Genomic DNA, 53,131 nt, shown 5'->3' with positions numbered 1-53,131 from the left:
GAAGCATGGACTGCAATGGGGAGAGACAGAAGGCAGGAAGGTCAGTGAGGAGGCTAACCTAATAGTCAAGGCAGGATATAAGCACTTGGATCAGCATGGGAGCAGTTTGGATAGAGAGGAGAGGGAAGATTTTAGCAATGTTGTGAAGATAGAACCGATAGGATTGGATGACAGGTTGAATGAGATGAGTTGAGGATAATATGGAGATTATGGGGATGAGACACAAAGAACAAGCAGTAAATGAGACTGAGAAGGAGTGACTGGAGAGGTCAGAGGAGAACTAGGTAAGCGTCTTGTTGGTGAGATACCATTTCCAGGAGAAAGGAGTGCTCATCAATATCAGAGGGCCATGAAGTCAAGGAGGAGTAGGACAAAGTGAATCCCATTAGATTTTGTTTTCAGGAGGTCATTAGTGACATCGGAGAAATCAGTCTCAGTGGAGCGAAGGGGGTGAAGACCTGACTGGTGGGTCAAAAAGAGAAATGGTGGGAGGAAGTGAAAGAAGTGGTCATTAACAACTGTTTCAAGGAGCCTGGACAGGAATGAGAGCAGTGAGATAAGGTGATAGCTAGTCAGTGCATTGGGATTGAGAGTTCTTTTAGTACGGAAACAGGGAAGCAGTGTAGCCTAATGGAAAGAACAAGGGACTGGGAGTCAGGGGACCTGAGTTTTCATCTCAACTCTGCTGCTTAGCTGCTGTGTGACATAGGACAATTCATTTAACTTCTCTGTGCCTCAGTTCTCTCACCTGCAAAATGGGGATCCAATACCTGTTCTCCCTTCTATGTAGATTGTGAGCCCCATGAAGGATCTGATGATCTTTTATCTATCCCACCGCTTGGGACAAAGTAAGCACTTAACAAATACCACAGTTCTTATTATTCTTATTACGGAAGTTTGGAACAAGCAATTCATGTCCTAAAAGTGAAGCTACTTACTCGGTCTTTTTCTTCATACATACCTTTGCTACCTAGCACTAGCAGACTTTGAGAGGTAGTAAAAAAAACAACACCACGTAACATTGCTGGAGGCTATTGCTCTACTACTCTCCCTTTTCACCTCCATTCTAGCTTTCTTGCAGGAAGTAGTTTCCTACCTGCTCTCAATCTCTCTCTTTTTTTTTATGGTATTTAAGGGATTACTATGCGTCAGGCACGGTACTAAGCGCTGGGGTGGATACAAGCAAATCGGGTTGGACATAGTTCCTGTTCCACGTGGGGCTCACAGTCTGTCCTCATTTTACAGGTGAGATAAGTGAGGCCCAGAGAAGCAAAGTGACTTGCCCGAGGTCACACAGCAGACAAATGGCAGTGCTGGGATTAGTACCCATGACCTTCTCACGTGGGCTCTACTCCCGCCTCCGCCACTTGTCTGCTGTGTGACCTCGGGCAAGCCATTTCACTTTTCTGTGCCTTAGTTACCTCATCTGTAAAATGGGGATTAAGAATGTAAGCCGCCCAGGGGACAACCTGATTAGCTTGTATCTACCCCAGTGCTTAGAACAGTGCTTGGCACATAGTAAGCATTTAACAAATATGATTATTATTATTATTCTAACTCTCAGGCCCGTGCTCTATCCACTATGCCAAGCTGCTTTTCTTGTCCATGCCTCTGACTCCATCTCTTTTCAGCTCTTAAATACGTGCACCCACTCTCCCTCCCTCACTGTTATCTTCAACCTTTCATTCTCTGGGTCCTTCCCATCTGCTTTCAAACGCATTCAAGTCCTTCCTACACTAACAAAAAGCCCTATCTGGATCCCACAGGTAATTCCGACTATTACCTCGACCTCTCTCCTCCCATTCCTGTTCAAACTCCTTGAATAGGTTGCCTACAACTGTGCCTTTATTTTCTCACCATCAAACCTCTTCTTGACCAAATATCATGAGAGTTCTGTCCCCTTGACTCCACTGAAAATGCATTATCCAGTGTCACCACTGACCTCATTCCAAATCCAACTGTCTTGGCTCTGTCTTAATCCACTTTGCCTTTGTTGATCATCCTCTCCTGCTTGGTTTCACTAACATCACGTGCATCCTGCCAGACACATCAGGTAATGAAATGATGTCATAATGACTATTTGCAATATCCCATCTTAGGCCACCTGAGCATAGAGCGTTTCTCCAGGGGTAACCTTATCTCTCTCTCCTCTCCCTCCCTCCTCCCCTCCCCACAACACATACACACGCACCTTCCCCTCGATCCAGAGCCTTTGTGTTCCCCTCCCAAGTCCCTGTGAACAGAGATGTCACACTGAGCTGCAGGAGTCAAATATACTGGACATAAGGGCATCGAAGAAGCAACTTGGCCCAGTGGCTAGAGCATGGATCTGGGAGTCAGAGGACCTGGGTTCAAATCCCAGCTCTGCCACTCATCTGTTGTGTGATCTTGGCCAAGTCACTCAACTTCCCTGTGCCTCCATTTCTTCATCTGTAAAATGGGGATTGAATCCTAATACCTCCTACTTCCCACTGAATACAGTAAGTGCTCAATAAATACGATTGAATGAATGAATGGACAGCAAACCTGTGAACAGAGACAGTCTCTGATCTGCTTATATTGCATCAACCCCAGTGCTTACTGCTTAACAAATACCGCTATTTTCTCTAGATTGTAAGCTTCTGATAGGCAGGGAACATGCCTACCAACTTCATGTTATAGTAGTAATAGTATTAAGGGCTTATTGTGTGCGGAGCACTATACTAAGCAGTGGGAAAGAGTAAACAAGTGGGAATCAGTCACTGAAGTGTTCTCCCAGGTGCTCCGTACAGTGCTCTGCACATAATAGATACCTAGCATTGATTTGATTTGATCTGGTGCCCCTATATCTGCACAAGGGAGAGACCAGCTGAAATCTAAACTGTTTCATATAAAACTAGAAAAATGACTATCCTACCAAGGCCACCCTAAGCTGAAACTCCAGAGTTGGTACCCCAAAACAGCTGAATTTGCATTTAACTTGGGACTAGCCTCCAGCACTGTGGGTCAAAGCCAAAGCAATCCAACCTGTTCTACGTACGTTGTGGCTTCACCTTTTTTCAGCCATCTCTAAAGGTCAACCTCTTCTCTTGTTCCAGTATTTTGTGTGGCGATCCCATTCCTTTTTTCTAAACCTTTTAATAAACTTTCTTGCTCTTGCCTCTGATTTCTTCTAAGGAATGCTTTATGTACACAGAGGTTTAGCGATAGAGCCTGGCTTGAAGAATCAGTGATTAAAAACTCTCTAACGTCTACTGTTATTTCAACTTTGCTTTTGTCCAATTCTGAGAAATGATTAATCTTTGTAAACTAGATGGATCGAATGAAAGGGAAAGCATTGTCTGGCCACTTTTCTAACTAAAAGTGATGAAGATACCGAAATCTGCTCTGGCAAATTTTCCAAGTGTTTTAAGGAAGTTTGGATAGCTGCCAACATTTATGTCATAAATATGCAGTACTCAAGCTGCTAAACTCAGAGCAGCTCTCCTTCAGGGACGAGAATAAACCGAACTGAAAGGTAAGCGTAACCAACAATTTCTGCAGCTTTCTTATCTGGGTTTTGACTAAGTCGATTTTAGGAACAGAAATTGCCGACTTTCAACTTCTGAAAAATGACTCGACAACTGCACTGTGGTAGAAGCTTTAATCTGGCCATTAATACTGTTTCAGTCAATCGTGTTTGAATGCTTACTGTGTGCAGAGCACTGTATTGAGCACTTAGGAGAGTACATTACAGTGGAGTTCGTAGACACATGCTCAGGCTTACTTGAGTGACTGGCAGGCGTTACTAATTATTGTTACAGTAGTGGTTTTATAAGGGTACAGTGTTTTTTCTCTGGTTAGATCAGATGTAGACTTAAAGCAAATTTTGTGAGGTGTTCTTTTTTTTATTAGCCACTTGGTAAAGCACTTCCACATTCTGCAAAGGAGGGCTCAAACAAACATTCCTTGTTCGCATAGTGATTCTCCTACAGTTTGATTTTCAACCAAACCAAGTACCCTTGGTTTGTAGGGAAAGGGACAAAAAGGAGAGGACCTACAGGATTTATTATTCATGTTTGCACATTTCATCCATTTGTAACTTTTTCCTACCTCTCCCTTTTGCTACCTTTCTTCTTTGCTTTGAAGGCAAGTAAGCAATTCCGCTGTAGCAGTTCCTACTCAGCCTCCACACAGCTTTCTTCTATCACCTTGAACTAAAAAAAAAAAATCCCCCCAAATCAAAAGCTGGGACCAAAAAAAAAATCATGAAAATGTCATAAATACCAGGATTTCTTTTAAGTATCATATTGTACTGCATGCAAACCCCTCAAGATACTGATTTGGGAACCTTTGGGGTTGGGTGCTTATAGTAGTGTGCTTATAGTAGTTGAAACCTTACTCTCCCTTGATCTTACTTACACTGTGAACACCCTGTGGGACTGGGTCCACCCAGATTCTTGATATCTGTCTCTGTGCTTAGTGCAATGCTTGGCCCATAGTAAGTGTTTTGACAAATAGCACAGTTATTGTTCTTCGTTCTTCCTTGCTTGGGTGACGCCCTGATGAGGACTCCACTGACACTCTAATTTCACGCCTTATTTTTTTCTCTAGCCCGTCTCTCCCTTGCTGTGCTCCGGCTCCCGTGGAGCTCTTGCCCCTCACTCCAGCTACTACTACTAATAATAACTCTGGTATTTTGTTAAATGCCTACTACGTAGTGAGCGCTGTACTAAATGCTGAGGGAGAGACAAGATAACCTGGTCAGGCACAGTCCCTGTCCAACATGGGGCTCACAGTCTAAATAGAATGAATAACAGGTATTGCATCCACATTTTACAGCTGAGGGAACTGAGGCACAGTGAAGTGACTTACCCAAGGTCACACAGAAGACAAGTGCTGGAGCTGGGATTAGAATCCATCTCTTCTGTCACCCAAGCCTGTACTCTATCGGCTAGGTTCTAGTCTGTGTGTCCCCAGAAGACTGTCAACAGCCTTCTCTGCTCATCCCTGGCTCTACAGCTTTGTCTTTTCCCCTACTGAGGCTCTCAAGCAGCCCAAAAGGTTTGCTTCTATAAAGGGGTACACACAACTGTTCTGGGCTCCTCTGAGAAAAATATTCCTCTTCTGCCTTTCTCTTGGAGAGATAGGGCATTACTCATAGCGTTGATCTATTCCTCATTTGTATAGAGCCCTCCCATCCTGCCAACTCCTTCCTTATTACTTTGTAAGGCCATTTCAGTTACCTTAATAACATTTCCAGGTCCACATGGGTTGGCACAGAAAATCAATATTCTCTCCATAGCAGGAGTGTGCCATGTGGCCCATATCTGGGATGGTCCCAGAGAACGATAGTAGGTGAGATTTGACAAAGGGAGACAAGCTTGAAGAATTCCTTTGGGGGGCAGGGGGTGGAAACACACAGAGGGAAGAAGATTGATCAATCAATAGTACTTATTGAGCACTTGTAATCTGGGGACTTGTTTTAATGGTTTTAAGTGCTTACCATGTCTTGGGCACTGTACTAAGAGCTGGGGTAGATCTAAGCAAATCGGGTTGAACTCGGTTCATGTCTCACCTGGGGTTCACTGTCTTGATCCCCATGTTTCAGATGAGGAAACTGAGGCACAGAGAAGTTAAGTGACTTACCCAAGGTCACACAGCAGACACTTAGCGGAGCCGGGTTTAGAACCCAGTTCCTCTAACTCTCGGGCATGCTCCATCCACTAGGCCATGCTGCTGCTTCTTGGGCTAACAAAGTGGCAAGCTATTTGGTACTCTCCAGTTAAATTCCCAAGACCCCAGTAGGGCCACCCCAAAACACTCCTACCCCGAGCCAGTCTTAATCTTCAGATTAAGAAACCCTGCTCTGGCCTACCACCTCCTGAACTCCTTCCTGTCACACATCCAGTGGGTTTCAGCTGGCAAACTGATCATCTTACTGCACTCTGAATCATATCCCTTTGTGCGGAGTTAATAATGACTAATGAAAGTCCATGACTCATGATGTATTGGGTTTCTGAATAAAGCAGTTATTATTTTTTTTTTAATCGGAAGGAATAGTGCTGAATGTTGGTAGAAAAGGAAGCATGTTGCACAGAGAATATTTTAAAACTCCCTCTGTGTCCTTTGGGCTGGGTACTGCACCTTCTAGACTACATATAGAGGGAAGCATTCAGTGAAATAGCTAAAGCTATGGCACTGGAGAAGAGCAGTCAGGGTTCTGTCCTGGATTATCCATCAGTCAGTGGTATTTTTGAGTGCTTATTGCAGGCAGAACACTGTATCAAGCACCTGGGAGAGTAAAATGCAAGAGAGTTGGGAGGCACCATCCCTGCCCTCAAGAAGCTTACAGCCTAGTGCATAACTCAGAGGCAGTATGTTGGGGAGCGTTCTTTTCATGTAGACAACTCAGCTGTACCTACCTCTGTGTGCTTAGGCCCTTCCTCCACTCTTCAAAGGAGCTCTATTCTGCCTAGTTGGATGAGGCATATCATCTTTCTGTCTTCCTGTGATCTCAACCTTGGTTAAATATAGACACTTTCAAGGTATGACCACACTCTGAAACAACAGTGATCGTGTGACTGCATGCACACACAAGCACACCTTGTAATTTAGTTTCCATCTCCTCCTCTAGACTGGAAGATTGTGGGTGGGGAATGTATCTAACAACTCTATTATATCCTTCCAAGTGCTTAATACAGTGATCTGCATACAGTAAGTGCACAATAAATGCCATTGATCGATGTAGCTTTCTGTCTTCCTGTGACCTCAGCTTTGGTCTAATATTGATGATTTCAAGATATGATCACTGTCTCTGAGACAATAATAGGTGAATGTGTGGGACTGTGTACCTACATACTCACCTGTAATGTAATTTCCATCTCTCCCTCTAGACCGTAAGGTCCTTGTGGCAGGAATCACATCTACCAACTCTTTTGCATTGTAATGTTGGTATTTGTTAAGCGCTTACTATGTGCAGAGCACTGTTCTAAGCGCTGGGGTAGATACAGGGTAATCAGGTTGTCCCACTTGAGGTTCACAGTTAATCCCCATTTTACAGATGACGTAACTGAGGCACAGAGAAGTTAAGTGACTTGCCCACGGTCACACAGCTGACAACTCTACCAAGTACTTAGTATGGTGCTCTGACCACAGTAGATGCTCAATAAATGTCACTGGCCAATTAATTGGCACATACATAATACATACACATTCACAGTTTGTGAAATTTAAGAAGAGTTGTCAGTGGCAACTCATCATTTCTGGCTGAAAATTTTCACTCAGTAATAGTGCTACTCATCGGTTAGAAAACAGCTCCTTGTTTGAAGGGTATTGCTAACTGGATCTAGCTTAACAAAAGGCACCATTTCAAAACACAGTTTATCAATCAGTGGTGTTTACTGAGCACTGAGAAGCAGCGCGGCTTAGTGGAAAGAGCACGGGCTTTGGAGTAAGAGGTCATGAGTTCGAATCCCAGCTCTGCCACTTGTCAGCTGTGTGACTGTGGGCAAGTCACTTAACTTCTCTTTGCCTCAGATTAGACTGTAAGCCCGTCAAACGGCAGGGACTGTCTCTATCTGTTGCCGACTTGTTCATCCCAAGCGCTTAGTACAGTGCTCTGCACATAGTAAGCGCTCAATAAATACTATTGAATGAATGAATGAATAAAATGGGGATTAAGACTGTGAACCCCACGTGGGACAACCTGATTCCCCTGTGTCTACCCCAGTGCTTAGAACAGTGCTCTGCACATAGCAAGCGCTTAACAAATACAAACATTATCACTTGGGAGAGTACAATACAACAGAGGTGGCGAACACATTCTCTGCCCACAATGAGTTTACAGTCTAGAGGGGTTGACAGACATCAATATAAATGACAACGGTTTCTATCATTGTTTCAGCTGATGGTACTCTCCCAAGTGCATAGTTCAGTGTTCACATAGCGCTCAATAAATACAACTGACTGATGTACGGAATTAGGAGATAGATGGAAATAAGAGGTCAAGATTGGGTGGATTCCGTCCAATTCGATTATTAAAAAGGTGGGCGCTTATTACCCAAACTTCCCTCATGACTGTTCTCGTTGCAGTGCCCTTTCCAACCTAAGTCCCTGTCCATTAAAAATGACTTACTCAAAGTTGAAGTCCACTAAAGAGCCATTTCGAGCTGGCTAGTCACATATAGACTATTCCCCCCCTCCTAGCAACAAGGGTTTTATATAAGTTCACCAGACAGCTGAAAATTACACTTTTGGGGGTTCTGTCCCAACCACCACTAAGGTGGGACCATTAAGAATTCCACTGTAGGCAAAGATGGGAGGCAGGATCCCTCAGTCACTGTAATCCTGTGAGCAGGAGCAACTGCCACTACCGTGCCCAATGCAGCTAAACTGCGCTTCCCGAGCCAGTGAATGAGTTATTGGAGTGGTTCTCTTTCTTCCTTTTCCACCTCTCCTCTTTCTTTCTTTTTTTAAATGGTATTTGTTAACCGCTTAGAACAACGCTGGGATAGATATAAATCAATCAGGTAGAGAAGCAGCGTGGCTCAGTGGAAAGAGCCCGGGCTTTGGAGTCAGAGGTCATGAGTTTGAATCCCAGCTCTGCCATTTGTCAGCTGTGTGACTGTGGGCAAGTCACTTAACTTCTCTGTGCCTCAGTTACCTCATCTGTAAAATGGGGATGAAGACTGTGAGCCCCACGTGGGACATCCTGATTCCCCTGTGAATACCCCAGCGCTTAGAACAGTGCTCGGCACATAGTAAGCGCTTAACAAATACCAACAAAAAAAACAAAAACACAGTCCCTGTCCCACAAGGGACGCAAGTTTAAGTTTCTCCTGGAAATGCCCGTCACTGTCCCAGGAAGGGCCAGTTTTGTGGTGACCAATTGCCTAGTGACTGAGGCTGTCTACTGCAAGATGCATGACCTTACCACTACCCACCTTTTCATCTGCTGCTGCTACCCTCTCCACCCAATCAATCGTACTTTTTGAGAGTCTGCTATCCCCTCTTTACAGAAAATTGGCTGTTTATCCCTACTCTTTATTTCCTGTTTTTTGACCAGTTTTCTATCCATTTGAGTCTGTTTTGTCATGGATAGAAAACTGGTCAAAAGACAGGAAGTAAAGAAGAACAGACTCAAATTGTCTAAAGCCTGTAGTGTGAAAGTTCATCAAAGATCTTTGAATTTTTTAAGTGACTAGGGGCAATTTGCAGAAAGTCAGAGGGAAAGGAATAAATGAATCACTGAGTGTGTGATGGATCTTTATTGAAAGATCTGACTCAATATAACTATTAAGCATGGAGCATGTACTCATTGTTTTATGATTCACTTGAGATATTTAAGACCTTTTCAGGTAGATAACATCTATCTTGCATGGTTTGTCACCTAATTTTCATATCACTATTGATCGGCAATCTATACCTATTTAATTTAACTATATATATATATCCCCTACTTTCCCATCCTTCTCTGCAGTATCCTCAGATGAGATCTCCTCCCTCCTCGCAAGTGCCACCCCCTCCACCTGCGCCTCGGACCCCATTCCCTCTCACCTTATTAAAACCATCGCCCCTGCCCTCCTCCCTTCCTTAACTTCTATTTTTAACCACTCAATCTCCAATGGCTCCTTCCCCTCTGCCTTCAAACATGCCCATGTCTCCCCCATCCTAAAAAAACCCGCTCTTGACCCCACTACCCCCTCCAGTTATCGCCCTATCTCCCTACTACCCTTCCTTTCCAAAATCCTAGAACGAGTCGTCTACAATCGATGCTTAGAATTCCTTAACTCCCATTCTCTCCTAGACCCCCTCCGATCTGGCTTCCGTCCCCTCCACTCTACCGAGACTGCTCTCTCTAAGGTCACCCGTGACCTCCTTCTTGCCAAATCCAATGGCTCCTACTCCATTCTAATCCTCCTTGACCTCTCTGCTGCCTTTGACACTGTCGACCATCCCCTCCTCCTCCATACCTTATCTCACCTTGGCTTCACGGACTCCGTCCTCTCCTGGTTCTCCTCTTACCTCTCTGGCCGGTCATTCTCGGTCTCCTTCACTGGCGCCTCCTCCCCCTCCCATCCTTTAACTGTTGGAGTTCCTCAAGGGTCAGTTCTTGGCCCTCTTCTGTTCTCCATTTACATTCACTCCCTCGGTGAACTCATTCGCTCTCACGGCTTTGACTACCATCTCTACGCAGATGACACGCAGATCTACATCTCCGCCCCTGTCCTCTCCCCCTCCCTTCGGGCTCGCATCTCCTCCTGCCTCCAGGATGTCTCCACCTGTATGTCGGCCCGCCACCTAAAACTCAACATGAGCAAGACTGAGCACCTCATCTTCCCTCCCAAACCCGGTCCTCTCCCAGACTTCTCTATCACCGTGGATGGCACGACCATCCTTCCCGTCTCTCGGGCCCGCAATCTCGGTGTCATCCTTGACTCATCTCTCTCGTTCACCCCACACATCCTATCCATTACCAAGACCTGCCGGTTTCACCTTTACAATATCGCCAAGATCCGCCCTTTCCTCTCTACCCAAATGGCTACCTTACTGCTACAGGCTCTCGTTATATCCCGGCTAGACTACTGTGTCAGCCTTCTCTCTGATCTCCCTTCCTCCTCTCTTGCCCCACTCTGGTCTATTCTTCACTCCGCTGCCCGGCTCATCTTCCTGCAGAAACGATCTGGGCATGTCACTCCCCTTCTTAAACAACTCCAGTGGTTGCCTATCAACCTCCGCTCCAAACAAAAACTCCTCACTCTAGGCTTCGAGGCTCTCCATCACCTTGCCCCTTCCTACCTCTCCTCCCTTCTCTCTTTTTACCGCCCACACCGCACGCTCTGCTCCTCCGCCGCCCACCTCCTCACCGTCCCTCGGTCTCGCCCATCCCGCCGTCGACCCTTGGGCCACGTCCTCCCGCGGTCCCGGAACACCCTCCCTCCTCACCTCCGCCAAACTGATTCTCTTCCCCTCTTCAAAACCCTACTTAAAACTCACCTCCTCCAAGAGGCCTTCCCAGACTGAGCTCCTCTTCTCCCTCTACTCCCTCTACCACCCCCCCTTCACCTCTCCGCAGCTAAACCCTCTTTTCCCCCCTTTCCCTCTGCTCCTCCCCCTCTCCCTTCCCCTCCCCTCAGCACTGTACTCGTCCGCTCAACTGTATATATTTTCATTACCCTATTTATTTTGTTAATGAAATGTACATCGCCTTGATTCTATTTAGTTGCCATTGTTTTTATGAGATGTTCTTCCTCTTGACTCTATTTATTGCCACTGTTCTTGTCTGTCCATCTTCCCCGATTAGACTGTAAGCCCGTCAAATGGCAGGGACTGTCTCTATCTGTTGCCAACTTGTTCATTCCAAGCGCTTAGTACAGTGCTCTGCACATAGTAAGCACTCAATAAATACTATTGAATGAATGAATGAATACACTGATTTCAGGAAAAATTGTCACCTGAGTTCCACTGCTTCATGGTAGAGATTCCAGAGAAGGGAGTCATCAGTGTGTGGTACTGCAGAACACACAGTGAGTACACAAATCAGGAAAATGCTCAGCGCAACAATATGTAGTATAGACTGGAGGCTAGGAGTCTAGTGGCTTTAGGTAATGCAGTAGTCTAGCTGTGGCTTTTAATAATAATAATAATAATGTTGGTATTTGTTAAGCGCTTACTATGTGCCGAGCACTGTTCTAAGCGCTGGGGTAGACACAGGGGAATCAGGTTGTCCCACGTGGGGCTCACAGTCTTAATCCCCATTTTACAGATGAGGGAACTGAGGCACCGAGAAGTGAAGTGACTTGCCCAAAGTCACACAGCTGCCAAGTGGCCGAGCCGGGATTCGAACCCATGACCTCTGACTCCAAAGCCCGTGCTCTTTCCACTGAGCCACGCTGCTTCTTGTGGGAGCAGTTTGGGTGGACAGGAAGGAGCAGACCTAGGAGATGAGGCCAAAAAAAAAAAAGGTAGGATTTGGCAGTAGATTGAGGGAGTCGAAGGATCAATCAGTCATTCAACTGCATTTATTGAGGGCTTATTAGGTGCAAAGCACTGTACTAAGCCCTTGGGAGAATGCAATGCAACAGAATTAGTAGACATGTTCCCTGCCCATAAGGAGCTTACAGCCTAGAGGGAGAGACAGACATTAATATAAGTGAATAATTCATAATATGTAATTAAAGATTATGAGCCTAAGTGTTGTGGGGTGAATATCAAATGTCCAAAAGTCACAGATCCTAGTTCAGAAATGAAGCAGAAGGGAGAGCGAGGTGGAGAAAAATGGGCTTAATCAGAGAAGGCCCCTTGGAGGAGATGTGCCCTTAGCAATGGTTTTGAAAGTGGAGAGAGGGGTGGTCCGTCGTTTATGGAGGGGGAGGGAGTTCCAGGCCAGCGGGAGGGTGTGGGAAAACGGTCAGCGGCGAGGCAGATGAGATCAGAGAGGATGGTGGCGTCATCGACTGAATGGGGAAAGTTAAGGGGAGGAGTAGGTTTCAGGAGAAAGGTGAATTCTGTTCTAGATAATGTTGTTGAAGGTGCCAGCGGGGCATCCAGGTGAAGATAGCCTGGAGGCACAAGGAGATGCAGGATTGCAGCTCAGATGAGAGATCAGACCTAGAGAGTGAGGTCTGGAAGCGGTCAGCACTGAGTGTGGTAGCTCAAGGCATCTAATAATTATGGTACTTGTTAAGTGCTTACTATGTGCCAAGCACCGTTCTAAGCACTGGGGTAGATACAAGCCATCTGAGTGGATGAGCTCCCGGAGAGAGAAAGCATAAAGCAAGAACAGTAAAGGACCTAGAACAGAGACTCATGGGATGCCTGTGGTAAGAGGGGGCAAGGTGATAGAGAGCTTTCAAGCTGTTGGTGAGGAATTTTTGTTTGAAGCGGAGGTGGATGGGCAACCGCTGGAGGTTCTTGAGGAGTTTGGAAACATGGCCTGAGCAGTTGTGTGGAAAAATGATCTGGGCAGCAGAGTAAAGTATGGACTGAAGCGGGGAGAGACAGGAGGCCGGGAGTTGAAGGTGAGAGAGGATAAGTGCTTGGATTAACATGGTAGCAGTTTGAATGGAGGGAAAGGGTGGATTTTAGTGACATTGTGAAAGTTTATCGAATGTATAAATTTGAATAAACAACTGTGGTTGATACTGATCACCTTTCTTCAAGCTTAGCTGGTGGGAGAGGAATACTGATTGCTCCTCAATGGAGGAGTATCATGAAAAGATTTTAAATTGTTATTCTGTCATTGGTTTTTTTTTGTTTTTGTTTTTTGGAAAGGGCCCAGAATACCCCAAGTTGCCAACATCCACTCCGGCAAGTTGAGAGTCAAGCAGAAAAATGGTTAAATCTTCCCAGTTAGCAGGTAAGATGCTCTGTCTTTATGCTAACTTCTCCGGATAAGGTCTGTGGTTTAAAGCTTCATCATCCCCATGTCCCTACATGCTGCTGTGTTCAAAAGAAATACTACGTGTGAGAATCTGGATTAACAAGAAATGCTTGTAGATGAGTAGATGGGGAGGATGGGAAGGACTAGGATGGTTTCAAACCGGTTCTTCTTTTTTGTCGTACTCTCTCAAGCACTTAGTCCAGTGCTCTGCGCTTGGTAAGTGCTCAGTAAGTGATTGATTGGGCCTCCAGGTATGGTTCTGCTTCAGGACTTTTAAAAAACTGTCTCTCTGGCTAGTCCTATAGAAATGCCACCAGAGGGCAATAGCTCCATGATTGATCAATCAATCAATGGTATTTAAAGAGTGCTTACTGTGTGCAGAGCACTGGACTAAAAGCTTGGGAAGGTACAGTGCGATAGAGTTGGTAGATGCTATCCCTGCCCACAAACTCAGGGTTTATAGCCTTTAGCTGCCCCTATAACAATGCAACCAGATGACGATAGCTCCATGACAGAGAAAGGGCCCGTTACCTCCATGACATTAGCACGGAGGGGGCTAGCTTCTCCCCGCCCACCCCTTCTGGGGTAGGGTAGGCAATCATTTAGCCTCTCCTCCCCTCAGATCCAGAAAGGGGCCAGGAAGGAGCCAAGATGTCAGTCCTGTTTCTTGCCCCATTGCTGGCAGAGTGTGGCCCCTCGCCCGGCCTGGGCACCTGAACTGTGCCTCTTGGCCCCACTGGATCTCGGGGCCAGGTCAGAGGCTCTTCCCATCCCCGGCCCTGAATTCCAGTCAGGATGAGCCTCTATCTATTGTGTCCCCAGCCTCCCTGAGGGAGGCTTTTGGGGTAAGGCGGGCTGGTGTTGGACCTCTGGAGCCACTGAGGTGGCTGGGGAAACCCCGAGGGGCCGATAAACCCACTTGCCCCCCTCAAGCCTGGAGCTGTCGTCCTATTCCTGCCGCTATGCCCACCATCCTGGGCGGGCACCAGAACCACCACTACTTGGTGACGGTGGCTGTGGTGATGACAGGGAGTCACTGTGTCTAATAATACAATACCATAATTGGTGTGAGAAGCAGCATGGTGTCGTGGATAGAGCATGGGCCTGGGAGTCAGAAGGTCATGGGTCCTAATCCCGGCTCCGCCATTTGTCTGCTAAGTGGCCTTGGACAAGTCACTTCACTTCTCTGCACCTCAGTTACCTCATCTGTAAAAAGGAGATTGAGACTGTGAGCCCTTTGTGGGACAGGGACTGTATCCAGCCCTATTTGCTTCTATATTCCCCAGTGCTTAGTACGGTGCCTGGCACATAGTAAGTGCTTAAACACCAAAATTATTATTAAATACCATTCATTCATTCAATCGTATTTATTGAGCGCTTACTATGTGCAGAGCACTGTACTAAGCGCTTGAATACAACCCTGTTGTACTGCACTGTCCTAAGTGTTTGGTACAGTGCTCTGCACACAGTAGGCAGTGCTCAATAAATACCACTGATTGATGGAATGGCAACAGATGGTCAACGTCCTTTTTCCTTCTACCATCCCTCTTTTCTTTCTCTCACTCCTTCCTTCTTTCTTGCTCAATCTACTACTAATAATGATAATAATAGTGGTATTTGTTAAGCACTTATTGTCAGCTAAGCCCTCTACTAGATATAAGGATAATCAGATTAGACCCAGTCCCTGTTCCTCATGGGACTGAGAGTCTAAATAGGAGGGGAGAACAAGTATTGAATCCTCATTTTACAGATGAGAAAACTGAGGCACAGACTTGCCTAAGACCACAAAGCAGGCAAGTGGCAGAATTGGGTTTAGAACCCAGTTTTCCTTTTCATTCATTCATTCAATAGTATTTATTGAGCGCTTACTATGTGCAGGGCACTGTACTAAGCGCTTGGAATTAACAAGTCGGCAGCAGATAGAGACAGTCCCTGCCGTTTGACGGGCTTACAGTCTAATCGGGGGAGACAGATAGACAAGAACGATGGCAATAAATAGAGTTGAGGGGAAGAACATCTCATAAAAACAATGGCAACTAAATAGAATCAAGGCGATGTACATTTCATTAACAAAATAAATAGGGTAATGAAAATATATACAGTTGAGCAGACGAGTACAGTGCTGAGGGGATGGGAAGGTAGAGGGGGAGGAGCAGAGAAATGGGGGGAAAAGAGGGTTAAGCTGCGGAGAGGTGAAGGGGGGGCGGTAGAGGGAGTAGAGGGAGAAGGGGAGCTCAGTCTGGGAAGGCCTCTTGGAGGAGGTGAGTTTTAAGTAGGGCTTTGAAGAGGGAAGAGAATTAGTTTGGCGGAGGTGAGAAGGGAGGGCATTCCAGGACTGCAGGCCACATTGCTTCTTAAAAATACCAAATTAAAAATACCATTAATATTATTATTGGTCCCCCTTTCCCTTTTCATAATAACAAATCAGAAAAAAAGTTGGCATTTCTAATTTATCTTCCAACTCATAAAATCTATACCTTCCTTCACCTCTGAGAGCATTCTAGTATTACATCTCCTCCCTTCCTTTTTCCTCATGGAACATATCCTTTCTTTATTCCTGTGCCCTCATTTGTCCTTTCACCTCTGTCATTAGCACATTTCCCTTGCCCTCCTGTCTGTCCAGTCCCTGAACATTTCTTGAGTCTGTTTCCTAGATTTAGAGACTTCCTTTGTGTTTTGTTTTTCTTTTCTTTTTTTTTTTCAGCATCTTCCACTGGTTCTCATCTTGAATTGTCTCCTGCCCCCATCATCTGTGACTCTTTATCTAAACACAATTTTCTGATTCTCCTTCTTCCTGACAGTTAACTGTCACCATTAGGTGACATCTTTTTTTCCAGGCCAGAGTATTGATGCTTTCTTTTAAGTCAACTTTGCCTATCTGGCTTACCTCCCCTCATATATAAGTGAACTCCTTTTTCTGTTTTTTTTTTTTAATGGTATTTAAGTGCTTACTATGTGCCAGACTACAGTCTCACTTGGAAACTGGAACCCTACACCTCTGCCATTTTACAGTGGCCATGTCTGAGGAGCCCAGGGAGGAGCAGCATGGTCTAGTGGAAAGGGTGTGGACCCGGATTCCAAACCTGGTTCTGCCACTTGCCTGTTGGGTGCCCATTACTTGCCAGTAAAACTTTGTCAATTCATTCAAAACAATAACTACATTGTTATGCTTCATGTGGCTAGGTAGGGTTTTCCTGTTAAAAATAATGGTTTAATCCAGAATAGGGAATAACAGGAAGCAACACTATTTTTTTTCCCCCTAAAACATAAACATCAGGATCTCTTGATTTGTAGCCTGAGCCTGGCTCTCATCCCAGTTTTCGTGAAGGGGGTGGTGTCAAGCTTCTTCAATAATCTTCGTCCCTGCCCCAGTATCACTAAGCAGCGTGGAGAGCCCGGGCTTGGGAGTTGGAGGACGTGGGTTCTAATCCCGGCTCCACCACTTGTCAGCTGTGTGTCGTTGGGGCAAGCCACTTAACTTCTCTGTGCCTCAGTTACCTCATTGTAAAATGGGGATTAAGACTGTGAGCCCCACGTGGGACAACCTGGTTACCTTCTATCTACCCCAGGGCTTAGAATGGTGTTTGACACATAATAAGTTCTTAACAAATACCATTATTATTATTACTATTAATATCCATTTGGGGGAAGAAGAAAAAAAGGCCAGTGAAAGTGCATGGGAAGTAATAATACCTTCAGGCAAGGATTCTTTCTCTTTCTCCCCCCACCCCTCTTTTCCCCTCAAAGGAAGATTAAATCCTCCATCTCTGTTAAATGGTAGGTGAAAAACCAATAGCAAATGGGAGCAGTCATAATAGGAGAGACCCAACACCTAGCCTAGAGAAGTTAAGCGGAGGGGAGAGCAACATAGCAGTGCTACTATTGATTCCCCAGAACCCACAGTCTCCCCATAGGCAACAGGAAATGGAAATGGGTGAAAGTGTAAGCAAAGAAAATTTTCATGATCTCCTCCACCGGACAAGAGATCAGGATTTTTCAATTCTCATCTATTTAGGGGAGGAAAACAAAAAAAAAGGACTTGGTGGTAGTGGGAGGAGGAGGAGGAACATTGCATGATCTTTAGAAGCAGCGTGGCTCAGTGGAAAGAGCACGGGCTTTGGAGTCAGGGCTCATGAGTTCGAATCCCAGCTCTGCCACTTGTCGGCTGTGTGACTGTGGGCAAGTCACTTAACTTCTCTGTGCCTCAGTTCCCTCATCTGTAAAATGGGGATTAAGACTGTGAGCCCCACGTGGGACAACCTGATTCCCCTATGTCTACCCCAGCGCTTAGAACAGTGCTCGGCACATAGTAAGCGCTTAACAAATACCAACATTATTATTATTATTATATAAGCAGAGACTTCATATTTTCGGTTCATGCTGTGTATGGTTCAGTTTTTGTTGAGCTGGTTTGGAAGACATTTGATCAGCTCTCTTTAAGAGAGTTCTTCTCAGAAGGGCCCCAGCTCTGTGGGGAGCAGTGGGGACCATCTCCTCCACAGAATTGGGACCGTGAAGGCTGAATTCCACCAGCTTTACCACTTCTGGCTTTGGCGATTGTCCATTACCACTCTCAGTAAGATGAAGAGCAGCTGGAAGTTAGCACGGTGACAAGGCTTTGGCCTGCAGCTGTCTCCCAACTGCACCACTGAGAGCCTTGCTTCTCGTTCATCCCAATTAATCTGGGAAAATTAATGGGAAAATCTGGCGCCTCTATTCTACAGCCTGGAGCCACGTGTCATATCCATGAAACCTAAACAAATACCAACCATTGCAGTTCTGTCTCTCCCATTAGAGTGTAAGCTCTTTGTGGGCATGGAATTTGTCACTTCTTTGTTTTGCACTTCCCAGGCATTTAGTTTAGCGCATGGCACCCAGTGGGTGCTCAGTAAATGCTTTTTCTACCATTACTCGGCAGCAAGAAGCAACCCAAACGTGGCACATGCTGAAAATGTGGAATACACCTAGTTCTCAGTGTGGCTTGGAAGTCAGAAGGACCTGGGTTCTAATCCCGGCTTTTCCATGTCTGCTATGTGACCTCGGGCAAGTCACTTTGCTTCTAGTTACCTCATCTGTAAAGAAGGGATAAGAGCGTGAGCCCATGTAGGACTGGGACTGTGTCCAACCTGATTAACTTGTATCTACCCCAGTGTTCAGAACAGTGCTTGGCACATCATAAGTGCTTAGGAAGTATCATTATTATTTTTCTTATGAGGGTTGTGTTCTTGCAAAACCCCATGTTAAGGAAAACTCACACTATAGTACTCAGCTGTACATCATGCACTTGCACAAAGCCATTTCTACTGACACTACACGACGCTGTATCTGGACAGATGCATTCTGTCGGAGGAACGTTCCCTAATTCTGCCATCAAGGTCTCGCCAAAGTGTGTAATGAAAACATACACGATAACGCAACTGTGTTTGTGTGTGTATTAGAGAAGCAGCGTGGCTCGGTGGAAAGAGCACGGGGCTTGGGAGTCAGCGGTCATGGGTTCAAATTACAGCTCTGCCACTTCTCAGCTGTGTGACTGTGGGCAGGTCACTTAACTTCTCTGTGCCTCAATTACCTCATCTGTAAAATGGGGATTAACTGTGAGCCTCATGTGGGACAACCTGATTACCCTGTATCTGCCCCAGCGCTTAGAACAGTGCTCCGCACATAGTAAGCACTTAACAAATACCAACATTATTATTATCTCTGTGGTGATTGCTCTAAACTTAGATAAGTAGAGTGGCCTAGTGGATGTAGCAGGGATCTGGGAATCAGAAGGACCTGGGTTCTAATCCCAACTCTGCCATTTGACTGCTGTGACCTTGGGCAAGTCACTTAACTTCTCTGTGCCTCCATTACCTCATCTGTAAAATGGGGATTAAGACTTTGTTTCCAACCTGTTTAGGTTGTATCTACCTCAGCGCTTAGAACAGCACCAGGCACATAGGAAGTGCTTAACAAATACCATGAAAAAACAAAACAAAACAAAAAACTTGTGGGAAATGCACCCACAAAACTGACTATCCTAGACTTCCAGACTTAAATTTTCTTCAGTGACAAACATTCTGAAAGGGTTTGTATTTGCCAACAAGTTGTAGTGGGAGAGTTACTCTGTGCTCTGATTCTGGGGCTGTGTACCATAGCAACCCATGACATGACTGAACAATCCTTCTGTGTCATGGATGGCCTGACACTGGTTGAGCTGCATTTGGTTACGTTGTCAGGCTTGGCAGCTTAGTTATCACATTGATGCTAAGCACAATATGTTCTCTCTGCCTTTGTCTCATATGTGATTGGAATCTTTTTGCTACTACAGTTCTTTGTGTTTAAAATTGGTTTTTAGTTTTAACAAGTTTTTCGTTGTAATTTCCATCTTGTGAAAGTTTTGACCTAGCTTTTGCCCCTGGTTGGCTATTGATGTTAATAATCTTAATACTTTCCCAAGTTAATCTGTCAAAGACTTGGAATATCTGCATGCCACTAACAATGAGGTCTGCATTGCCAAACACAGGCCTAGAATGTTCCCCACTGTGACCAAAAAAAAAAAAAAAATTCTCCTGTGTTTAGGACTCCAGAAGAATCCCAGGAAGCGCCATCCAAATCTCTCATGCTTTTCCACCATGGAACTTCGCTCAGGATTCATTATGAGAAAGACCAGCCCTAGATTGCAAATGACCATTGCAAGATCACAAACGATCATCAAACAATCATCGATAGCCATCCGTAGATCATTCGCAGTCAGTCCCAAGTCACAAATGCCCAGAGAAATGGATCCGTCTACGAAGTTTTTTTCTAGACAACTCTTCCCTGAAGACTTTGCAGGTATCGATCTCCAACTGAACTCTGTGATCTGTGGATAGTGTTAACTTATGTGCATGTGTGTGTTTGTGTAGGCAATTTTGGATCTTTTGATTTGAATTTAAATATTACACCACTTCACTGCAGTTTGGAGAATAGGCTGAGCTTAGTATACAGTCCGATCGTCAGCAATGGCAGGTGGTGCTGTTAGGTACTGAATTTCCATTTTAGAAATGAGGGAACTGAGGCGTAGAGCAGTTAAGTGACTTGTCCAAGGTCATACAGCAAGCAAGTGGTGGAGTTGGGATTAGCACCGAGGTTTAAGCTTTCTCCACTAGGCCATGCTGCTTCTCTGTTGGTTACAGTGTTCCACACTATCAGAGGAAACAGTTTTGCACATGTGCACAATGTTGAAATGGGTGACCTTGGGCAAATGGCTTTACTTCTCTGTGCCTCAGCTTCCCCACCTGTAAAATGGGGATTAAGCACCCGTTCTCCCTCTCCCTTAGAATATGGGCCCATACGCGACAGCGACTACGTCTGACCTGATTCACTTGTATCTTCCCCAGTGTTTTAGTACAGTGCTTTGCACCTAGTAAGCACTCAAAAGACACCACAATTATCATGCTTATTATTATTTATGCAAAAAACCAACCCTCACCTTACAAGAGAACTGAGTGCATTTGAAAAATGTCTCAAGTTGATACATCTGGGTGCAAAAACACTAAAACATACATTTTTAGCAAATCAATCTTTTATTGAATGCTATGTGCAGAGCACTGTACTAAGCACTTGGTAGAGTATAATACAACAGAATTGGCGACTCATTCCCTGCCCATAATGAGCAAATAATAATAACGACTTCTTATCTCAAATCAGCCAGAAGCTTATTAAGAAACAGGCTTTCAATCATAATAAGAATATTTGTGGTATTTAAGTACCTACTATGTACCCAGCACTGTAGTAGATGTAAGATAATCAGGGCCCACATGGGGCTCACAGTCTGAGGAGGGAGAACAGATATTCAGTCTCCATTACGCAGGTGAGGGATCTGAGACACAGAGAAATGAAGTGACTTGCCCAAGGTTACAAAGCCGGTAAATGGCAGAGTGGGGTTTAAAACCCAGGTCTTCTTACTCCCAGGCCTGGGCTCTTTCCACTAGACCATTCTGCCCCTCTCTTTCATGGAAATATTGACTTTCCTCAGCAAAAATGATCCCATTATCTTAGTTTGTACTTTTCAGGCAAGAAGGCAACTTGACCTAATCGAGTGGATTATGGGTACCCCACTGACCTAAACCAGTTGAAGCTCGGTGGCATAGGGTATCATCTTTAGTGGCAACCAGGCTAGTTGGGAACAAATTAATCTCTTCTACAAGATTCCGTGAAAGTTCTCACCACGGAGCAGATGAAATCATGGTGGAGATTCAGTAGAATTATTCATCTTCCAGTGACTGTCCTGGAGGCCACCAAACTGTTTTCACTTTATTCCCTCTACTGTGCCCCAAGGTTTCAAATGTTCCTATGTTGGGGATTTGTGGTTTGGAGATAAGTTGGTACACAAACTTTAAAAAAATTTGAAAAAATCAAATTCCGCCTTAGGGGGCTAACTGTTTCTATCTTTCGATGACAGTAACATACGTGGAGACCAAGCGCTTTTACATGACTACAGCCAACGGAAAACACGTCAGTTTTGTTAGACAAAATGAAGACTTAAAGATGCACGTCAAGCACGCACCGTTTTTCAACCAGAAAGGTAGACTTTTTTTCTTCTGTCCAGAAGGGGTATTCATTTATGATGGTTAGTTCCGGGGCTTATGTGTGCTAGGGTTTGCATTATCTCACCTATAATCAGGAGTTTAGCTTTAACTCTGCGCCACAACTTTCCTCCAGTTGAGAAAGAACAATGCAAAGCCTGGGACCCCAGCAGCTTTTTTTTTGTTTTTTGTTTTTTTCTTTTTAATGGTTTTCTGTGAGCCCGTTGTCGGGTTGGGATTGTCTCTATTTGTTGCTGAATTGTAGTTTCCAAGCACTTAGTATGGTGCTCTGCACACAGTACGTGCTCAATAAATACAATTGAATGAATGAAAGTGCTTACTATGTGCCAGGCACTGAACTAAGTACTAGTGTAGATAGGCAATAATTGGGTTAGACATAGTTCCTGTCCCACATAAGGATCACAGTCTTAATCCCTATTTTATAGATGACACAGCTGAGTTACAGAGAAATGAAGTGACTTGCCCAAGTTCACGCAGCAGACAAGTGGTTGGACCACGATTACAGCCCAGGTCCTCCAACTCCTAGACCACTAGGCCTGGCCCAGTTTCCATTACGCCATGTGCTGCTTCCCCTAGCATTTGCTCCAGGAAGGGAAAAGCGGAATTTCTGCTTCTCAAACACCCATTCCACCCCCTTCCCCACCTCACCCAGGGTCCGTGCTCTATCCCCTAGGCCATGCTGCTTCTCTTAAGCACTCTGTAAATATGACTAATTCTTTTGATAAATCATAAGCTAACATGGTTTTGTAGTTAAATTGAAAAACCTAGACTCCACCCTACGTCCTCTCTCCACGGCAGTTATGTACACATCTTTATACACTGCGGCTTCTCCTACCTGTAACTGATTTTTGTGCTTGTCTCCCCGGCTTTACTGCAAGCTCCTTGAGGGCAGGAATTGTGTGTACTCACTCCCTTGAACTCTCCCAAGAGCTTAGTATGGTGCTCTGCCCGGAATAAGTAATTGAGAAAATGCCACTGATTGGTTATGTCCACCTGCGAGCTCGCTGTGGGCAGGAATGCATCTGTTGTTATATTGTATTCTTCCAAACGCATGGTACAGTGCTTTGCAAGCCATTCATTCATTCAATAGTATTTATTGAGCGCTTACTATGTGCAGAGCACTGTACTAAGAGCTTGAAATGTACAAATCGGTAACAGATAGAGACAGTCCCTGCCCTTTGACGGGCTTACAGTCTAATCGGGGGAGACAGACAGATAAGAACAATGGCAATAAATACAGTCAAGGGGAAGAATATCTCATTAAAACAATAGCAAATAAATAGAATCAAGGTGATGTACATCTCATTAAAATAAATAGGGTAATGAAGATATATACAGTTGAGTGGACGAGTACAGTGCTGAGGGGATGGGACGGGAGAGGGGGAGGAGAAGAGGGTAAGGGGGGAGAAGAGGGTTTAGCTGTGGAGACGTGAAGGGGGGGAGTAGAGGGAGCAGAGGGAAAAGGGGAGCTCAGTCTGGGAAGGCCTCTTAGAGGAGGTGAGCTTTAAGTAGGGTTTTCAAGAGGGGAAGAGAATAAGCCCTCAATAAATATGATTGAATGAGTGAAAGCGAAAGCTCCCCCTGGTTCTCTTCAGTACTTTCCACAATCAACCAGCATCATGGAAATGAGGCCCCGGGCAATCTGGAGTTTGAAGAACTACCACCGCCATGGGTCAAAGTTTCCACTTGTTTTCGTAACTTACTTTTTGGTAGCTCCCTTCCGTTTAGGCTGTGACCCATTTCCTCCAGGCCCTGTATCGGAGTTAATTTGCGTGGGTGAAAGAGAACAATCAACCACTCCCAGAAGTTGGCATAGAACGTGCAGATAGTAGATGGAAAGAATGAAGACTTAGCAAGTCTCTCTCTGGAGCCAAATCATGCCTCCAGACGGGCTGAAAATGGGAGGCGAAAGACAGTGTGGAAGGAAAGGTGACCCCAAGGTTGCAAGCGAGCTCTGGAACAAGGTGAGGTGGTGGTGGTGTAGTCGCTCGTGAAGAGGAGGCGAAGGGAGGATGAGTTTAGGTTTTGAAATAGTGATTTAAAGATACTGGCAAGTGATTCCTTTGGAAACGTTCTCATGGCAGAGGAGGGGAGATGCGAGACTATAAAACGCACGAGAGGACGGGACTGTAAGCTCGGCGTTAAGGAGTTTCAGTAGAATTATCGATCATCCCATCAAACTGCCTTCACCTTTCCACCGAGCACTGTACCCGCAGGGAGTGCCAGAGGCAGGTGATGTGTACTTTGAGCACCGTAGAAGTGTGAGACAGAGACAGCAGAGGGTGGGAGTAGAACGGTCACTTGTCCAGTCTTAGAGTGCGAGTGACGCACTGGATGAGGATGAGGTTTCTGTAGGCAGTGAAGGGGGCTGGTTTGCAGCAAAGGTGGTGAGAAACGAGAACAATGTTGAGCAATTAGTGGAGTGGGAGGTGGTCATAGAAGGGGGCAGAGTTGAGGAGCAGGTGGCCACGTGGCTGGGAAGCCTGTTGGGGGGGTGTCACTGGGGGAGGGCTGGTCATGATGGGGAAGCAGCATAGCCTAGTGGATAGAGCACAGGCCTGGGCATCAGAAGGTCATGGGTTCTAATTCCGGCTCTGCTGCTTGTCTGCTGTGTGACCTTGGGTAAGTCACTTGACTTCCCTGGGCCCTCATCTGTAAAATGGGGATTGAGACCGTGAGCCCCACGTGGCCCAGGGACCGTGTCCAACCCGATTCTCTTGTATCCACCCAGCGTTTAGTACACCGCCTGGCACATAGTAAGTGCTTAATACCATAATTATTATTATTTTTAATGAGGGGAAAAAGCACAAGTTTTTCCTGTTCATTTGGGAGACCATTTTCTAATGGTTTGGAACTTTCACATCTTCAATTGCCATAAATATCTCTAACAGGCTGCTCTGTGTTCTTTCTCAGATGAGGTCCTCATAGAATTCTTCAAACCGCAAGCTTCATTCTCATCAGGTAAGATGTGGAAAAAGGAAGGGAGGAGGGCGAGAGGGATGACCAGCACTGATTGTGAAGTTTACTGATGGGTGCAAGTGTTGTTGAAATGGCCAGGATTAGAACCCAGATCCTCTAACTTCCAGGTCTGGGATCTTTCCACTAGGCCAAGCTGCTTATCGCTGCTCCTGCTGCTATTTTTACCGGGTAGCGCACCCCGGGGGAGCAGTGGAGAAACGGCATGGCCTAGTAGAAAGAGCACGGGCCTGGGAGTCAGAGGAGCTGGGTTTTAATTCCGGCTCTGCCGCTCGACTGCTGTGAGAGACCTTGGGCAAGCCATGTAACCTCTCTGAGCTTCAGTTCCCTCATCTGTAAAATTGGGATCAACACTATCCCGTCACTTAGCACAGTGCCCGGCACCTAGTAAGAGCCTAACAGATACCGTAACTCCCATTAATTATTATGCTGGAACTTGGAGACTCCTCTAAGCAGAGCCCCCAGGGAGAAGACCCTCGGTAGCAGCGTTGGCGATGGCAGCAGCAGTCCCTTCCAGAGAAGGCAGAGTGAAGCAGCGTGGCTCAGTGGAAAGAGCCTGGGCTTGGGAGTCAGAGGTCGTGGGTTCTAGTCCTGGCTCCACCGCTTGTCAGCTGTGTGACCTTGGGCAAGTCGCTTAACTTCTCTGTACCTCAGTTCCCTCATCTGGAAAATGGGGATGAAGACTGTGAGCCCCACATGGGACAACCTGATTACCTTGCATCTACCCCACCGCTTAGAACAATGCTTGGCACACAGTAAGCACTTAACAAATACCAATATTATTATTATTATTAAGGCACAGGGAGAAGGGTAGGGCTGAAGCCAAACAGTGCAGAGGTGGGGGGGGTTCACTGCTTCTCCCCTTCTTTTTCACTCCCACAGTTGCCTGGCTTGCAACAGAAGCCACTGAAGCTGCAGAGCAGATTTTCCCCGCTGTGCCCGTATTGTTGTTATTTTTTTAATGCTATCTGTTAGGCGCTTCCTATGTGCCAGGCACTGTACTGAGCACTGGTGTAGATAGAAGCTATTCAGATTGGACACAGTCTCTGCCCCACATGGGGCTCACAACCTCAATCCCCTTTTTACAGATGAGGTAACCGAGGCCCAGAGAAGTGAAGTGACTTTCCCGAGGTCACACGGCAGCCAAGTGGTGGAGCAGGAGTAGAACCCAGGTCCTTCTGTGCTCTATTCACTAGGCCACGCTGCTTCTCTATCCCTTGCCCCTAACTTGGACCACATTTGGCAATTACAGGTGGAATGGAGACTAGAACCCAGGTCTCCTGATGTCCAGAGAAGTCCCACTCTCCTACTGATAGACAGACATCCACAGAGTTATACACAGACACAGGTGCCCAGTAGTGTACAGAAAAAGTCACAAGACACATACACACACACGTACTCCAAACTGATGTACATGGAAATACAGGCGCGCACTGACCCTGACACATACATACAGGCATGAACACCCAAATAGGTACATGCAGACACACACAAATCATGGCTTAGTGGAAAGAGCATGGGCTTTGGAGTCAGAGGTCATGAGTTCGAATCCCAGCTCTGCCACTTGTCAGCTGTGTGACTTTGGGCAAGTCACTTAACTTCTCTGGGCCTCAGTTACCTCATCTGTAAAATGGGGATTATGACTGTGAGCCCCATGTGGGACAACCTGATTCCCCCGTGTCTCCCCCAGTGCTTAGAACAGTGCTCTGCACATAGTAAGCGCTTAACAAATACCAACATTATTATTATTACAAATCAAATACTCATTGCCACAATCTGGGGAACGGTGGAGGGGTGCTCAGCCCATGGCTACCAGGGGGGCTCTTGAACTAGGGAGGCAGGGCTCCTTCTGCAATTGCCAGGTCAGCGCGTGAGTGGGAACCTGTGGGAAGTGATCAATCCATAGTATTTGTCATTCATTCAATCTTATTTATTGAATGCTTCCTGTGTGCAGAGCACTGTACTAAGCGCTTGGGAAAGAACAATATAACAGAGCCATTCCCTGCCCACACGAGCTTACGGACTTGAGCACCTACTTTGTGTAGAGCACTGTTCTAAGTATTTGGGAGAGTGCAGTATATGCAGGACGCAATCCCTGCGGCCAAGTAGTCTGCACTCCAACAGGGGAGATGGACATATAACTTACAGATAGTAAATTACAGAAAAGAGGAAGAAGTGTGTAAGAGGATCAAGTGTGTAAATAGACATGTTCAAAAGTGCAGTGGGAGATTGTGTGCGAAAAGCTGAGATGGTAGTTGGGAGGATAAAAAAAATTCATCCAGGAAAGCTTCATGGAGGTGGGAAACCTTCAAAGAAAACCTCCTAGACACCTGAGGAAAACCACTGAAGCAGTGTGACCTTGTGGAAATAGCATGAACCGAGAAGTCGGGGGACCTGAACCTAATCCCAGCTCTGCTACTTCCCTGCTACGTGACCTTGGACAAGTCACTTCACTTCCCTGTGCCTCAGTTTCCTCATCTGTAAAATGGGGATTAAATACCCGTTCGCCTTCCCCGATTAGGCTGCGAGCCCCATGTGTGACAGGGAATGTCTGGCCTCACCATCTTGTATCTATCCCAGGCACAGTGGTTGGTATAGAGTAAGTGTTTAACAAATACCACAGTGAATAATAAATAGCATGGCCATTCTAGTTACTGAGGAAAAAGCCAAGTGGAAGAAGAGGTCGTATAATATTCTCTTTACTTCTCCACTTCCTTACTGAGTAGCCACCCCTCGTATGCCAGGTCAGCCGGAATTTTGGGGTGATGGACTGGAAGTCCTAAAACTCTTGGCAGCCTCACCTAATGTGGAATCTCTGATTACGTTCACAAGGGACGTGCAACTCGAGAAGGAGGTTGGGGTGTGGGGAGCGGGAGAGGCAGGTGACAGGAAAGGACAGGAGTTCCCTGGTAGCCCCCAATTCAACTCACTCCTAGACTCATCCCTTAGTAAAGGAAAAACAGATTTGGAGGAATGGAAAGAACACCGCCTTTTTCATTTAGAGGCATGGATAGCCTGCTTATGGTGGACTCAACTGAGTTCTGACTTGAAAGCTGTAACCTCTAATGGCTCCCAGATCTGCTTGGGAGGGGAGGCCATATGCTCTCCATAACATTTTACAATAACTTTTTCTTAAATGTGAGTTGTAACTTCTACTCTCTTCTCTTTAGTACAATAAAAACCTCTCTGTCTCTGTCTCAGGTGAGACCATAGTAGCCTTGAGCTGTAAATTCACCAGTAAACTCTTCCTGTTACATGCCAATGGCTCTGATGTCTCTCTTAAGGTAAGAGAAACCTGTGCATGCCTGAATTGTTATTTTTTTTTAGTGTAGGTGGTCAATTTACTCAATTGCTTGTGTGTCCACATGTCCCTTTATTGGTTTGTCTCTGGTGTCTGTGCCTGGATTTGTCTCAGTCACTGCTGTCGATCTTAGATTATAATCAAACAATGGTAACTAATGAGAACTTATTGTGTGCAGAGCACTGTACTAAGTGGTTGGGAGAGTACAATACAACAGAGTTGGTAGACACGTTCCCTGCCCACAACGAGCTTCCAGTCTAGAGGGTCCCAGACTATAAACTCCTAGCCGATAGGTGCCTTGGCTGGTTTCTGTGGAATAGAGAAGGGAAAATACCAGTCCCCCAGGTATCAACTAACACTTCCTAACTCTGTCTTTGATTCAGTCTAGTTATTGGATTTATGAAGTATTTTGGCATTGAATGTCAACACCAGCTTTATTAGCATGAACAAACACGTGTTCAGTGTGTAGGATTCAGGGCTCCTAAACCAAGTCCAGAGGACAAAAAAGGTCCAGTCTGGAAAAAATGCAAACTTAAGGTGACCGGATTTGAGAGATGAAACGGCTCAAGGTAGAACAATGTCGGGCCTCTGGGTGTGGCCAGAAGAAAGGGTGGGGGGCAAAGAGAGGGGGAGAAATAGAAAGGTGGAGAGGGGAAGAAAGTATGGGAAAAGGGGTGAGAGAGAGGAAAGGGTGAGGGGACCGAGGGAAAGAAAAGAGGTAGGAGGAGAAAGGAGATGAGGGGAGAGAGACAAAATAAGAGATGAAGAAGGGAAGAGAGAAAGGGATTGGGGAGAAGGATAAAACCAGGAAAGAGGAGATTTAACTTCTCTGCCAATGTCTTTTACCACGGCTCAGACCCTGGACCCACCAATTTGGTGTGACTAAATTGTGGTTTATCATCTATTACTACCTTGGAAAATAGGCTTAATTTGAAGTATTGCACTTGCTGTTTTAGTCTGCGTGGCTCAGTGGAAAGAGCACAGGCTTTGGAGTCAGAGTTCATGGGTTCAAATCCCGGCTTGGCCACTTGTCAGCTGTGTGACTTTGGGCAAGTCACTTAACTTCTCTGTGCCTCAGTTACCTCATCTGTAAAATGGGGATTAAGACTGTGAGCCCCACGTGGGACGACCTGATTCCCCTGTGTCTACCCCAGCGCTTAGAACAGTGCTCGGCACATAGTAAGCGCTTAACAAATACCAACATTATTATTAGTAGTAGTAGTAGTATTGCAATCAATCACTGAAATATGAATGTTCCCATCACATAAGGAGGAGAATGTTCCCATCATATAACATTTATATATCATAAATGTCAGTCCTCCTGCATCCTTAGGAGCATCACCTCAAATGCTGGTGTCTTTATTGCATCCTAGGACCTCATTGTTGGCAATGTTGTCCTGGCATTTGATGTTGGATGCGTCACTGGTGAAACTGTACAAGAATTTGTCCGATTTCTTTAGAAGGCCCGGGTCTCTCAGCCCCAGAGGAGGATAGACATCATCTCAGCCCTTTAGGCCCTCAATTCGGTATTCCATTGTCACCAAACTATGTCTGTCCATCTCCCGAAAGCCTTAATGTCTTTCTCTCTTCTATTTTCTACTACTCTGTCCTATCTGAGCATCATTGGCTGGCGGGGAATTGTTAGCTCTATATTGCCAATGAAAACCTTTGGCTGTATGTAGGACACCAGCTTAAGACTGGTGCATTATCTCCGTGTTCTTCAGGCTTTTCGTCACCTGAAGTTACCGTGACGACTCTGCAAAGTAATGCATTATCATCCGGGTGTCTTTTTGTATATGTGCCTCGAGAGCCGAACTACAACATACAGTTGTTTCCAGAAGGCTCTCTAAGTATTTAAGAACAATACGTATTTCAATGAAAGATAACTCTACACACCTCTACATTTGTGTTGTGTGGGGGTGCCTCTGTCTTTTCAGTGTGTGTATCCAAGATGGCTAAATTGAAGCCTTACCTTTCTGGTGTCTTGGTTTGTCTGTCTCCAGCCCCTTCTTTCATCTCCTTGGCCTCTCCTGCCTCTCTTCCCTGACCCTGACCCCATCTCTTCACATTTCCCCTGTGTCAGGGGGTGCAGGAGCAATTCAGTTAACTGAGGTATTATTTAATAACTAGGGCGAGGAAAACCTTCCTTCTTTATATCTATACTTGCTTACCTGGGGAGAAAAGGAAGTGAGGAAGTATCAAGGTGTTTTTGTTTGAAATTGCTTTCTATGGAGTTCTGCTGTAAGCTGGGAGATACGAATTGCTGTGAATGAACTCATGACTGTTTTTCTCTTTTGTTTTCAATAGCTCCAAAACCAGGAAAAGAACCGGGAAAAGCAGTTTTTCATTTTGCACCCAGAAGGCTCAGAGTATTTCTTATTTGAGTTTTTCTCTCAGCAAGGACATTTTCTCTGTGCAAAGGCTCGCTTCCTTGAGCTTTGCTCAGATATTGATCATTCTAATGAATTCATGTTCAAGCTCACTAACTCTGAATCCTCTAACTCCAAAGACATCAAGTTTGGCAGAGCAGGTGGCCAAACTGAAACCAAATGAGAACGGGGGGAGAGAGCTACACAGTGTGAAAAGCAAGGAAAGCATGTTTAGATTGCTGGGGAATTAGGTGCCCCAGTCTGACTCTTCTACTTCCTAGATTTGTCTTCCTTGATTTTAGAATTCAAGAGGTCCTGCTTCTCTGAGGCTCAGAGAAATTTGGGATGAAAAGCACCACACCCAAAATTTCTCTGATCCCTCAGAAGCAGGATTTTCTAGGGCAGGAAAGGAATAGAAGGCAAGTCTGGTCTCTGGTTTTCCTCTGGAGTTTTGCATTTTAGAGACTGGACTGGTTTTAAAGAGGCTTTATTTAAAGGCCTCCTAAATTCTAGGGGTTCCATTCTAAAGTTGCTGCCTGACTGAAACACCAGGCTCAGAGTTTTCCCTAGTTCAGTAACACTAAATGACAATGGGTGAAGCTGTTTTGGTTGGGGGTGGGGATGTCGGGAGGGCACGCGCCGGTATTCAAGGGGTAAGACTCGTACTGGGTGAGGGGAAGTGGAAGGGAATGGAGTTTGAAGAGGCACTAGAATTGCCAATTTGGGGAAAGGGGCAGACAGCAGAATAAAGATTTCCCAAAAAGACAGTCCGGAGCTGAGATCTCCTCCAGAATCATCCCACACCTTATGCTAACTCCTATTCATCACTGAATACTGAGCAGTTACTGTGTGACAGAGCACTGAAGTAAACACTTGGGGGACTACAGTACAACATAAACACATTCATTCATAAAGAGGTAAATTTATTTGAGCCATTCCCCTTTTTGGAAAGAGATGGAGTAAGGAGCTGTTGTATCATACTTGCTTAATACAGGGCTGTGCACACAGTAAGCTCTCATTTACCATTGAATAGAAGGGAAATAGCAGGGTGGGGTTCACAAAGAGGAGATTGTAAACTCCTTGTGGGCAGGGTTGCTGTTTTAATCCCTTCTAATCAGTGGTAATTATTGAGAGAAGATAGCAATAGGTGCTGACTAAGACTGCTACATAGACAATCCCTGCTTTTTGATGTGAGGGTGCACCACACCCTCAGCCAAATTTCTCAACCAAATTTTTTTCCCCACAACCAATTCCCCAGAGGTCACTTGTCATTGTCCAGGTATCTCAGCTGCTATGAAGGATTTTTCCATTGTTTATCCAGGGATAAATTTCTCATTTTATGAAGTGGGGATTAAATACCCTTTTCCCCTCCCCCTTAGATTGTGAGCTCCATGTGGGATAGGGATGGTATCCAGCCTGATTAACTTGTATTTATCCCTGTGCTTAGTACAGTGGTTGGTTCATAGTAACTATTTAACAACTCCCACTATTATTATTATTATTATTCTAACCCAGAGAACAGATGACTCGGGTGATCTGCTTCAAATTGCTTTTAAAACAGTTACATCTGTCTCCAACTCTGAACTAGTAGAGTTGCTTCAGAAAGTTAGATTTTATGAGCCTCTAAGCATCCCCCAAATGAATATTTTCAACAGAATGGTCATTTCCAATTGAATCAGAGCTTTGTATTTATATTGAAATCCCAACCAGGCCCTTTTACCCTCAAGACTTCACATAACTTTTACCATCACAAACAGACCAGCAGTTAGTGAACCGCCCATACAAATATGTACATCCATCAGTCATTGAGTGACGGGTCTCAGATTCCGGTACCTTAGAACTTTGAAATGACTGCCAACTCTCTAGCAACTGCCTACCATCATCTTTTGGAGTAGAGTAAATTTAAACCCAATTTCCCTTTCATCACAGTATAGTTGCCCTAAAAGGGGATAATCAAAGAAACATTTTTCCTGGGGGCAATATTCCAGATTTTACTAAACCAGTGTGGATGTTTTATTTGTTAAACAACAGTGAATGTTTAATGGACAAACATATTTTTTAACACTTATAAGCAGTAGCAAGAGTATAGGTGTAGGAAGATGTTTTTGGTCATATTCTGAGAATAGTTTTACTTAGTTATGTGGCCCCAAAATCAAAGTATAATATGTGAGGGGCTTTGTGAAAAATAGCAAATTTTGTAAACTTTGGAAATAATATTTGTTGCACACCATGAAATAGAATACGTATAATGCTAAATATATGAAAAAAATAAATCTATCATGAAAAGGCATGTCTGATTTCAGTATGAATAGCATGACTTTATGGTTAAATCGTTCTGGTTGATTATAATAATTCCAAAAATAGTCATCATCCATGATGGTGCAGGGAAAAGATCATTGCTGTGGGAATTAGATCTGGACGCCAGGGCCAGTTGTGCAAGGAAGGGGAGGGAGGGCTGCTGGGGCTGGGCAAGGATTCGCGGGGAGGTCTGCTGGGGCTGGGCAAGGATTGGGGGAGGCCTGTTGGGGCTGGGGGCAAGGAAGGGGAAGGAGGCCTGCTGGAGCTGGGCAAGAGGGGGAGGGAGGCCTGTTAGGGCTGCCCTGGTGGCGGTGAAGATCTCTGAAGAGCCACCTAGCGCGGTCCAGGAGGTCAACAGGTCCAGCAGGAATCCTGAAAAATAGCTACTGAGGCAGCTTTATGCTGTGCTCACTTGGGCCATCACTAGGTCCCGAACATGAAATTCCTTGGTGTGGGTTTGGCAATGTGCTGAACACTCGCCCACCCTCTCATTCTTTGCCCTCAGTGTCCAGGCGGGAACATGATTGGCAGGAAGGAGAAAGTGCAAGTGGTGTTGTGCAAATAATAAGTGCTAGAGTCGATTCCTCCGTGCAGGTTCTTTGGGCCCAAAGACTCGGGACTGAGGCTTCTGTAAAATAGGGATTAGATACCTGTTGGAGGCTCGGGAGTGAGAAGCAGTGTGGTCTAGTGGATAGAGCAGGGGCCTGGGAGTTAGAAGGATCTGGGTTCTATTTCTTACTCCTCCACTTGTCTGCTATGTGACTTCGAGTAAGTTAGTTCACTTCTCTGTGCCTACCTCATCTGTAAAATGGGCATTAAGACTGTGAGCCCCACATAGGATCCAGACCGTGTCTAGACTGATTATCTTGTATCTACCCCAGTGCTTAGTATAGTGTGTGGCACATAGTAAGCTCTTAACAAATGCCATAAAAAAAAGAGGCTCACCCATCATTCTTAACTGGAGACTCCACCACTGAGTGCCTTCTGAGAGTGAAGCACTGTCCTACGTGCTTGGGAGAGTACAACAGAAGTAGCAAGACATACAATTGCTTAAGAAAATCATTTTCTCTATCCATCACTAACATTTATTGAGCACCTCCCGTGCGCAATACATTGTACTAAACACCTAGGAGAGTACAATAGAAGTAAGACACAATCCCTGCCCTCAAGGACCTAACTGTAGCGGGGAAGAGAGACACAAAATTATTTACAGTTGGGAGGCAAAAGATAGTGAAAGATGGAGAAGCAAATATATTGGTGCTTAAATTGTGGCCTAGTGGAAAGTGCATAGGCTTGGGGGTCAGATGCCCTGGGTTCTAATCCCAGCTCTGCCACTTGCTTGCCGTGTGACCTTGGGTAGGTCACTTCACTTCCCTGTGCCTGTTTCCTCATTTGTAAATTCAATCACTGTTCTCCTTCCCCCTTAGACTGTGAGCCCCATATGAAACAGGAAATGGACCCGTTCTGCTTATAGTGAACCTATTCCAGCCCTTAGTACAGCGCTTGGTGCATAGTAAGTGATTAACAAATGCCACCATTATTAATAGAGCAGGGAAATCAATATGTACATGCATAATAATAACGGTGGTATCATTTAAACTGTGAGCCCGTTATTGGGCAGGGATTGTCGCTCTCTGTTCCTGAATTGTACATTCCAAGTGCTTAATACAGTCCTCTGCACATAGTAAACACTCAATAAATACTATTGAATGAATTTGTTAAGTGCTTACTATGTGCCAAGCACTGTTCTAAGCGCTGGGGTAGATACAAGGTAATCAGGTTGTCCCCTATGGGGCTCTCAGTCTTAATCCCCATTTTACAGATGAGGTAAATGAGGCACAGAGAAGTTAAGTGACTTGCCCAAAGTCACACAGCTGACAAGTGGCAGAGCTGGGATTAGAACCCATGACCTCTGACTCCCAGGCCCGTGCTCGTTCCAGTGTGCTATAGGTGACTGGGAGGACATAGGGGCTGACCTGGGAAAAAGAAAATTGTAGGATGCCTCCTGGGACTTTAGGAGGGCTTCAAAGATGAGGAGAACTGTGGTCAGGCAGATTTGATGGGGGTGAAGGGGTTTCGGGCAGGAGCAAGAAGCCAGAGATTAGAGAAATGAGAGTAAGGAAAGAGAAGGTGGTTTACTTGAGAGGAGCAAAGAGAACAGGCTGGGGAATAGCAAATGAAGAGGGAAGATGACAAGAAACCCGGTGAGGTGTCTTGAAACCAATGGTCAGGAGTTTTTGCTTGGTGTGGAGGACATGGCAGTCATTGGAGGGTTTTGAGGAGGCAAGAGATATAAGCAGAATGACATTTTTAGGAAGATGGTCTGGGTTGTGGAGTAAAAGTTGAAAAGGAGTCAGAGAGACCAGTGATTATCAGGGTCATCAGTTATACAGGTGACAAAACTGAAGCGCAGAGAAGTTGTGACTTCCCCAAGGTCACAGAGAAGATATGGAGGGCAGGGATTAGAACCCAGGTCCTCTGACTCCAGGCCCATGTTCTTTCCACTAAGCCACACTGCCTCTCCGCAGCCGTCACCACTACCAGCAGCATCACCATCACAATTGAGAGTTCTGCTCCTCACTGGCTTCCACCTCAGGTCTGTTGGGATATGGAGCAGAACTCCAAAATTAGGATGGTCCCCCCCCCTACTAAAAAGGATTTTTCTGTCACCAGAGCCTTAACCTGGCCCAGCCCCATTGAGCTCAGGGAACCTGAGCCAAGGTATCAAGGCTATGGTATTTATTGAGAGCTTTCTGTGTTCAGAGCTCTTAATAACAGAGTTGGTAGGCACGTTCCCAAATATTAATAATTATTATTATGGCATTTGTTAAGCACTTACTATGTTCTAAGCACTGGAGTAGATACAAGGAAATCAGCTTGTCCCTTGTGGGGCTCACAGTCTTGATCCCCATTTTACAGATGAGGTAACAGGCTTAGAGAAGTTAAGTGGCTTGCCCAAGGTCACTCAGAAGACAAGTGGCAGAGCTGGGATTAGAACTCACGTCATCTGACTCCCAAACTCGTGCTCTTTCCACTAAGCCACGCTGCTTCTTATTACAGATACGTAAATGAGTGCTGGGAGGCTGAGAGAGGGGTGATTATCAAGTGCTTAAAAGGTACAGATTAAGTGCACAGGTGACATAGAAGGGAGAGGGAGTAGGGGAAATGAGGGCTTAGTTGGGGAAGGCTTCTTGGAGAGATGGGATTTTAATAAGTCTTTGAATGTGGGGAGAGGGGTGGTCTGTCCGATATGAAGGGAGTGGGAATTCCAGGTCAGAGGGAGGATGTGGGTAAGGGGTCAGCAGTGAGATAGGTGAAATTGAGAGTCAGTGAGTAGGGTGGCATTGGAGGAATGAAGTGGATGGGCTGCGTTGGAATAGGAAATCAGAGAGGTGAGATAGGAAAGCCAAGCTGATTGATTAAAGCCGATGGAAAGGCGTTTCTGTTTGATGCAGAGGTGGATGGGAAACCACTGGAAGTCCTTGCAGAGTGGGGAGATGTGACCTAAACAGCCCTAGTGGTTGGCGGAGTGCCCCTCTCAAACACTCCTCCCCACCAGTCATGTTCCTCCCGGGGCATGAAGCACAGTGAGTGACTAAGTGGAAAGGATTTTTTTGCATATTAAGTGGTTGCCATTCAAATACAAGAAAAATCAAATTTTTACCCTTTCGATTCCTCTGGCCTAAAATCAGTCAATCAATACCATTTGTTGAGTGCTTACCGTGTGCAGCGCACTGTTCTAAGCACTTGGGAGAGTACAACTGAATAAAAGACAGAATCTCTGCCCTCGAGGAGGCTACAGTCTAGAAGGGGAGACAGACACAAACTAAATTGCAGATAAAGAAAGAGAAGATAAAGAAATGTTTAAATAACTGCTTAAATAGTAGGGCATGGCAGTTGTTATATCCAGAAGTGCTATGGCAGGGGTAGGGAAATTGCATAAGTGCATATTTGACACAGTTGTTCTTAGATGGTACTTGGGGGTATACAAACTGGGGAGAAGAGAAATTAATCAGGGCAAGCCACAGACAGAATCACAAGCCAGAAAAGAAGACATCAGAGTAGATTACAACCTGAGTCTTCCTACAGTATTTTCTCTAAAAACAATGCTTAAATAGAGGCAGTAGTTGAAATAGGAACCCTGGGCAGTATAATTGATACCTCTCTCTCCCTCCCCCCTCCATTCCTTGTCTTTCGTGGGTTCTTTCGTTCATTTATTTATTCACTCATTCATTCAAAAGTATTTATTATACCTACTATGCATAAAGTACTTACAGTAGGTATAATAAATACTTTTGAATGAATGGGTGAATATAATAAATACTTTTGAATGAATGGGGAAAAAATTACCTGGAGTGAGAATTAGACATGATAACTGACCCCCAGGGGGATCACAGTTTAGAAATAAGGGAAAGGGGGCAAGGTTGGCAATGAACTCATATGGAAAAATGAAACAATAAAAATGGATAAACCACGTAAAGTGTCAAGGACTACGGTAAATACAATAAGAACAAAAAAATTGGGCTAAAGGAGTGGAGAGATTCAGGCTCCTCTCTACTCAGGTAGTGCTGTTCAGAGTCTATTTGTCACAACAGTCACAACCCTCCTAGTGTTCTAAATGTTGTGGGCTTCAAACTGACACTTCAGGCTTTATCCACTCTTCCCTCTCTGTCCCTCTGCATGCGTGTGTGCGTGTGTGTGTGTGTGTGTATATTGCATCTTCATTTTCTTGATTAGAAGCCATAGTTCACAGGTTTTCAGACTGTCTCTGATTTTGCACAAGTTTTTCTTGGAATACACATCACTCCTTACTTCTAAGTGACTGCAGTCCATTTCACAAGTGTGTGAAAGGAATCCTGAAAAGACTAGGCCTGGTATAGACTTACTTGTAAACCTGAAGAAAAGTAGGTATTTTCTGCATAATGACACTTGGCTCAGCCCCCCATCCCAGCCCCAAACTATAAAAGGTCATATAAATCATGGTTATCAGTTCTAATCTTCGTCTACATCGGCACAGTCTTCAGCACTTCCTGCCCCAGCCCTCCATTACTTGGGGCCTGTAGCAGCCAAACATTTTGCTAGGAGATGGATGCAATCTTGATCTGGCAAGGCTAAATCAAGTTTTCTATTTGGATTAATTTCAGGAATGTAGTGTTTGATCCAGAGAGGACAGGAATCAAAAGCAATTTTTGCATAAATTCATTGCAAAAGACTTTAGAATTTCCCGGTGAAAAGGATCCTACAGTATTGCCAATCCAGCCCCACGGGCCATCTATTAAACATTTCAAGTAACTGCTACTGTAGGTTTTCTTCTTTTTTAAAAATAGTATTTGTCAAGTGCTTATTTTGTGCCAGACACCCCACTAAACGCTGAGGTAGATACAAGCTGATCAGTTTGGACACGGTCCATGTCCCACATGGGACTCGCAATCTTAATCCCCATTTTACAGATGAGGTAACTGAGGCACAGAGAAGTGAAGTAGATTGCCCAAGGTCACCCAGCAGATATGCGGCAGAGCTGGGATTTAGAACCAGGTCCTTCTGACTCCTAGGCCCCTGCTCTGTCCATTAGGCCACACTGCTTCGCTGTTGATGTACATCCCTTAAACAAAACTACATGGACCAAATTCCTGATGGAAAATGATGCCAAACCCTCAACTTTTGGGGTTTTTTTTTTCACTTTCCTTTTAGGTAATAAAGCTTTAGCAATTTCATTTAAAAAAAAAATGGAGGAAAGTTCTTGGGGGGAAGTTGGAAAGGGGAAGCAGAGCAGTTGGGCATGTTCATCTGTACCAGTTGCAACAGAAGAAATCCGATTCCAACATGTGCGCTGTGCCAAGACACTGAAGAAAAAACAAACTCCAGTGTCATTACCGAATTACATTTTCCCTTTGCCTTGGCAAAGTTCACTGTGGTCCAATCACATGCTGAGTTGGAAATTCAGTATTTCAATACACAAACACACACCCAAGAAACATGCACAGACCCTACCCTCCTCCCTCTCAGCCCCTGCCATTCACACACAAGTTATTTCAAAGTAGAAGGGAATAAGACTGTATTTCTTAGTTCACATAAAACATGGCTGATTGAACACACACACACACACACACACACACACACACACACACACACACACACACACACACACACACACACCCCCTCCCCCATACAAACCCCCCCTCCACCTCCCTGCAAGGAAAGAGTTATATCTAAAGCTAAGTTTTTAAGAAAGACAATCCAGATAAAATAGAGGTTGAGCAAGGTGAACAGAGATTTAAGAGACATATGTTAGGGGGTTCACCAGCAAACTTTTCTTTCACTACAGAGCTTAGAAAGACATGAGGCCCTTTAATGACCAGCTATTCCGGCCTGACATTAATTAGATTTAAAGTTCCCTCCTCTGTGAACTCTTAAATAAATAGGTTATTGCTAATGTGGTGCTTTCAGTAATCATAAAAAGTCCAGGGGCAAACTGGTTATATAAATCCTTTTTAAATGGAAAGCCAATATGAACTCCATTTGGTCTCAAATTGTTTTTTTTTTTGAAATTAACCCTTCTGTGGGTGTCCCGCACACCCCACAACCACGTCATGGATTTAAATATATGTACCTAAGTTATGAATATCACAGGGTGGTCAGGATGGGGAGGAGAAATAGGGTAGGGAGATGAGTGATTAATCAGAGCAGGCCTCCTGGAGGATATGCAATTTTAGAAGGGCTAGGTTAACTCAAGAGGAACCAAGCATGCAAGTAGGGGTTTAGTGAGAGAGGAGCAAGAATAAGCAGTGGGGAGAGAGCTAATTGCCTACATGAAAGCCAATGTTTCTGCTTGATGTGGAGAAGAATGGACAACCATTGGAGGTTTTCGAGGATTGGGAGATGTGTGCAGAGCAATGTTTTAGAAAAATGATCTGGGCAGCCGAGTGAAGTATATCTGCAAGAGGGCTGATGTGGTAGTAGAGACCAGATATGACGAGTGCTTGTACCAGTGTGGTAGTAATTTGGATGGAGAAGAAGGGGCAGATTCTGGAGATGTAGTGAAGATAGGACTGATGGGATTTAGCAATTGACTGAATAGGCAGGTTGAAGGAAACAGATGCGTCCAGAATAACGCTAAGTTTGCAGACTTGTGAGACAAGGGGGTTGGTGGCGGTGTTAACGGTGATGGGAGAGTTGCGGAGAGGAGAGGGTTTGGGGGAGAAGCTGTGAGTCCAGTTTTGGAAATATTGAGCTTGAGATACCACCTCTTTGATTTTCCCATCCTTCCCAGTAGTATCTCGAGTGGAGAGCTCCCTCCTCCTCTTAAAATCTACCCCATCCTTTTGCACCTTATTAAAACACTTGCCCCTTCCAGTCTCCTTCTCTGACCACCATCTTCAACTGTTCAATCCCCAGTGGCTCCTTCCCCACTGCTTTCAAACAAGACCACGTAGCCCCTAGTCTAAAAAACAAAACCTCCCTTGACCTCATAGCTCCCTCCAGTTATTGCCCCATCTCTCTCCTACAGCGTTTTTCCAAACTCATCGAGTGAGTTGTTTACACCCACTGCCTCCACTTCCTCTCTTGCAATTTCCTCCAGAACCCCCTTCACTCTGCCTTCTGCTCCCTCCATGCCACAGAAACTGCCTTCCCTGAGGTCACCAATGGCCTCTAACCTAGCCTAATGCTCCTCAAACTCTCAGCTGCCTTCAACACTGTGGACCACCCCCTTCTTCTAAAAACAGCATCTAACCTTGGCTTCACTGACACTGTCCTCATGGTTTTCCTCCTCTCTGGCCACTCATTCTCAGTCTCCTCCTCAGGCTCCTCCACTGCTTCCCACCCTCTAACTGTGGGAGTCACTCAAAGGCTCAGTTCTGGTTCCCCTTCTCTTCTCCATCTACCCCAGCTCCCTTGAAGGACTCATTAGCTCTTATGGGTTTAATTACCATCTCTACCCAAGCATTTTCCAAATCTACTACTCCCAGCTGAACTCTCACCTTTTCTTGCACTCTCGCGTTTCCTCCTGCCTTCAGGACACCTCAGACTTCTCTTGTCCAAAACAGAACTCCTCTTCCAGCTCTCCAAACCCATCATTCCCCCAGCCCAGACTTTCCCATCACTGTAGACCACACCACTATCCTCCCCATCTCACAAACTTGTAATCTTAGAGTTACCCTCGACTCATCTCTCCCATTCAACCCAGCTACCCAATCTGTCGCCAAATCCTGTTGGCTCTACCTTCACAACGTCACTTAAAATCCACCCTTTCCTCTCCATTCAAACTCCCACCATGCTGATCCAAGCACTTAAAAAAAAATCTTGCCTTGACCACTGCATCAGCTTCCTTGCTGACCTCCCTGATTCCTATCTCTTCCCTCTCCAGTCCGTACTTCACTTTTCCGCCCTGATCATTTTACTGAAAGTCCACTCAATCCACATCTCCCCACTGTTCAAAAATGTCCAACAGTTCCCCATCATCCTCCCCATCAAAAAGAAACTCCTAATCGTTGACTTTAAGATCAGCTCTCCCTCTCCTACCTTACTTCACTGATCTCCTACAGCAACCCAACTACAACCCAACTCTACTACAACCTTACTGAGAAGTAGTATGGCTTAGTGGGTAGAGCTTAGTGGGCCTTGGAGTCAGAAGGACCTGGGTTTTAATCCTGGCCCTGCCACTTGTCTGCTATGTGACCTTGGGCAAGTCACTTCACTTCTCGGTGCCTCAGTTACCTCATCTGTAAAATGGGGATTAAGACTGTGAACCCCGTGTGGGACATGCACTGTGTCCTACCTGATTAGCTTGTACCTACCCCAGCACATAGTAAATGCTTAACAAATACTATTTTTTAAAAAAAAACCTCACTCACTTCATTCTAATGTCAACCTACTCAGTGTACTTCAATGACCCCTTGTCCAGGTCCTCCTTCTGGTCTACAACTCTCTCTCCCTTCGTATCCAACAGACCACCACTCTCCCCCCAAAATATCTCCTCCAACTGGTTTTCCTTGACTAAGCCCTGTTCCCCTATTAGCCCTGCATCACCTATGAACTTGATTCTATATCCCTTAAATTGATATCACCCCTCTCCCAACCCCACAGCACTTTATTTTTACAGTATTTTGGTAAGCGCTTACTATGTACCAGGCACTGCACTAATTTCTGGCGTAGATACAAGCTAATCAGGTTGGACACAGTGTGGGGCTCACAATCTAAATAAGAGGGAATAGGATTTCATCCCCATTTTACAGATGAGGGAACTGGGGTACAGAGAAGTTAAGTGATTTGCCCAAGGTTACACAGCAGACATGTGGCAGAACTGGGATTAGAACCCAGGTCCTCTGACTTCTAGGCCAGTGCTCTCTCCAGTAGGCCAAACTGCTTCTTTTTCAGTTCTCAAAAAGTAGATATTTATAGTTTATGCAATATGGGAATTACTATGAATTGGTTTGCAGATCAGATGATATCTCAATGTCAATACTCCCTTCTATAGTAGTAACAGCATTCATAATTGAACGTATCAGATCAGAGGAAATGTAAATAGTTTGGAACTTAATATGAATTTGGCAGCATATGGGAAGAGGAGAAGGGGGAAAGGCAGTTATCTCGAAAGGTACCCTTCTAGACTCCAAGGAACAGATTTGCTAAGTACCACAGAGCTAGCCACTGGACAGAATGCCCGTGGGTGCTGGGATAAATTAAAGGGAAGATTGTCAATTCCACAAAAATCTACTCATTTTAAAATGCAGTACTGAATATCGGGTTAAAAATATCATGCTATAGATTTCACTATTAAGCAAGATTCATGCCAACACTATGTCTTGGGGTTTCTTTTTGGAAGCGAAACTTGGGCAGGGCATGAAAGGAGAATTTTCATAACAATATACTTTAGGCTACAACAGCAGGTAGTCAAGCAGCTTGCATTTTCCTTCAGGGCCATCTAGTGGGCTGGCCGTTGTAATAATTTCTAAGATCTCAGTACTCCAAATCATCTCAGAGTCCTTTTCGAGCACTACATATCATTTATTTTTCAGGAAAAGCTGTGTTGCATTTCGATTGTACCCAAATTCCCTGGTTAATGAAATCCAAATTCTAACATTTTCTCCACACCAAACCCTCCCAAGCCAACCAAACAAATCTTTCCCTCAGTTCAGTTCTGCAGTATAAAATCTGCACATTCTTCCTGGCCATTAACATTTCATAGGCATGCTTTATTCACCCCATAGTTGCAGATATGGATAATTATGGGTCCTTCCAAGCTCTTCCCCATCCAATGAAAGAATGTTCTTCCCAGCTGTTTGGAGTCTTTTTTAGGAAGCAAAAGTAAGTAAATCAGTAAGCGGTTGAGTGGGAGTGACACTGGTGGGGGATTCTAGGGGATATAACTTCTGGGCGAGGGGGCGGGGGGAGACGAGGGCTGATGACAGAATCCCAGAAAGGAGATGAAAGAGAAATCCGGAGAGAAAGAGAGGAGAGAGGCTCAGCAGGGAGAAAGAGGGCAGAGAGTGAGACAGAGCGATCCAGAAGATGATCCAGACCTAGTGATTTGACTTCCCTGCTCTTCCTCTTGTGTCGATGGGGAGTTGGACCTTCCATGCCCCTGGCACTACTGGCTGGGTGGCCTGCCCACATCTACTCATGATTCAGGTCATGCTGAGTCAAGTCTTTGGTCCCACCCCAAAGCTGGAGGGGAAGATGGTCCCTCACCCCGGCCCAGAAATGGGTCGGGAGTGAAAAAGCCCTTGATCTAGGCAAAGGTGAGAGAACCTAGACCCCTAGGAAATGGGGAGGGCCCAAGTGTACATCCACATATCTGTAGTTTTATTTATTTATATTAACGTCTTTCTCCCCCTTTAGACTGGAAGCTTATTGTAGGCAGGGAATGTATGTGTTATATTGTTATATTGTACTCTCCCAGGCTCCTAGTACAGTGCTCTGCACACAGTAAGAGCTCAATAAATATGATTGACTGATTGACAAAAAGCCCCTGACATGGTCCAGAGCTATGGCAGGCCTTAGGTAATGGGGAGGCCCATGTGTACTGGGAGGGAGAGCAATTAGGGAAATAGAGTCACCATCTAGGCAGCTCCATATGTGAACAGCCTCCATCTGACTCTACAGCTAGATATAGATACTCCACTTTCCCCAAAAGCTGTGGGGACACTCCACATTATTAATTGCTGTTGGGGGGTGGGGGTGGGCAGATGATTGTTCCCTTTTCTCCCTTCTTACCCCCTATAATAATGATAATAATGTTATTTGTTAAGTGCTTACTATGTGCAGAGCACTGTTCTAAGCGCTGGGGTAGATACAGGGTAATCTGGGTTGTCCCACGTGAGGCTCACAGTTAATCCCCATTTTACAGATGAGGGAATTGAGGCCCAGAGAAGTGAAGTGACTTGCCCACAGTCACCCAGCTGACAAGTGGCAGACCGGGATTCCGGGCTCTTTCCACTGAGCCACGCTGCTTCTCCATGCCAGCAACTTCTGACTCTTGCTCAATTAACTGGTCTCAACTCCGTTTTTGAAAGGTTTCATCTAGGGGAGGGACATTAAGGGCCTCTGGCAGGATGTCCCATCACTGTGGTTCATCACTTTGGCTTCAAAGCTCTCCATCACCTTGCCCCCTCTACCTCACCTCTCTTCTCTCTTTCTACTGCCCAGCCCATACACTCCGCTCCTCTGCCACTCACCTCCTCACTGTCCCCCATTCATGCCTTTCCCGCCGCCGACTCCTGGCCCACATCCTACCGCTGTCTTGGAATGCCCTCCCTCCTCACGTCCACCAAACTAACTCTCCCTCCTCAAAGCCCTACTGAGAGCTCACCTCCTCCAAGAGGCCTTCTCAGACTGAGCCCCCTCCTTTCCCTCTGCTCCCTCTCCCTCCCCTCCACCCTCTGCTCCTCCCCATTCCCCTTCCCTCAGCACTGTGCTCATTTGTATATATTATTTATTACCCTATTTATTTTGTTAATGAGGTGTACATCCCCTTGATTCTACTTATCTTGATGATGTTGTCTTGTTTTTGTTTTGTTCTGTTTTGCTTTGCTGTCTCCCCCATTTAGACTGTGAGCCCGTCATGGAGCAGGAATTGTCTCTGTTGCCGAATTGTACATTCCAAGCACTTAGTACAGTGCAGAGCACATAGTAAGCACTCAATAAATACTACTGAATGAATGAATGGTGTTCAGTGTCCGTGAAGGAGATGAATCAATCCACTAGGAACCACTGTAAATAGATGAAAGATGAGTAGCAGATGTATTGAGCTTGAATAACTTCTAGTCACTTCTCACTTATCCAAAGCGGAAACCAGAGATTCAGGGATGAATTCCCATAAATCCCCCAGTGCTTTGAGAAACCCCATGCTTCTGGAACTGTATTATTGGGAAAGTGTTTCTGAGTCCTGGAAGAAAGCTTAAAGACTCTGTTATTTCCCTTCTCACTTTCTTTTTCAGGAGTCTTAGGAACCCATCTTCTGACAGAGCCTGGAGACTGTTTCTATGCTCCCTACCCTTAAACCCAAGAGACCTAAGCTCAAAATACAAAACTTGGTGTATCTCCACACATTTTTTTCCTTTTTCTTTTTGTGGTACTTGTTAATAAGCACTTACTATGAAACAGACATTGTTCTAAGTGCTGGGGTAGATACAAGTGAATGAGGTTGGACACAGTCCCTGTCCCGCAAGGGGCTCACAGTCTAAGTAGGAGGGCGAACAGGAGAACTGAGACACAGAGAAGTGAAGGGACTTGCCCAAGCAATTGGCAGAGCCAGGACACAGAGAAATGAAGTGACTTGCCCAAGCAATTGGCAGAGCCAGGATTAGAACCCAGGTCTTCTGACTCCCAAGCCCGTGCCCTTTCCACTAGGCCATGCTGCTTCTCCTCCTCCAACCCCCAGCCTTCCTTTTCCCTGTTTGCTCCTGGACAGTGTCTTTTCTCCATTATTTAATCCAGGTCCGGTATTTAATCCAGGTCCATTAATCAAAATGATTGTGGTGGTAGTTAAGTGCTCATTTTGTGCCAAGCAATGTATTTTTTATGGTATTTGTTAAGTGCTTACTATGTGTCAGTCAGTGTACTAAGCGCTCTACTAAGGGTAGATACAAGATAATCAGGTGGGACAAAGTCCCTGTCCCATAGGGGGCTCACAGTCTTAATCCCCATTCAACAGATGAGGTAATTGAGGCACAGAGAAGTGAAGTGTCTTCCCCAAGGTCACACAGCAGACAGGTGGAAGAGCTGGAATTAGAACCCAGGTCATTCTGACTCCCAGCCCTGTGCTCTCTCCACTAAGCCATGCTGCTTCTCTATTAAAAACTTGGATAAATACAGGGTAATCTGGTCAGGCACAGTCCCTGTCTCACATGAGACTAACAGTCTAGAAAGGAGGGAGAATGGGCATTTAATCCTCATTTTACATATGAGGGAATTGAGGCACAGAGAAGTTAAGTGATTTGCCCAAGGTCACACAGCAGGCAGGTGGCAGAGCTGGGAATTAGAAGCCAGATCCTCTGATTCCCAGCCCCGTGCTCTTTCCACTTTTTCCACACTGCCCATTCGATTTACCTCTTGGGTTGGCATAGTTTAAATGAAAAGTGTGCGGGAGGTGACCGTTTGAACACCTCCATAATGAGTTTAAGAATTTAGGAATACTTGGGGAAAGGGACTAATTTGATTTGTTTGAAAATATTCCATGTTGTAATCTACCCTGCTTTCCATGCTCCTACTTTGTTCTTCTCACTGGCAGTTTATCCTTAAATAACAGTCTCTGGTGCTTTGAAGGCTAGGCTTTCCTTTCAGAGCAGAGGCAGGGGAAGAAAATCCTTCATCTGTGTGCTCTGCATGATTTCAAAGCACACTTTCCTAAATGATTTGCCAAATCCCTCAAGTAGATTATCCAGTTTACACGGAATGTTGCTGGTGGTTGGAATGAGGAGAAAGTAGCGCAAACCGATCCCAATTACAAGTTGCCTTTTCTGCTTTGAGCATCTTCCGCTAGCTCCACGACCTTAGAATCCTTCAACAGGGGCACCTGGTGTTAGTTAGGGCAGATTTAAGAACCCGATGCTTTCACTATGGTGAATTGAACCATAACCCATGTTTCTCTGTCAGAAGATTATATTGGTCAATCCAACAATCGATCAGTAGTATTTACCGAGTGTCGCTCTGTGCAGAGCACTGTACTGAGCACTCGGGCGAGTACAATAGGATTAGTAGACACGATCCCTGGCCCCAACAAGTTTACAATCTAAAATATGGAAGGAAGAAGGAAAAGGGGTTATACATGTGAATTAGCGCTTTAGTACCAGGATATGTAAGATATGTATATAAATGTTACGGGAGGCCGTGTTCTGTTCAAAACAGAACTCCTTATCTTCCCACCCAAACCCTGTCCTCCCTGTGAATTTCTCATCACTGTAGACAATACCACTATCCTCCATATCTCATAAACCCATAACCTTGGCGTTGTCCTCAACTCATCTCTCATACGACCCATTTATTCAGTGTCACTAAATCCTGTCCGTTCTACCTTCATGGCATCACTGTAATCTGTCCTTTCCTATCCATCCCAACTACTCCTACACTTAAACTAACTCACCTTGACTTATTGCACCTGCCTCTTCGCTGACCTCCCTGCCGCCTGTCTCTCCTCCCTCCAGTCCATACTTCACTCTGCTGCCCAGATCATTTTCCTGAAAAAAGTTCAGTCCACATCTCCCCACTCTTCAAGAACATCCAGTGGTTGCCCACCCAACTCCACATCAAACAGAAACTCCTTCCCATCAGCTTTAAAGCAGTCAATCAGGTCACCCACTCCTACCCCTGATCTCCCACTACAGCCTAGCCCACACACTTTGCTCTTCTAACGCCAGCTTGCTTGCTCACTGTGCCCGATCTCATCTATCTCGCTGCTGACCCTCTTCTCACATCCTCTCTTCGGCCTGAAACACCCTCTCCCTCCATATATTCATTCATTCAATAGTATTTATTGAGCGCTTACTATGTGCAGAGCACTTGGAATGTACAAATCGGCAACAGATAGAGACAGTCCCTGCCCTTTGACGGGCTTACACCCCCCACCCCCGGTCTTCAGGGTCTTATTAAGGTCACAACTCCTTTACGATGAGGATGCCTCCGACTGAGCCCTCATTTCCCCAACACCCTCTCACTTCTGCATCATCTATCCACTTGGATCTGTGCCCTTTGGGCATTTGGCATTCACCTGACCCTCAGCCCCACAGCACCTTTGTATGTATCTCTAAATTATTTATTATATTAATGTCTGTCTCCCCCTCTAGACTGTGAGCTTGCTGTGGACAGGGAATGTATCTACCAACTCTGCTGTACTGTATAGTCCCAAACACTTAATGCCATACTATGCACACAGTAAGTGCTCAATAAATGCTACTGATGGAGGGTAATTAAGTGCTTAGGTGGCAGGGAAGTGCTGAAGTGGAAGCTGGGGGGTATATACTGGAAAAATTAGAAATTAATCACGGAAGAACTCCTGGAAGAGGTGTGATTTCAGAGAGGCTTTGAAGATGGGGAGAGCTGAGGTCAATCAATCAACAGTCGATTGTATTTAGTGAGCACTTACTGTGCACAGAGCACTGTACTACACGCTTAGGAGAGTACAGTGTAACAGAGTTGGTAGACACATTTTTTGCCTACAATGAACTTACAGTCTCTGGTGGATGCCTGGGAATTCCAGGCAGTGGGTGGGTTGTGAGTAAGAGACAGGCAGTGGGAGAGTTGACAACAAGGCAGAGGGAGTAGATTATCTAGAGATGAATGAATTCTAGCATCTGAAAATAATGACAGAATATAGATATGTCTTAACAGTCCTGCAGCATCCTTCTCTGATGTAACTCAAAGCAAAAATAAATTAGAAACATTTAAATTCTAATTTACTAATAATAATAATAATGGTATTTGTTAAGTACTTACTATGTGCCAAGCACTGTATTCGAGCGCTGACGTGGATACAAGCAAATTGGGTTTGTCACAGTCCCTGTCCCACGTGGGGCTCACAGTCTCAATCCCCATTTTGCAGATGAGGTAACTGAGGCACAGAGAAGTGAAGTGACTTGCCCAAGCTCACACAGCTGACAAGTGGCGGAGCCGGGATTAGAACCCATGACCTCCTGACTCCCAGGCCCGTGTTCTATTCCCTACCCCGTGCTGCTTCATGGCTTAGTACCAGTTCGGAACTGGGGTGAAACTGTTGGGTCTATCTCAGAAAGAGGTTAGTGCCTCCTGATGAAGAACATAAGAAATGTCATTATTGGGTCAAAATAATGGATGGTATTAATTGACTTATGTGACCCTGTCAATGGGATGCTTCACCAAATGAGGTAATGCACCGCTAAGGTGCACAAAAAGAGAACAAAGTCTTCTCTTTCAGATAATCATGAAAAGAAGCTAATTTTACAGCTCTTTACTCCAGCTGAGAAGGACAGAGAACTGCCGGCATTCCTTGTCCTGGCAATTCTCTGCAGGCCAAATTAAGCCCTGATTAGCACCTTCCTAGGATGTGGTGATCCGAATTATACAAAGTAATAATGTTGGTATTTGTTAAGCATTTACTATGTGCAGAGCACTGTTCTAAGTGCTGGGATAGATACAGGGTAATCAGGTTGTCCCACGTGAGGCTCACAGTCTTAATCCCCATTTTACAGATGAAGTAACTGAGGCACAGAGAAGTGAAGTGACTTGCCCACAGTCACACAGCTGACAAGTGGTGGAGCTGGGATTCGAACCCATGACCTCTGACTCCCAAGCCTGTGTTCTTTCCACTGAGCCACGCTGCTTCTCTAGTACTCCAAGTACTCCAAGTGTGACCTAGAAATGGCTCAAGCAGAGAGCAGACCACCCAGGCTGGAAACAGGGCACATTTTGTGGCAAGAGAAGAGGAGGAGAAGTGAGAAGGAAAGGAAGAGGGCAACAGGAAGAAGGAGGCAAGAAAGAGGCAAGGGGAAAAAAGAAGGGATAGACCGGAAAAGGGGGAAGATACGAATGAGTCACTAAGAACATAAACTCCGTCTCTCGAGATCAAACGATTCTCACTTCCTTAGGGGTAAGATTTCTCTGCTGGTAATCACTCAGGGCTGAGAACTTCCAGGGGATACTGAGCTGAAGCACAGAGGATCCAAAAGCGATTGGTCCCCGAACGTATTCCACCCGTCGAAAGGATTGCTTTAGGGGCCGCCCAAGGGGGTCACTTCCTCTGATTGGTGAGCCCATCTTTCAATCCGTCTATTGAGTTGCAATTCCCAGATGTGGCCGTGGGTGTGGCCTCGTGATTTTTCAAGCCCAGTGCACCTCTAAGCTTCTAAAGCCACTGTTACAGCATTACTGGCTGCTGCGCGAACAATAGCGGAAGCCATGGAGGTATTTCAGTCAGTGCTTTAGAGTTTATATTTGCTGAAGCTCTATTACAATCCACATAAAAGAAGTTACAAGAGCACAGCGCACCTCTACGTTCCCACCCGTCCTCCTGCTGCTGACCTGACTGCTGCAGGGATGTTTTCCCTGGTTTCTAGAGAGAAGGGGGCCCCTAAGCTCCTTCCCACCACTCCCCCGTGCAGGCCATTTCCTCCGACTGGTTGCCCCAGAGAGGAACTGATTGGTGGGCACATCTGCCAATCTTCCTGCTGAGCCCTCATATCCTGCAATGACCCAGGAATGGGAGTGGAAAAGAAAATGATGATGGCCGTACTACCACCTCTGCTGGAAGTTTCACGTTTATTGCTTTGACATTTCTTTGGTCCTATTCTACATGCCGCTGACACTGAAGGGCTTCTTTTTTTAAAACTAGGTGATTTTCGAGTAACAGTGGGGTCACAGTGGGTCACACGGAGACTTGAGACAGAAAGAATGTTTCTGACAAATCAAAAAGTATCTTGCCCTGTTGCTCTGCCACACTCTTCACCTCCCAGCCAGGTGCAGAGAGCAGACCAAGGGGCGCGCAGTGCTCAATCCCACACCGCCTGAAAAATCCAGCTTCATGGAACCCGTCACCCCACCACACTCCAGGCTCGGTGCTTCCTCCTGATTGGGTGCAGAGATCGGACCTGGGGCCACTTCAGCAGCCACTGCCACACTGGGCCCAGCTCCCTCCCTTTCCCCCCGCCCACCATCTGAGCCCATATACCATTAGCCCCAGCCACCAACACGCCTGCATGGTTCACGGCTCTTGGGTCCTAGGGAGAAGGTTGGAAGCAAGGAGACCAGGAAGAAGGGACAGGCGGGCTGGCTGGCGGGCTGGGGGAGACCAACTAGAAGTCCAACACAGCCTCTTGCGCTGCCCCACCTCCCCTTCGCTATTCCTGCAAGTAACAAAGTTTAAAGGACCTGGACAGTGGTGGAGTTGGCAAGATTCTGTGGCATTTTATCTATCGGCTTGTCTGGGAGGAATTCTCCAAGTAGCAGGTACGCCGTCCAGAAAGATGCGCTTCCTTTGTGGAACACTTCAGGTAACCATCTTAGCTCCCGTCACGACCATCTTAAGTGTGATGACTTGGAAGCAGAAGAGATTTAGGGCAGTCAATGGGAGCTGCAGACGGGACAGGTTTATGGCAGTTCGCTGTTGGGAGAGGCTGGCAACTGGCTAGCTTTCTACTTTCTTTAGAGGAAAAACTAAACTGGAAGATTTAACCGTTAACGGGACTCGGGGCCTCAAATTCGAATAGGCAATAGGACTAACTAGATGGATGCTGGGAGAAACCCAGTGGTAGCGTGGGGACTACACAGGGGATTGTAGCAGGTGTGACATATGTTGCAACCTGCCCTTGGGTTTCTGAATATGTGAGCCCAGTGCCAAGAGGCTCCTGGCCCTCCGAGAACAGAAATGTTCTCTGCAGGCAACGGAGGCTAAATTAGAGGAACCAGGGAGACGGAGGGTTTCATCGTCAAGGTTTCCAGGCTCCATGGCAACCCACAGGTTGCTGAGGAGGAAAGAAAGTCTTCCGAGAGTAGTGTATCCAGCTGCAGCGAAAGCAAATGAACCCTTAAATAGAACCCATCCAGCAACTGATGTCATTGTGCTTTCATTGCCCTAAGGGCCTTCTCCTTCAGAATTGGCAGATGGGCAATTGGCATCGAGACAGCTGAGTTCGTGACATCTTGAAAAACAGCGTAATAACCTATTCATTAGGCACAAAGGTAGTGATCCTCTTGAGACCTAAAGTCTAGTTTTTACAAGGGGCAGGGGTAAGCTGTAAGGGGGGTAAGATGCCTGTTCTTCTCCCTTAGACAGTGAACCCCATCTGAGACAAGGACTGTACCTTACCTGCTTATCTTGTATCTGCCCCAGCATTTACTGCAGTGCTTTGCACATAGTAAGCACTTAACAAACACTACAGTTATGATGATGATGATGATGATGATGATGATGATGATGATGTCAGTACCAGCGGCACAGGAAAGGCTAGCTGGGAAGGTCCTAGAAGCTGAGTTTGGGTTGTTAGGGTGGAGACTAAAATCCAAGGGTTCCAGGGCTCCATTCTCTGAAATGCTGCCGGTTCTACGTGCTGGACTCCAGGGGAAGGCAGGGACCCAAATCTTAGTGGGTAGATGAGATGATGGAGGGGGAAGGTGGGGGTCGGGGGTGACCTTCGGGAGAGGCGGAGCTTGTGTAACAGGGATGGGGTCTACCTGCACCCAAAAAGCACCAAGCTGCTGGTACTAAAATATGTTTCTACCCATTTTTCGTTTGTATACTAAAAGCTGGGGGAAGGTTAGTGAGTGTGGAAATCACGAGGCCCAGGTTCCCAGAAGGGAGATGACTTGAGGTCACAAAATTGTTGGTGAAATCCACAGGAATCACTCAAATGGGGCACTGGAAGAAAATGAAGAGGGCAGGTAAAAGGGAAACCTGGTAGGTGTGGAAATTAGCGAAAAACACCACCAACATATGCACATGCTTCTATGCTAATGAAAGCAGGGTAGCCTACTGGAAAGAGCATGGGCCCAGGATTGAGTCAGAGGACCTGGGTTCTAATCCCATCTCTGCCACTTGCCTGTTCTGTGACCTTGGCCAAGTCACATCACGTCTCTGTGTCTCAGTTTCCTCATATGTAAAATGGGGATTAAATACCCGTTTCCCCTCCTACTTAGACTGTGAGCCCCATGTGGGGCAGGGACTCAGTCTAACTTGATTATCTTGCATCTATCCCAGAGCTTAGTCTAGTGCTTGGCACATAAGTGCTTAAAGAAATACCATTTTATTATCATCATCATCATTATGATTATTATGCCAGGAGCCTGTAAAATAAAATAGGTCAATTAGACT

At 45.6% G+C, this 53,131-nt stretch overlaps 1 protein-coding gene across 2 annotated transcripts; it reads left to right on the top strand.

The window, feature by feature from the left end:
- Window positions 1-3,445: 3,445 nt before the first annotated feature.
- LOC114807936 (interleukin-33-like) lies at window positions 3,446-32,841 on the top strand. 2 transcript variants are annotated; one of them, XM_029054840.2, is made up of 7 exons: window positions 3,446-3,496; window positions 13,234-13,318; window positions 19,904-20,158; window positions 21,768-21,890; window positions 24,826-24,873; window positions 28,090-28,172; window positions 30,497-32,841. In XM_029054840.2, the coding sequence occupies exons 2-7, from the start codon at window positions 13,294-13,296 to the stop codon at window positions 30,740-30,742; spliced, it is 780 nt and encodes a 259-aa protein (XP_028910673.1). In that variant the 5' UTR covers window positions 3,446-3,496; window positions 13,234-13,293; the 3' UTR covers window positions 30,743-32,841. The 2 variants fall into 2 exon arrangements, with proteins under 2 accessions (XP_028910673.1, XP_039766881.1); XM_039910947.1 differs by lacking the exons at window positions 3,446-3,496; window positions 13,234-13,318 and having other exon boundaries at window positions 19,610-20,158.
- Window positions 32,842-53,131: the final 20,290 nt, after the last annotated feature.

The sequence above is a fragment of the Ornithorhynchus anatinus genome, chromosome X5 (assembly GCF_004115215.2).
Source record: "Ornithorhynchus anatinus isolate Pmale09 chromosome X5, mOrnAna1.pri.v4, whole genome shotgun sequence".
In the NCBI taxonomy this organism is placed as follows: Eukaryota; Metazoa; Chordata; class Mammalia; order Monotremata; family Ornithorhynchidae; genus Ornithorhynchus; species Ornithorhynchus anatinus.
Note: the sequence above shows the minus strand (reverse complement) of the source record. Positions and strands in the feature narration are given on the sequence as shown.

Bases quoted from the DNA above. Each gene is read 5' to 3' on its own strand.
- LOC114807936 (XM_039910947.1), top strand. From the start codon at position 19,855: ATGTTCCCCACTGTGACCAAAAAAAAAAAAAAAATTCTCCTGTGTTTA. The intron at 21,891-24,825 runs GTAGACTTTTTT...GTTCTTTCTCAG, and splicing joins ACCGTTTTTCAACCAGAAAG to ATGAGGTCCTCATAGAATTC. The intron at 24,874-28,089 runs GTAAGATGTGGA...TCTCTGTCTCAG, and splicing joins GCAAGCTTCATTCTCATCAG to GTGAGACCATAGTAGCCTTG.